The 60,948-nt window shown below is 34.5% G+C and overlaps 5 protein-coding genes across 10 annotated transcripts; 4 read left to right on the forward strand and 1 right to left on the reverse strand.

Annotated features, from left to right (window-relative positions):
- The first annotated feature begins 8,044 nt into the window (after positions 1–8,044).
- Positions 8,045–13,493, forward strand: LOC108329288 (uncharacterized). Its single transcript, XM_017563433.2, has 2 exons — positions 8,045–8,421; positions 10,874–13,493. The coding sequence occupies exons 1-2, from the start codon at positions 8,415–8,417 to the stop codon at positions 12,955–12,957; spliced, it is 2,091 nt and encodes a 696-aa protein (XP_017418922.1). The 5' UTR covers positions 8,045–8,414; the 3' UTR covers positions 12,958–13,493.
- A 9,143-nt stretch (positions 13,494–22,636) lies between these two features.
- On the forward strand, positions 22,637–27,666 carry LOC108328108 (uncharacterized). Of its 2 annotated transcripts, XM_017561903.2 has the most exons (8): positions 22,637–22,820; positions 22,951–23,024; positions 24,019–24,103; positions 24,635–24,734; positions 24,952–25,128; positions 25,504–25,602; positions 25,981–26,223; positions 26,786–27,666. In XM_017561903.2, exons 4-8 carry the CDS (start codon positions 24,669–24,671, stop codon positions 27,197–27,199), a joined length of 999 nt encoding a protein of 332 aa, XP_017417392.1. In that variant the 5' UTR covers positions 22,637–22,820; positions 22,951–23,024; positions 24,019–24,103; positions 24,635–24,668; the 3' UTR covers positions 27,200–27,666. The 2 variants fall into 2 exon arrangements, with proteins under 2 accessions (XP_017417392.1, XP_017417393.1); XM_017561904.2 differs by lacking the exons at positions 22,637–22,820; positions 22,951–23,024 and adding an exon at positions 23,431–23,740.
- Positions 27,667–30,143: 2,477 nt separating this feature from the next.
- Positions 30,144–36,177, forward strand: LOC108329082 (uncharacterized). Of its 2 annotated transcripts, none has more exons than XM_017563085.2 (4): positions 30,144–30,407; positions 30,516–30,562; positions 30,696–33,844; positions 34,896–36,177. In XM_017563085.2, the coding sequence occupies exons 3-4, from the start codon at positions 30,743–30,745 to the stop codon at positions 35,799–35,801; spliced, it is 4,008 nt and encodes a 1,335-aa protein (XP_017418574.1). In that variant the 5' UTR covers positions 30,144–30,407; positions 30,516–30,562; positions 30,696–30,742; the 3' UTR covers positions 35,802–36,177. The 2 variants fall into 2 exon arrangements, with proteins under 2 accessions (XP_017418574.1, XP_017418573.1); XM_017563084.2 differs by having other exon boundaries at positions 30,523–30,562.
- A 1,035-nt stretch (positions 36,178–37,212) lies between these two features.
- On the reverse strand, positions 37,213–41,130 carry LOC108329760 (uncharacterized). 4 transcript variants are annotated; one of them, XR_008247134.1, is made up of 6 exons: positions 40,825–41,127; positions 40,430–40,750; positions 39,812–39,904; positions 39,495–39,611; positions 38,027–38,795; positions 37,213–37,434 (listed from the first exon to the last, which is right to left on the reverse strand). XR_008247134.1 is itself a non-coding variant. In XM_017564124.2 (5 exons), the coding sequence occupies exons 1-5, from the start codon at positions 40,999–41,001 to the stop codon at positions 37,390–37,392; spliced, it is 753 nt and encodes a 250-aa protein (XP_017419613.1). In that variant the 5' UTR covers positions 41,002–41,124; the 3' UTR covers positions 37,213–37,389. The 4 variants fall into 4 exon arrangements, 2 of the variants coding, with proteins under 2 accessions (XP_017419613.1, XP_052729355.1); XR_008247135.1 differs by lacking the exon at positions 39,812–39,904 and having other exon boundaries at positions 40,825–41,130; XM_017564124.2 differs by lacking the exon at positions 38,027–38,795 and having other exon boundaries at positions 40,825–41,124.
- A 5,764-nt stretch (positions 41,131–46,894) lies between these two features.
- LOC128195343 (alpha-L-arabinofuranosidase 1-like) lies at positions 46,895–49,634 on the forward strand. Its single transcript, XM_052872611.1, has 11 exons — positions 46,895–47,296; positions 47,382–47,654; positions 47,737–47,806; positions 47,890–48,035; positions 48,125–48,170; positions 48,255–48,307; positions 48,389–48,652; positions 48,730–48,801; positions 48,886–48,989; positions 49,065–49,121; positions 49,199–49,634. Exons 1-11 carry the CDS (start codon positions 46,895–46,897, stop codon positions 49,632–49,634), a joined length of 1,923 nt encoding a protein of 640 aa, XP_052728571.1.
- The last annotated feature ends 11,314 nt before the right edge of the window (positions 49,635–60,948 follow it).

Consider the following 60,948-nt stretch of genomic DNA (forward strand, 5'->3'; position numbering starts at 1 on the left):
CCATTTATGAAATAACATCTACAAATATTTTTAATGAGTACCTTAAAGTACGGGTAAAACCGATTATTGTTCAAGACATATGGATGAACCTCATTTCCTGAGGGTTGAATTAGAAATTCAGATTCCAAACTTAAGATAGCATCCAAGACATTGTGAAAGTGTTTGCTAATCGTCGAACCCGATCGATGAAAGAAAAATGCGACACTTCGATTCTTAACATTATGTCCAATTATATGAAGAAATTGAGCAACTTGTTGCTCAACTGTGGACCGAATGGCGTCCTTAACTAACCCAGTTGATCTTACGGTTTGACAAAGATTAATAAATGCCTCTGGACCCATCCTTATAATGTCGCGGCACCGATTAGTATGCACAAGATATGACATTAATTGCTCCCTACGACGGTCTCTGTTTGGTAGGTAATTGCTTACACTACTCGAATCACTCGTGTACATATTCAAGATATTCAACGTGTGTGTGCAACAATGCATAACATTGTCAATGCACCCAGTGAAGTGGTTATTTGTAATTGTTGACGTATCATTGCGATAATATTGAAGTCTACACCAACCACATCATCATCTATATCTTCACGATCCAAATATGATAAATTTATATTTTCTTCCATCTATATGTACTTAAACAAAATTACATACAATTAATAAAATCATGCATTCATATGTTCATTAAACATAGTTCATTCATTCATACATTCATATATCATATCTTCATATATACAATAAATATTATACATCACTACATTAAATAAATATTATACATTAAATAAACATAATACATTAATACAATACAAAAATATAATACGTTATTATATTTACATATTAACTTTTAAAAAAATACAAGTAAAATAACACACAATCATATATTCATTATAAATAATTTGTTCAAAGAGTGATTAAGAAATACCTCTTGAAGACTTATCAAAATTTAATGAAGATTAATTGAATACAATTAATATGATCCTCAAATGCTGAAAATTTCTCCACCAGATTCACCCCTTCAAATGATAAACTTCAAAGTCTCACCCTAATAAACCAAACATGAGAACATAATTAGGAATATATCAATATATTGTACAATACTACAATAACAAAATTTGTTAACCATCATATACCTTTAATCAAATTCAACCCAATCAAAAACCACAACAAAACTTGCCTGCCTTTGAGTGATAAAAAGCAAAACAACCACCACAAAATGCAAAGAAATTAATTTTTCCTTCAAGTGCTTTCACTTCCTGCAATAACCCAACACCCACCGTGCTCTTTGCTACCACCTGCAAAACAATACAAAGTTGTTAACAACCTTTCCCCCACTACGAAAATAACTTAGTTAAACACCTTCACTCTTCATCAACCTTGGCTACCTCTGGAACACAAAGGTCCACTACCTCCCCCCCTCCCACAAGCTTCACAACAATAGCACCGGGATGATTTGCCAAACTCCTTCAACTGCACCTTCACCAAACTCCTTGCTATATTACATCAACTGCACGAATCTTGACCACCACAACCTTCACAACACCTTCACGTACCTCCACTTTCTTCACAACTCCTTCACCTGCAACACAAACAAAAATACAATAGGTTATGCTGCTGATTTGTGGTAAATCCTCAGCTTCCTCACGCATACTGCATGGTTCACTTTGCATCCCATCCAGACTCCATCCTCCACCTTCCACCATCCTCCACCTTTGTCACCTTCATGCGCGTCTGTCAACAAGAAGAACAAGAACAAGGTGCATCCCATCCACTCTGCATCGTCCAGCCTCGACCATCCTCCACCATCCTCCACCATCCTCCACCTTCCTGACCTTCATGCAAGTCTATCAAGAAGAAGAAGAAGCTGCATCCCATCCGCTCTGCATCGTCCACGCTCCATCATCCTCCATCTTCCTCTCCTTCATGCAGCTCTTTCAACAAGAAGAAGAACACCATTTTTCGAATGGAATCTCATGCTTGGAAACCAAATCAGCCACTCATGGTAACCGATTACTGACTGTGTAACCGAATACGCATGCCTTCGTTTTGACATGCCTTAGCGTAACCGGTTACACCCTCCAATAACCGATTACACCACCCGCAATTTTCACTTCCTTCACCCAAAGCCACAACTCTAAACCGTAACCGAATACACTCGATTGTGTTCTTCCTCTTCAACCGCATGGTTCATCTTCACCCAGCCATTTGCTTCCCTTCAAAACACACCACCCTTCTTCGTCTTCAACACCGGCAGACCACCACACACATGCCTCCAACCTGCAACAACGTTTCAAAATTTCACAGCTAAGCATTACCAAAAGAACTCCATCCACACCCTGCCTTAAGCTTATGAAGAAAGATATGAAATGAAACAAGTTAAATCTAAAAGGGTTAGATGAAGCTTAAAATGATTTTAGACCTTTTTTTTCAAAAAATACTATGTTAAACAAATGGTTTATGGTCAATGGTTTGATATTTGAAAATCATTTTCACAATCAATTTGTGAATGATTTTCAAAGCTAGCAGTAGTGTAATAGATGAAGTAAATAAACACTTAATATTTATACTAATTCTATCTTTCATTGGACTACATTCAATTCTCCTTTAGAAATTGTGGGAAGTTCCACCCACTAATCAACTAACGATTACAGGTATTTAGTTTAGGACAAGCAGATAAAATCAATTTTAATTACCCCTTTATCTTTCTTCAAGATAAAAATAAAATATATAAGTTTTTTTTTCATTAAGTCACTTATAACTTTTTTCAGTATTCTTTAACTATCATATTTTATATAACAAAATAGTTGTTCTAAGACATAGAGATAACTCTTAAAAGAGAGAATAAGCTTAAAAAAGTAAATGTTTTTCAAATAAAGAACATTCTTTTAATATCATATATATAAGACAATCTATGGTTAGTACTGTTAGAACTTAAGATGAGTGTTATTAGTGTGTTGATCTTCTATTTGTGTGTCATAGTTGTAATAAAAGTTAGATAACTTTTTAGTTGACATGATCTTTGTTATACTTAATGTTTAGTATTTCAAAGTAACGCCAGTGCAACACATGTTATGCATTATGGTTATTTTAAGGCTTATTAGTCAATTATAAAATCATAGTCTATCATACCGTAATCTAAAACAATCCTTTTAGGTTATGAGTTGTAGTTATAGTCTATTATCACTTACAGACTTTGATTATCCATATATAATATCAACACAAATACATTTACAATTTTAATACAAATTTTAAATAAAATTTAATGTAAAATATAAATTTAAATAAATTTAATTTTATCAAAAATATTTAATAAAAATATATTTTAATAAAAATATCATATATAAAAATGAAATTATATTTCAATTAGGAGAGGATGAGATTGTTCAATTTTAAAAAAATAAAATAAAATAGAATCAAAATAACAAATACAAATATCAATTTGAAAATAAAATAAATGGCATAAAACTAACTTAACTTGTAATAAAATAATTCTTTTAAAATAAAAGAATTTTAAGAGATTAAAAAATACGATGAACTTAACACATTTAAAGATATTAATATAATACTATCAAAAATAACCTAATCGTTATTTCAAAGATAATATTTAAAGATATTAATATAATACGAACAAAAATAACCGTTATTTCAAACATAAAACTCAAGTGAAACCAATTAAAAAAAGAACTGCTTAAAATTTTCCAAGAAATACAATAACCAACAGAATATTTTAATTATTATTTTATTATTATCACATCCTAAGGGTTATATATTAGTATCGTGGGTCAACTTACTTGGTTAAATTTATGGAAAACGTTATTTTAACAACAGATTTTTGACAACAATTTGACAACAACACGTGTCTCACTGTCATTGGTTGTTTTTATTAAATTTTGTTTAAAGATTCATTTGGTTTTGGAGGGCATTTTTGGAATAATTTTTAGAAATTTTTTGGCGCTTTTCATAAACCCTACAAAAGTCTCTTTCCTCCTTTTCGAAACTCTCTTTCCCCCTTTTCGAAATTCTCTCTCCCCCTTTTCGAAACTTTCTCTCCCCCTTCACCGAAAGATCCTTCAAAACTCTATCTCCGTCGTTGAAGTTCCTTCCTTTGAAACTCTCTCCGTCATTGAAGTGGTGTCTCTGTCCACCGTTGTTCGTCCGTCGCTTGGGTCCACCAGTGTCTTTGGAGGAAGTCGTCTCTCTCTCTCTACGCCATTGAAGTGCTTTCTGTGCGCCATTTCTCCAAAGCTCTCGTTTTTCCGCTGGCACCGTTGTTCCTTCGTCGCTTAGGTGCATTGTTCCTTCCTCTTTGGTTAGCAAGTGGTTTTGTTGGCATCATTTCTCCAAAGGTATTGTTTTTTCGTATAAACAACCTATAAACAATGGTGCAGAACGTCACTTCTCAACCTATAAACAACCTTCGTGGGTCTTCCATCCACATAGGACTCACCAAACTCGAAATTGCTTGTTATGGACACCTTAAACCATGGCCAACAAGGGGATCAATCCATAAAAACTTGAAAACACAATCGTCAGGACTGTTGGGGAGTGCTTTGGCCATGTTTGGGTAGCATTCCTCAAGTTTTGGTACAAAAGGGGTTTTTTCCACTGGTAATCGATTACCAGCTCCCTGTAATCGATTACAACAACATCAGTCCTGTGTCAATGATGACGAACAAACAATGATCATGCACCTCACCTCAGTTGGAGAAAACCACCTAAATGGACATTTTTTTTTGAAGAAATCAATGACTTAACCTCATTATTGGTGCAGGGAGCACACCCAATAACGTTTAACTCACTCACCCATCTCAAAAAATGAAAAATTCAACAAAAATAGAGAATGGGGAGTAGTGTTCATCTAGCTAGGGAGTACAGTTGAAGTTTCTGTACAAAATACCCATTTTCTTTTGGTAATCGATTATAGGGGTCTTGTAATCGATTAACAGAGGAAAAAGGGTAATTTGTACATAAACTTCAACTGTACTCCCGAGCTAGATGAACATTGCTCCCCAACTCTGTTTTTCTGACCTTTGCTACTTGTTTTGTTCTTAAATTTCTCCACCGAACTCCAAATGACTTGATTCTTGTTTTGTTGGAATCTAGACTCAATGATCTTTCCAACAAAATAAGAATCAACTCATTTGAAGTTCAGTGGAGAAAGTTTTGAGGAAAACAACCAGCAAAAGTCAGAGGTGGTAGAAATATATAAAACGTTAACTTTAAGGAATTAACTGCACCTACTCAGGTGTCCAAAAATTATAAATTAGTAGTCATTGGAAAGATATTTGAGTCTAATTTCTAATAAAAAAAGAATCACATCATTTGGAGCTCTGTGAAAAAAGTTATGATTAAAATAGTCAGCAAAGGTCAAAGTTGACAGCATGGGTTATGCACATCACCTCAATTGGAGAAAACCACCTAAATGGACATTTTTATTTTGAAGAAATCAATGACCTAACCTCATTATTGGTGCAGAGAGCTCACCGAATAACATTGAACTCACTCACCCATCTCAAAAAAGGAAAAATTCAACAAAAATAAAGAATGGGGAGCAGTGTTCATCTAGCTGGGAGTACAGTTGAAGTTTCTGTACAAATTACCCTTTTTCCTCTGGTAATCGATTACAGGGGTCTTGTAATCGATTACCAGAGGAAAAAGGGTAATTTGTACAAAAACTTCAACTGTACTCCCCAGCTAGATGAACATTGCTCCCCAACTCTATTTTTCTGAACTTTGCTACTTGTTTTGTTCTTAACTTTCTCCACCGAACTCCAAATGACTTGATTCTTGTTTTGTTGGAATCTAGACTCAAAGAGCTTTCCAACAAAACAAGAATAAACGCATTTGGAGTTTGAAGGAGAAAGTTATGAGCAAAACAACCAGCAAAGGTCAGAGGTGGTAGAAATATATAAAACGTTAACTTTAAGGAATTAACTGCACCTACTCAGGTGTCCAAAAATTATAAATTAGTAGTCATTGGAAAGAGGTTTTAGTCTACTTTCTAATAAAAAAAGAATCACATCATTTGGAGGTCTGTGGAAAAAATTATGATTAAAATAGTAAGCAAAGATCAAAGTTGACAGCATGGGTTATGCACCTCACCTCAATTGGAGAAAACCACTTAAATGGACATTTTTATTTTGAAGAAATCAATGACCTAATCTCATTATTGGTGCACGGAGCACACCCAATAACATTTAACTCACTCACCCATCTCAACAAATGAAAAATTTAACAAAAATAGAGCATGGGGAGTACTGTTCATCAAGGTGGGGAATACAGTTGAAGTTTCTGTATAAATGACAATTTTTTCTCTGGTAATCGATAATCGATCGATTACCAGAGAAAAAATTGTCATTTGTACAGAAACTTCAACTGTACTCCCCAGCTGGATGAACAGCACTCCCCAGGGTCATTTTTCTGTTCCTATGGGTGATTTTTTTTCTATTTTTGTCTCTGTAATTGATTGTCAGGGGCTTTTATAGGTGTTTAAACCAAGGTAGTTCAACTGGACTCCCCATGATGGTTTTGTCTGTGTTTTTAGTGACTTTTTCCAATTTTTGAGATGGTTGAGTAAGTTTAATGGTCATGTGTATCAAATCCATTAACATTCCATGATGAGAACATATTTTGGTTCAATCCATATTAACATTGAAAAAACATGTTGTGAATTGGAAATGTTCGATACAATTCATTACAATAATTTTTTAAAATATTAACGTCAGCATGATTGGAAAGTGGACATTCCATAATTTTATCAAGTAGACATTCCTCTCCTCATGAGTCAATCTTCCATTCAAAACATCAACAAACTTGGTTTTAGAAGAATGTTGCACACACAACTGCATAAAAAAAATTCATGTTAGAACAATCCAAAAAATAATTAACAAAACAAGAAACACAAATTGGCAAAGAGGAAAGGGGAAAGGGGAAAGGCTAAATGGAAAATGGGAAAGAGGAAGTGGAAAATGGGAAAGGGAAAACGCGAAAGGGGAAAAGGAATAGTGGAGATATCTTGCTCTCATCACCGAAGTCACCGGAGTTTTCCATTTCCCACAACAAAATCAATATAAAGGAGAACATGTTTCTCGCTGGGTTGCTTCACCGAAGAAGATGAAGCTAAAATAAAGAGAAACGAGAGAGAAAAAAAGAAAGCTTGAAGGGAAAAAGGAGAGAGCTTGAAGAGAAAAAGGAGAAGGCTTGAAGAGAGAAAGGAGTGAGCTCTAAGAGAGAAAGGAGAAAGCTTGAAGAGAGAAAGGAGAAGGAACGATGAAAGAGGTTTGAGAGAGCTTGTCAAAATTGCGTTGTTAGAATATCGCGATCCTAAATTTATATCAAACTTCTATAACATAAATGTTACCAAATCAGTGAAATGAATCTTTACTGACACTATACCAAAATCAAATTATAAAAATACAAATATACGAAAAAGAAATTTCATATATACCAAACCAAATAAAGTCATGCACCTGTTTATATCAAACATGGAATAAAAAAAATAAAAGAAAAGAGTGATATGATAAGGATGAAATTTGTATGTAAACAAAAGTGACCCTCCTTCACTACCTACATAGTATATACCAAAACAAATCACAATTCAGAGCTATCTCTTTTCTTTCCCATGGCCGGCCACTTCTTTTTTTTTTCTTTTTTTTTTTAACTTAGGGGTCCAATTCTTTCACCAGAAAGCAACCCTTCTCTTTCACCCTTTGGAACCCTAAACCTAAAATTAATCCCCAAAATTCACAACAAAAAACAAAACGTCTCTTTCATCATTCCCTTCACCAAACAAACTAATTCCCATTTTATTAAAGTAACGCCCCAGACAAAGAAAAGAAAAACATGAGTCTTTCGACCCTAACACCTATGACCTCAATTAAAAAACATAGAGCGAAGGGAATAGTTTATCAACAAAGGGAATGATAATTAATAATCATTATTTATTAATTACACGCATTTATTTGTATTTTAATAAATTACTATTGTTATTATTATTTTTCATGGTGATGATGATGATGAAATAAGAAGCAACCACCAATGGGTGATGCCCGTGTTGTGTATATTGTACAGTTCACACAGCACAAAAGAAACACACGCATGAACGAACTGAAAAAGTGAAAAGCTCAAATAATAAAATGACAAAAACAAAAGCAAAACATTAGCATAGTTTGTGTTTTTGCCATGGTTCCCCAAATTCAAGTGAAAAGCAGCACCAGGATCACCAATTCAACGACCTGCTGGATCAGCCACCAACACGGTTCGATCTGCATCTTCCTCTGCTAAGCCACGCTCCTCATCATAACCCAAAGAGAAAATTTTTAAAGTTATATATATAATTAGAGAGAAAAGAGAGAGAGAGAGAGAGGGGCGAAGATCTGAAAGCTTTGTTGTACACAGTTATAACACTGAAAAAAAATGCAAGGTAAAGTTCAACACCGTTCCTTCTTCTTCTTCTTCTTTACTTCCTTTTTGTTTTTCTGAACCCTAAATTTTCTCTCATTTGACTCTACTTTGACTCCAATTCATTTGCTCTTTGCTGAGACTGACTCTGCTCACTCCACATTATTTTCTGTTCGTTTTTCTTTTATTATGTTTTTCTTTTGGGGTTTGTGTGGGTGTGGGTGGCTGGGGGTGTTTGAATTGTGTCTGTGGTCTCATTGCATGAGTTAATTATTCGAATAGAAACTTCTGTGGGCGTGTGGGAATTCTTAAATTTGAGAAATTGGCGATGCAATTCAACTCTGCGAAAGGGGAAGTTTAGGAATTTGGAGTTGGGGGGTTGCGATTGTGCTTCTCTCTGTGAGTTTTGTTGGATTTGGGTGATTCTGTTAGTTTGCGGCAGTTGTAGCAATGGTGACGTTGGGTTGTTCTTCTCAAAGGCTTAAACTTTGTGAACATGGCTCATTTCTTCTTCAGTAACTCGATATGAATGGTCGCATCTAAAAAGGCCTGTAGACTTTGAGCTTATGCTGATGCATTAGGCTTTTGGGGAAGTCCAAGTTGCGGTCATTGGTGGTCTAACTTAAAACTTCAATTTTACTTCGTCTATGTATAGTAGGGTTTTAGTTGTAGTGATTTAGTAGATCAACACATTTGTTTTTTTTTCTTCTTTTTTTGGCCTCTAAGACATCCAGCTGATATATGGCTTGAATTTGCTAATGAATGGCTTTTTTTCCTTGACAAGGATGTAATAGTTACAGATTGTGAGATGTGTGCAAGCATGTGCCTGCCTTGATGTGCTTGTTTGAGATAGAACCGGCAGTGAAATGGATAAATGGAGTAATTTGTTTTTCTTGAGACTGAAGAATTAGGTAAACAGGGTACAAAACTGGTTAATGCTGTGAATTTTGCTGTATTAAGCCTGTGAATCAATTTTCGTGTCTCAGTGCACAGGAACTGAGCTAGATAGAGCGATGTGAAAACTTTAATGGTGAGGAGGACCTTATATGTAGTGAGGATTTCTGTTTATTGTGGGAAATGAGGGCTATAAGTTTAGACCAAGCACTGATATTCTTGATTAAAAAATAGTTTCTTGTCACATGACCACTTAAAAAAGTCAATGTACATTTTTTTAATCTTGACCATTTATATGTGGTTACATGGTTATAGATTTAGATGCAACACCTTCACTCATGCTTATCTTTTATTATAAGCGGTAGTTGGGATGGTAGTTTTTTATTCTTAATTAATAATGGAGTGATAGAATGACATTTTTACTTTTTGAAAGAATGTTTCTAGATAAGTAGATCTTCAACAATTATCCCATTTCTCCTTGTCTTTATCTTTACGGAAGTGGCTTAAGCATTAGCAGAGATTTGGCTACACCGAATGTAAGAACACCATGTTTACCTGTGATTCTGAACTGTAAGCAAGGTTGAAGGAGAATTTGAGATCTCCCTTTTGACATTAATGTGAAAGAAAGCATATACTTTGGGACCAACAAATTGCAGCCTTGTATCTTGGATCCAGTAGTTAAGAGGACAACCTAAAATATGTTTGCACTGCTTATAGGTGCTTGAGTACGGGTGTCTAGCTGTAATGAAATGTGATTTTCTTAAGCTAGAAAAAATGATTGTTTTGGGAAGACTGGTCCTGATTTTATTATGTTCTGTTACTTGGGCTTGTAGACCATGTGAAGTGGTGAGAGCTTTTGAAAGTATAGACAGCAAAAATATGGTCCTCTGATGTGTACCCTGTGCAACATATGATGGATCAACCTTAGGTGGGGAAGAAACTGGAGATAACTGTTAGTAAAGCTAGGACCTTGATATTGGATGCATTAATTGGACTAAAAATAAAGGCTATGAAACTTCCTTATTATTGTGCGGTTTAGGTAATTGTATTTCGGCCAGAGTGGAACAGCATCACGGTTTAACCTCTTACTTAGGAAATTCATATTAGATAAACTGATATGTTAAAACTGACCGTACAATAAAAGGGGTATTATTTGTCAACCGACCTGTCAAAAACTAAGTAGCATTGTTTTAAACTACACCCCTACCGGAAAAAAAACTCTCAAACTGTTTTCGTCAAGAGTGATTTTGAGCTATTAAAATGAAATCCTCCTGAAGGAATCTCTCAAGGAAGGATGGGTCATGCTTGATCACTTTGATCTCACCTCAATAAATAATACGGTGGTTGTGAGCTTCCACATCTAGTCATAAGTGAATATGCCATATTTTTCAGTTTTATATGTTGAATTTCGACTGTCAATCTGTCAGTCTATGCATTACTTTTTATCTCGGAATTTTTAAATCATGTGAGAATTATTGCTGACTTTTGAACTTCAACTAATGAATGCATGATTTTGCCATCCTTATGTAAAAGAGAACAATAGTTATTGTAATATTAATGAACTTAGATATTTGTTACAGGTAGATCCCCAGACCAGGAATCAGTAGGGTCTGGGACAAAGAGATCCAGTGTATCATCTGGGGGTAGGCCTCGGAATCAGCAGTTCTTCTATAAGTTTGTTGATAGTGACAGCTTGACTGCAAAACTTGTAGATTGGTTTGGATCTGTAACAGAAGACTGTGCATTGAAACAGCAGGCATTTGATGTTCCATTTGAGTTGATTGAACTTCAAAAATTTGATTATGCATTGGAAGGGATTTCATTTCAGCAGCTGACACGCATGCCCAATGCTGTTCACGCTTCTACATCCGATGCTTTAGAAGCAACAGCTTATCTCGCCATTGAAGATTTTTTACATGCAGGTATAAAAGGCTTGTGGGAGGCATTTTGGAGTCAAGATGAGCCCATGCCTTTTTCTGTGGCTTGTCTGTATAATTCCAACATGAAGTTTTATCAGGCTGAACAGGCTATTGCCAATGGAAGGCTTGGAGGTCTTTGTGGTACTGGTATATTGCTCAATAATTCTCGACATCCTCATGGAAAATGGGATCATGTCCTTGAATTGGCACTTCTAAGGCCTGATATTGGAGGCCATGCTGTTGGCAGTGATCGTCAGCCTTCTCCATCAGTTCTTGGAGAAGCTCTATTTTATGCTCTTCGAATGCTATTGGCAAGGAGTGTAAGTAGACTGAGCTTCTTTCCAGATCCATGCACAGTGTTTGTTCTTCTAGTTGATTCTCAATATGGGGGAGTTGTAAAGGTTGAAGGAGATGTAAATAAGCTCAAATTTGACCTGAATAATGTTTATGAATGTGCTGCTGAATGGGTAAAAAATCATTCTAGAATTTCTGTTTCCCCAATTGATAGGATCTGGAACAAACTTGGAAATGCAAATTGGGGAGATATTGGTGCGCTACAGGTACTATTTGCAACCTTCCACTGTATAATGCAATTTGCCGGAATGCCCAAGCACTCTGTTGAGGATTTAGCTGCTGATCATAGTTCACGTCTCCAAACAAGAAGAGTTGAGAGGCAGTTAGGAGATAGCAGCGTAAATGGAAATGGTGTATATCGATACCAACAACGTAGTGTTTCCCCTGAAATTGTTGAAGTTGAGGATGATTTAGTTAAAGTTGATTCCAAGGAGCCTATGATATCAGAAGGAACCATATTATGGCTGGAGGATTCAGATTGGCAAAAGGGTTATCAGATTAAGGAGGTAATCAACACTGGTGAATTGACATACTTCATTGCATCCCATGTTGAAGACCAAGGAAAAAATCTGTTCCTATATGTGGGCTCTCATCCGTCCCAGCTGGAACCAGCATGGGAAGATATGAATCTATGGTATCAAGTTCAGAGGCAGACCAAAGTATTGACAATAATGAAGCAGAAAGGTCTTTCAAGCAAATATCTGCCTCAATTGAGTGCCTCTGGTAGGATCATACACCCAGGTCATTGTCGCCGACCCAGTTCTGGTGGAAATTGTGACCACCCGTGGTGTGGGACCCCTGTTCTTGTAACCAGTCCAGTTGGTGAGACAGTAGCTGAAATGGTACGCAATGGTCAATTTGGTTCAGAGGAAGCTATCAGATGTTGCCACGATTGCTTATCAGCGCTTTCAGCTGTTGCTTCTGCTGGAATTCGGCATGGAGACATCAGGCCGGAGAATGTGATATGTGTAAAGTCTGGCGTGAGGCACCCTTATTTTGTTCTTATTGGATGGGGTCATGCCATTCTTGAAGATAGAGATCGTCCGGCTATGAACCTTCATTTCTCATCTACTTATGCACTTCAAGAAGGAAAGCTATGCTCTGCTTCAGATGCTGAAAGCCTAGTTTATATGCTTTATTATTCATGTGGTGGAGTTTTCCCAGATCTAGATTCCGTAGAGGGAGCTCTACTATGGAGGGAGACATCTTGGTCAAGGAGATTAATTCAGCAGAAGCTGGGTGATATTTCCACAGTGCTGAAAGCTTTTGCTGATTATGTTGATAGTCTATGTGGGACACCTTATCCTATGGATTATGAAATATGGCTGAGAAGGTTGAGGCGAAATATTCATGAAGATGATCATGGAAAGGAAATTGATGCAACAGGCTAGGCTTTCAAACTGGGTCCAATGTCCGAAATGGAAAGCCTTCGTCTTAACGTGTTTCTCATTGCAATGCTTGGACTTTTGGGTGGTAAATAAAACATGGAAGTCATTGGTTTGATCTCTGGTGCTCATGCATTTATATACCAAGAACGATTTATTTGAGGAATGGTTAGTGCATTCCATGAAATGAGCATGTCATGATTGCTCATGTCGGTCTGCTGTATCCTCCATAAATCTTGAGACTTGATTGGTGCCATCTTTGGGTTTACGAAGAATAATCATTCCTTCATTTTGAGGTGCCAAAACATGACTTTAACAGCTTTCTTTCCATTTCATTTTTCTGGTGATGAGTTTCTAATCGAAGTAATCAATCTGTATTGATAACATCATTCGTTTGTAAAGATAAAAAGGTCTTTTTAGAATGCTTGGTGTTTGTGCAGTTGCTTGGCTCCTGGCCATTCTGAACGGTACAAACTGCACATGACATGTAAACCTATTCTGTAAATGTGTTGTTTTTCTTGTGTTCATTGGGTTTCTTTTTCACTTTTGATTTTCTGTCTCTAATTTGTTTCCATTTCCCATATATGTGCTTTAAGCCTTCAACTTCATGAGGAAAAGGGATGTTGTAGTTGTTTCTATCACCATCTAAACTGTCCATTTGTTGTGGGATAGACTGAGAACATCATCGTAGAACCTTGGAGAAAGAAACAACTATTTATATATCAGATGCGCTACCTTACATCCATTTTCATTCGGTGTTCGTATGAAATTCCTTTACGGCAGCTAAAGTTTCATGCCTCAGGTCTGGTAGGTGAAATTCAGTGTTGTTTACATTGTGAGAAGTTAACTGACACCTTATTAATAACATACAAACTAACACCTTTGTTTCTATTTTTCTTCGTGTATGTAAGAATAGGAATTTGACTTTGAATAAAAATCACTTGTGTTATTTAAAATCATGAAAACATTAGAGCTTTCTGTGTGATGATCGTGTGTTCCATAATTTCAATTAGTTGCTTGGGCTTTGGCTATCAGTATCTAACTTGCTAGTTATATATATTTTATAAACTAAATGAAAAAGGATACTTCATTAAGGAGCAGAGTGAAGAGTGAGTCACAATTAGATTTGGAAATCTGTTTTAGAGTGAGATATTTACATTCTAAAATGAGTAGTCACAGTGCCACATATGCATATATCTTCATCTACGTACATTTGTAGTCTTCGCTCTACCTACTGTTTTAATGCTTTTGAAGAATGTTTATTCGGGGAGAAGACTGTTTTCGAAGAGTGAAACAAAAGAAAATTAAGGCTATTTCTTCCTACACTCTATCAAATTTCTTCCTACACCCTATCACTTCCGGAATTTATTTTTCGGAACTAAATAAAAATTTCTGGAAATTCATTTCTGGAAAGCAATCACTCCTCATGTCATACCTTCTCCCTTACTTCTAAGAGAAAGTCTAAGTGTGTTGTCAGACACACGCTGCTTATTTTCTATTTCATTGCAGTGTTGTCACCTAGTTGATGATTCTCCAATTTCAATCGGATCATGGAATCAATACCATGGGTGAGGCTATATGGGATTTCTTTGGTGGTAGATTAAGGCATGCATTGATATGCCCATAGTATTTCCAGCAATTCTTCAGCCAATTTCCTTTGGCCTGGAAGACTTTATTAGCTATATCTTCTTATCCATGAGCCTTGGAATGCTCTATTGAACTCGTAATATGTCGGATATGAGGCCCTTGATAGAACTTGGCAAGGTTCTTGTCAATAAATTGTCTTTCATTATCTGTGATAATGGTGTGTGGGACATAAAATCTGCAAACTATGTTTTTCATACGAACCTTTGCACTTGTTGTGTTGCGATTGTTATGAGAGGCTCGACCTCTATTCATATTTTTCATAACTTTTTCTTGGCTCTTTTGGTACTTTTTTTTATTGCTTTTTCTTTTGATATTTTGAAACTTCTTTTTCAAGCATAAACCATGACCACTACACGTCAAAAAGAACAAGAAGCACAAAATGGAAAGAAACCTATTAGAATAAAAAAATAGAACATGAAACTCAAAAAAACATTAAAAAAACTTAACTCTAAGAATTTTCCAAAGAACTAATGACAGGTGTGAACTCAAAAATACAAAGTAAAAGCACTCAAATGGATGTATATGGTGCAGTTTTGAAATCAAACTTGAACATATATTTTTGTGATTTTTTCAGAAGCTAATACAAGAAATGACATATAATGGACTAAACATGACTTTAGACAACATATAATGATTTAAAAATGAAAATGACCCACATAACATGTGATGACCAAATGACAATATGAAAAAAGACAAAAAATATAAAAGTACACAAACAACACATATATAGAAACTTAAGGTAAAAACTAATGGTTCAAAGGAAAGAACAAAGTAGAACCATGAACACAAAATATAAAGTGTTGGAAAAACAAGACAAGCAAGGAAGCAAATATGACAACATATATATGGAAGAAAATAAGATAACCAATGACCAAGAAACTTAGCTCTTATAGAATTAAAGCTTTTGGTATCAAATGGTAGCCTCCTCCTTAAGTTAGAATGATCTTAAGCATGAAGATGAGCCAATGAAGGTGAGTGCACAGAAGCAATAAGCAATGAGGGTTATATGGTAAGGGTGCTCTCAGTTTAGATGTTAGAAAGGTGAGAATTGTTGTGTTTGGTGTTCTTAAGAGATGTTGGGCCAACTTTTAAGGAAGGTGGCTAAAGAAAACTACATGGGATGTTTTAGCCATGACTTTTGAGACAAGTATGATTACACAATAATAAAAGTTTGCATTTTCAATGATGAAGGTCATTTTTAGTTTGTCTTTTTGGGTTCATTGGTATTTGGTTGCACCTTGATACATGTCCAAAAAACTATGGTATGACCTACTACTCCATCTACCATGCAATCAATGTTAGGTAAGGGATATGCATCCTTCAGGTAGAATTTATTTAAGTTTGTATAGTCTATACACATGCATCATTTGTTGTTGGTTTTGCGAACTAAGACTATATCTCTTATCCACGTTGTGTAACGTGCTTCTTGGATAAAACTAGCTTGTAAGAGTTTTTCCACATCTACTTTTGCAACTTTTCTTTTCTCCTCCCTTAGTTTCCTCTTCTTTTGGACCATAGTCTTGGCCTCTTTGACAATTGACAACCTGTGTCATGTTATACTAGGATGTATGTCGGGTAAGTCTATAGTTACCCAAGCAAATGATCTGACTTTATCCTTCAGAATGATAGTCAATGTTTCCTCATATTGTCCCCGGAGAGTGGTACCAATCTTTAAAGACTTTCCTGTCATTATTGGAATGGGTTTGGTATCCCCAACTGGATTGTTGCGATTCACATATTCGACTCTAGGGTCTAGATCCTCTAACTTGTGCTCTTTTTGGAAAACAACTTTCTCTAGAGGAATGTTGTACTTATGTTGTGGGGAGTTGCAACCTGTAGCATTCTCGTGATGTTTTTTGATCTACATGAATTGTGTTAAGGATATACTTTGATTAACGGTAAAAACTTTCACAATAATTAATCAAGAATGTACTTTGATTAATTGACTTTTTACTTGGTTAGGAGGTAATAAAATTTAATTAAGAATGTACTTTGGTTGAATTTATTATAAATAATGTAAAAAAGATATTGTTTTTAATTGATAACTACTTTGGTTATCAGTGAGAATTCCAGCAAATTAATTAAAAATTTACTTTAATTAATTTGAAATAAAAAGCAATAATCAATTGAATAATAATATGTAGATAACCAATGATGAATCCAATTTGAAAAAAATAGCAGAATTGGCCTCATTTTAAATTCTTTTAATAATTTGTTATTTCATTCATTGTTATTAAATTCACATTTATATCACTCTTAAATATCAATTATATTAGGTAGATTTTTACTTTTGTATTGTGTTTTATTAACCTATCGTGTAAAGTAGAATAAATTATTAAAAAAAAATCATATTTGTTGGGATACGACTCATGGTAAACTTAACCTTATCTAGTTTGTTAACTACTAACTTGACAATACTGAAGTTGCCTTGATCAAGTAGTGATAATTTTGTAGTGTGGAAAATGTATCACTTACCTTGATTTAGGATTTTCTAATTTATTTAATTATCCTTAATTTGTTTTATATATGTATCTATTTTGTCCTAATGCTTACATGGATCCGTACTGTAAGATTGATTTATGCATCTTCAACCTTTTGGTATAGGTTGACGTGTGTTCAACAATACATACATAAAACAATCAATTAATATTAGCACATATTTCATTATATTTTATTTGTGCCAATCTTTCACAAATGATACTATTTATTTTAATATATGATCTTAGCAACACTTAGACTAACACGTTGAGATAACAGTTTTTTTTTTGTTATTGATACATTTTATTAAACATTTTACCAATACAAAACACTAGTGCTGTCAAAACAGGCCACTCGGCCTGACCCACCACAAGTTGGTTACTTAGTGAATCAACCTACCTTGGCTCATTTCTTAGCGAGGTAGAAAAATTCAAACCTGGCTCGACCCACCACGGGTTGGTAGGTTAAATGAGTTGGTTCACTGGTTCACTTAATTACAATTTTTTTTAAATAAAAAAAATTCAAACTTTTTGTAATTCAAATCTAAATAAATTTCACTCCCAAAATAATGTTAAACTCAAGACAATTCAAAATAATAATAAAAATACAATACAATCCATGTATAATGTGTCAGATGGTAGTTTTTAGGGTTTCATAAGATAATAAATTAATAAAATAAAATTAGGTGGGTTGGTGAGTCAACCCGGCTCACCAAGGATTCAACCTGGATTAGCCAGGTTTAAATAAGTCAGATTGAAAATTGACCTGCATAAAAAATAAAATACATTTTTTTCAAACCCAATCTTGCTCAAACCCGTGATGGATCAGGTTGACCCGCTGATTGTAACCCATTTTAACAGTTCTACAAAACATTATCACTACAACCATATACTCCTAACTAGAAAGAAGGAAAGTGAAAATAAATTAAATTAAAAGTTTAATTAAGTTTTAAATATATGATAAATTAAGTTTCAACCATAAACTCCTAATTAGAAAAAAAATATATAAGTAAAAATTAATTAAATTAAAAACTTAATTAAGTTTTTAATTGAATTCTTCGTCTTTTTGTCTATTTAATACTTTTTTTAATGGTTTAAACCCTTTAGTTGTCCCTATTTTTGTGGGTTTTTTCCATTTTGATCCCCTATTTTTTAGAATTTCCAATTAAGTCTTTAAAAGTGCTAATTTGAATCAATTGAACCCCAACCATTAAATTTACTTAACGGAGTTAAGATTTTGCACAAGTGGGAGGTTGATGTGTCAATTTTTTAAAACGTGGCATAAGCTAAGTGTTACGTGGAATGTCCTAAGTTTAACTTGAAAAATGTTTGATTAAAAATATTAAAAAAAAATTATCCTCCATTACAAGCACCACCCAGAAATCCTACCCAGAAATCGTACCCATAAATCTTCTTCCCAAAGTGACAAACAACAAAGAGAGACCCAACAGATAGAGAAGAAAGAAGCAATGGGTAAAGAAAAGTGGAAATGGTGGTTGGAACGCCAGTGGTGGATGCACGGTTCGGCGTTTCTCGCGATTTGGTGAACCCGTTTTGGAAGAGGAAGGGAACGGGCCGGCGACACTTCCGATCGGCGGTGCCTCCGGTTGCAGGTCGAAAGCTCATCTTTCTCAACCAAGGTAGTTTCTCCTTGCTGTGACATTAACGGAGGGATCGACGAGCGGAGGAGGCAAGGCGGTGACATTAACGACAGTTGTAATGGCGGCGGTGGCTAAAGAAGGAACTTGTTCGTCGCCTTCCATTGAGGAGAGAAGAAACTCTCCCCGCCTTATATTCCGGTCTTTTCTGTCTCGACAGACAATTTGTTCTCTCTTCCAAAATTAATCTAAAATTCTAAAATTGCAGCAGAGAAAAAAATATGAAATAGAGAGGGAGAGAAAGAAAGAGAGACAGACACTAAAGAGAGAGAAAACGATTTTACAAGGGTTAAAGGCATTGTGTTTGTAGGCAGAGAGGAGTGAGAGGGAACCTGTGGTGGTCGTGATTTGGGGGATTTTTGGCGAAGCCCCTATGTATTTTTGTGAAGGAGCAACATCAATGGCGTTTTATAGAAATAAGCAACAACAATTCAGTTATTTTCTGAAAAGTAATTTTTTATTAAAACCAGTCGAAATGAGGGTTTTTCTGGATCTGAAATATTCACATCACATCTTTGACACATTCAAAAATTAAGGATTTTAAACAAAATAACACTGCGTTGTATACGATAATCCAATCCCAAAATTGGTCACCATTGCCACAAGATGTACACCAAACACAGTAGATTGGGCTAATTTATGATAACACTTTGAACGATGAAACAACAAAATGAACTGAAAAATAAAGAAAAGAAAACTTGTTCTTATCATAAACCAGATTCATTGTGTTTTATTACAGTAAGAATTACCACAGCACACAAACTTTTTAAAGAAAAAAAAAACAACACAAAAAAAAGTAGGAAGTAAACAACAACAACATTGGATGATTCATAGGAAGAAGAAACACCAGTAGTAAGAATTACCCGAAAATTCTATTATTAAATCTCATTTCAGAAATCCTATTATAAAAGTTTAATCTTTTAAGAAATGTCACGTATAAACCTTTCAGCATGTCACGTTTAAAAAAATTGCCACGTCAATCTTTCACTTCATCAAAAACTTAACTTCGTTAACCAAATTTAATGGCAGGAGTTCAATTGATTTAAATTAGCACCTTTTAAGACTTAATTGGAAATTCTAAGATAAGAGATCAAAATGAGAAAAATCCACAAGGAACAACTAAAGAGTTTAAACTTTTTTAATTGAATCCCTACTATTTAATTTTTCAGTTAAATGGGTGACATGATTCTTATCATGCCTTATCACATTGCTTAATTATTTCCATATATAATTTTCTGTTAATATTAAACGACTTAATTTGTGATTAACATAACATATGACTTTTATTATTGGATTACGGCAACATGAAACCAAGAGAAAAAGAAAATGAAAACATTAATACGGTGTTGGAAGACTACAAATATCCGTCCAGAAAATCCTCTGCCACCAAAAAACCTTCTTTGACTTGCATGTTTATCTGAATATCAAAGTCCTCTTTTGCATGACCTAATGTTTGATTATGGATTACGATACACAACTCAATTAAAAAATAAAATATAATACTCAACAAAATAAAAAATATAATAAAAACTCAATTAAAAAACTTGAATCTTAATTAAGCCTACATTAAAAAAACATAAAACAAATAAACACTCATTCCCAAATATTAGACTAGAAATGACTACCTATGATTGCTCAATGATTTTTGCCTTAAAATTGGTGAACTCAAACACGTTCACCGTTGAAAAAGCCATGAAATGAAATCTCAATCCTAAATCATGAAAGAAAAATGTTACTTTCCTCAAACTATTTTTCTCTTTAAATTGGTTAAACAAATCTCCAATACCCATCTAAAATAGATGTGCATTTGTTGAGGCAAAAACTATAATCAGAAAGCTCCTCCTATTTTTAGATTAAAAAGTTACTTAAAAGTCATGTGCCATGCTTCAACATTATTAGATGAATAAACTTTGTTAATTGGATGGCGATAGTGTAACTAAAACGCAATTTCTAACTCATGCAATTTCTTAAACTTCATAGCAGATTTCTGTAATTTCCTCTTGCTATTTACTTTAAGTAAACTTGACAATAATATCATATTTCAATAATCCAATACCACTGCTTGGATTAAATTGCTTGTTTTAGTTGGATTGAGTAAAGTCTATTTTATTTTTTATAAATAAAGCTTAATTATATTTTCTGAGATACCATCTGCACAAAATTTATTTTTAAAAAAACGTATCCTGTCACTGTGCAGAAAATACCTTTAACGTCACCCTTTAAACGTCTGACATTCGAATATCCAACGTAAAAAATGACCAGTAGTATTTTTCGTAAATAAAACAACTATTTAGACGTCGGCTATGGAAGGGTCTGACGTCTAAATGCTCATATACGTCGGCTCCCCCAATTAAACGCTAAAACTAAATGAAAAAGTTAATAAAAAATAATTTTTTATTCTATTTAGGCGTTTGTTAATTGGGGGAACCGACGTCTAAACCCTAAACCCAGAAATTTAAAAAGTCACTTTTTGACTCCATTTCGACGTCCGATCCTGCCACTCCGACCTCTAAAGCACTTTAGACGTCTGTTAATTGGGGAAACCGACGTCTAAACCCTAAACCCAGAAATTTAAAAAGTCACTTTTTGACTCCATTTAGACGTCTGATCCCGTCACTCCGACTTCTAAAGCCCTTTAGACGTCTATTATTGGGGAACCGACGTCTAAATTTCGGCATTAAAACACCGTGAACGCAAGACAGTCGTTACGCGCACTCATTGTTCATCATCTTCGTCGCGTTTCTCTCTACGGGTTACGCTTTTCAGGTTCGTTTTCTCACTTTTGCACCGTTTTAAATTAATTTTACTCTAATTACATCACTCTTTGATGCATTATCTTTCATTTGAACCGATTAAAATGCGTTTTCGTTGGATTTTGGTGCAGTTATTCTCGTGTCCTTGGGCGGCGTTCTTTGGCGGCGATTTCTTGCGTTTTGTACTCCTCCCATTCCTTCCACTACGTTTTTAAAATCATCCAATAAAAAAAATGTACAATACATTCTCTTCAACTAAAATATAAAGTTGTAAACTCGAATCACCATGAGTCAAGAGCATCTCAGAGACGTCTGACCTATATGAATCGGACATCTATATAGACGTCTGACCTATATAGACGTCGGACCTAGGTCAGACGTCTCATTAACGTCACCACCCATATAGACGTTGGACAAAGATTAGACGTTAAAAGCCCAAAATAACAGACGTCTAAAGTCCTTTCTACACTAGTGTGTGGATACCAATATCATAAAATACTACTTTTTCTCTATTATTGGTTGAGACAATTAATTAGTGCAACACATATATTTAAGGTAGTTATTATTATAAAAGTCAACAAATCTATTAGACTTAATTTATTAAAGTCAATATCACCGGAAACAATTCTTTTAGTAAATTTATTGATTTTTACGATAATTACCTCAAAAATCATAAATGACATTATATGAAATGTATGTTGTGGTAAATTCAATTTTATACATAAAAAACTGAAAAGATAGAAAAAAAAAATGTTTTTGAGCGATTCTGATAATTTTTTTGAGTTATTCTGTTATGTACGTATAATGTGTCTAATATTTATCAATTTGATATACGACTAGTTTATGAGAACCTTGGACTATCTATGTTAAAAATTATTTTTTCAATCACCTTTATCGACGAAAATTAGAAAGAAACTTTATGTCAAATATTTCGGTAAAAGTATTACTCTAATGTCGTAGTTATAATTATTGTAATTAAATATAAAAAAATTACTTTTTTTTTCTAATTTTTTATATTTAATTACAATTTATTCGAATTATATTTAATTTAGTTTGACTGTTTGAACGTTGGTTAGAAATTGACGTAGATGTTCCATAAGATCGAGAGAAGTTTAGTTTTTTCTTTTCTTTTCCGCGTCTCAAGCGACTATTTTCCACTGTTTACGTTCTTACACTTCTCTGTGCTTGCCACGTGTCCTCCCTCACCTCCTCCTCTTCTTAGTGATCCTAATTCTTCTCATATTCTCAACACTTATTTTTTCTCTCCAAGTTGTTCTCATTGCACATACTGTTCATTTCCTGCAGCTTGTGAAGAGTGCACCATGATGCCATTGGTTTGATTTTTCTGTGTTGGTGTAGCATTTGTCATTGATTTTGTGTTACAACAATTGGTTACATCCTTACTTATTTAATGATCTTGTGGATGCATGTGCAACTTGTTGAACTGAATCAATAAATGCTAAGGATATTTCTCTGTGTACCAATATCAAGCAACAAGAGTGCTGCTGAGGAATATTGCAGTGAAACTGAAAAGCAAGGTTTATTACGAAATGAGTTTCAGTGTTTTTATTTGATCCCTTTGCTGATTGTATTAGTTGCAGGAATTTATTGTCACCATGCTCACTCCTTTGTGTTGGTTTGCTTGAATTTTTTAAGTAGTTTGTTTTATAGTGTTGCTTTGAGAAGGTTCTTCCGTGTGGTGCAACTTTAGGATAAGAAAAGGACTGATGGATTGGCTGCATTGTGTAGACTGTGATGTTTTTTGTCTGTTTCATGAAAGTTCAGTACTTCTAGTTAGAAGGAGATTAAAAGTATGCTTTTATTCCTTAAAACTATTTTGAAATTTGAGTTTAGTTTATATCAAATTTTAATACATTCGTATCAGAAGTGACGTAATTTTAGGTTTCTGTCTACTAAAAGAACACATTTTGCAGTTAAAATGTAGAAACTAAATAAAGATGTGACAGATTAAAAATATATTTTATCCTTAAATAAACTTGTTGGCGAATATTTTCTTTGGATTGTGAGTAAATTAGCTTGTTCTTTTGGCCAATGGTAGAACTCTGCAAGTTCATTGAGTATGCGATGGTTGTGGAATGGAACTTGGTTGTAGTCTGGGGTTGGCTGGATTTTGAGTTCATGTTTTCTGGATAGGATGTGGGCATACTAGTTATGTTCTTCATAGTAAAAAGGATGATCTGGGTGTGAATATGATTCAATAGAGTGTACAATGGCCTCAAAGTAAAACTTGAAGGTAAATTGAATGTGCTAGATTGTGAAGTAGTCTTAGAACAAAATATGGTACCACTTAATCACGGGTATATGTTGAGGAAATTTTGTAGAATAGCCATAAATGCGTAAGCATCCGTTTTCTACCTTTTTTTTTTTCTCTGATTTTTCCAGATCTACATGACACCTATAATTTTCCCACAAATGCAGATTTAATCATAATAGACGTGTATTTTGTTATCCTATCCTATTATCACATATATCCTCTGTTATGACTTTTTTCATTCATGTAATATTTTCCAGATCATTTTTTCGCATCACAAAAGACAAAAAAGAACATCCTGAAAGGTTAGAGGTCTTGCACCAAGAAGACAATATCATAGCCCTGGTATTTTTCTTTCTTCATTAGGTTCAGAAGGTGAATTTTGTTAATCTGGTGTATTATTTGCTTCTTCTTTTTAAGTGCATGGCAACAGAGGGATTATAGGGCTTGATTGCTACCATTAATTCTTTATGATTGTTCAATTGGGATTGGGGTGGGTAGGAGAAAATCTTATTCTTGTCTTATCACTTTGTCCTTATAAAAGGAAACAAGTTATCTATCTTTTTGAGTTTAAAAATGAGTCATCATTTTTTTTAAACCTTGGCAACATGACAGCGATAAGGAGACAATCAATAAATACGTTCGACATAATCAACAGAGTATAATGAGCTCAAAATACTCCATCAGTTTGATGATGTACAGATGAATTTCCCATATGCTGATTTTTTGGGAAGTTTTAATGCAAAATTTAGCACGAATGGGCGTTTAAAGTTGAAGCAGTCTATTTAACAGCAATTTTGTTGCAGTGCTTCAATTATGTACTCATGGCAACTATCTGGAAGTGATTTTTTTTTTGTTCTTGTATCATACTTTCAGGTTGTTTTAGCTTCATTGGGGTTTGAAGGGAAAAATGTCGTTTAAGAGATCAAAATCAGTGACTGAAAGAACTCTATCTACTGAAGAGGAGCAGATGAAGGTACTTGACATTCATCTGGCCTTATTTTATGAATGTGAAATGATAAATCTGATGCATTGTTATTGTACATTAGTGCAGACTCTGATATTTTATCTTCCATCCCAATGTTTGCTTTAGTTCTTCATTTTTAGGCAATCAGTTATTTATCTTAGACGAGGGTAATTTTTTTGGAGGAATTTTGAAGTGGAAAATTATTTGATTTCCCTTTTTGTCTTAGGTTCTAGAAGTCAAAAAGATGATTGGTCCAATTGCTGAGAAGTGCTCAGTTCTGTGCTCGGATGCATCAATTCTAAGATACCTTAGAGCGCGCAGTTATAATACTAAGAAGACTGCAAAGATGTTGATAGGCACCATAAAATGGAGGCTGGAGTTCAAGCCTGAGAATATTCAATGGGTGTGCAACAAATTTTTTTTTTTTATCTATCTTTTTCCATAAAATAAAAATAGAACATATTAGAGTTCAAAGCATGAAAGTTGGCCAAATATGCTAGTTTTCTAAAGGCTTACTAGTACAGTTACTCTGTAAAAACGTGTGAACAGAATAGATAAATATAGCTCAAACCCAACTAAAATTCACTGTCTAGTTTTATAGGTGAATTGACTGTAATTGCAAATAAGTAATTTATGTGGCTTTATCAGTATAATTCTCTCTATCTCAGATTTTATTTTGTTCAGTCAATTACATAGATGAGTTGCATGCTGTTAACTAGATAACTGCAAATGAAAGACATATATCTTGTTTTTTTTTTTCTACTTTTTATGCAATTAGGGTGATATTGCTCAAGAAGCTGAGAGAGGAAGGCTGTATAAAGCTGATTACTTGGACAAGCAAGGAAGGATTGTTTTTGTTATTAGACCTGGTATTCAGGTAGTCTAAATATTTTGAGAGAGTAAGCTCAACATTCTTTTTTTTGTGTGGTTGTACTTAGCAGCTGAGCCTTCTTGCTGTTTGGTATCATTGCAATATAATTGAAGTTTGAGTATAAGGTTAATTTAATCTCTAAAATTGTGATTTATTATCACTTCAATCCTAGAATTAACAAAATTCAAGAAAATCTCTGAAACTGTAATATCTGTGATTCGAGTCCACAGACTTATGTGAACCAAGTTACAGCTTGGGAGTTTTTATTTGAAGTTTTGTTAATGATGGGAACTAGAGTAGTTTACAATTTCAAGGGCTAATTGTTCTTTTAATCTTAGAAGTTTCAATGCTTTTGACTAAGACTTCTTCATCTATCCAATTTAGAGTACAAACACTCCAATTGCGCAAATCAAGTATCTAATTTACTGTTTGGAGAATGCCATATGGAATCTAGGTTCCAATCAAGAGCAGATGGTTTGGCTCATTGATTTTCAAGGGTGGAACACAGCATGCTTGTCTATGAAGGTTGCACGAGACACTGCTCAAATCCTGCAGGCTCATTACCCGGAGAGGTTGGGCATTGCAATTTTTTACAATCCACCAAAAGTGTTTGAGTCATTTTGGACGGTATGACACCATAACATCTCCTGTATTCATCACTGTCTACTTTTCATTAGAAGGGAGGGGCAATGATTTTGTGAGACGAGGCTTGAATATGTAATGATATTCTCCTACTGATGTTGTTTGAGAAAATATTTTTCTCATTTGCTTGGCATTTTTCTGATGTTTACGTTGTTTCTGTTGTAAAAACTTAAGATTCTGCATGCAACTTGTTTGTTGAAAGAGAACATAAACACATGTGCTTGATGAGAACTTGTATGTGCACATGCATGTGGTCAGTGTTTAGTCATATTATGCATCTCCTAGTTTGGAGATACTTTTGGTTGATTTCTGTTCCACCGTGCTGAATCATTAAATATGGGAAATATTACTCCAACCAGAGTGTAGTATTAGTTTCAAGTGAGCTGATAGATCAGATGAAAGGACTCCTGTGATTTATAAGTAGAAAGACAAGCTGGAATTTCTTTTGTTGGTTTCCTTTGTTAAAATTTGCTCAATAACCTCTCTTAAATTCAGTATTGTTGTATTTGCTTAGTGGTTTTTATGATCGTGCTTTTCATGTTACCAGATGGTGAAACCATTTCTAGAACCCAAGACTCACAAAAAGGTGATATTTGTTTACCCTCATAACCCAAGAAGCTGCGCGGTGATGGAAGAACACCTTGACATGGACAAGGTGGAATCCTATTTTGGTGGGAAAACTTCAGTTGGATTCAACTATGAAGCTTATGCTCGGAAAATGAAAGCAGATGAGAGTACCATGTCTCGTGTATTTGATTCATGTTGTTCATCATCGCCCGGACTTTTAGACTCAAAATCTCTCGAACCAGTGCAGTCACTTAACAGTGCTTCTGTGGGTGAAGCAGCATCTAGGGAGAAAGCAATTTGTTCAAACTTGGAAGATGCTGATGGTAGTACAAATGGAAAGATAACGTGCTCCCAGTATGAATCCAATAAGGTCAATGAACCAAACAAGATATAAAGGGCTGAATCAGAAGAAAAGTAGGCATAGGCAAGGTGGATTATATTACTCATTCAAACTACACAAACACTGAACTTCAATCAGTATGCATTATAGGTTTGAAAGTGTCATCTGAACCATTACTTTCTCAACCAAAGCCACTTGTGGTCCAGACCAGCATGGATCCAAATCTCACTCAAAAAGATAAAAGTTTGAGTTGGCTCATGTGGCATTAGAATGTCAGAAAAATTCAAGAAATAGAAATTTCAGATTTCTTTCATGTTACTTTTTCCCTCTCCCTAAGTTTCTCTATCTTTCTGTGTGTTGTGGTGGGGTTCTGATAGGGTGTGTTTCAGTGATTGTGATTGCTATTTGTTCAATGTCAAGCTATGATGAGAAACACCTACCACCCTTTCATGTACTAAGGTACAACCCAAGACCTAATTCACAAAAAGTTAATTTTCCTTTAAACATGAAAATTTTGTAGAGATGAAGCATTTTCCATATTAATGTATTTGTTCGTTCGTGATGGGGTGTCATGGAGCTGGAGTTGCATCATCAAATCAGCATTTTAAACCAGGCTAGTAGTGGTTGTGACTTTACAGAAAGGAAAGCACATGACTCTTTCAGGGAAACATCTAACTTCAGAATTAATCATACTAATTTATTAGTACTATGAGATTCTAAATTTCTAATACAAATTACCATAAAGTATTTTCATAGGCAGAAATTAAAGATAGAGAAAAAAGAGGGAAAAAGGTTGCTTATCTTTTGATCCTTTCTCTAACTGGCTAAGCATAATATACAGTCAAAAAGTGAGTTCTTTAGTTCTGTAAGGCCCTGTGTCACCAGAGCTTTTATAACATCTTGATCTTATATTCTTTGGAAAAACAAGGACATTCATGTTAAGTGTATAATTGTAAATAAATAAATTCTAAAAATGAATTTTTATTTTATATTTCACTTGCAGTTTACTCTCAACATATTTTATAAGGTAAACGTCAAAAGAGATCTTCTGTTAAAAATAAAAAAACTTAAAAATAAAACAAACCCATTGGTTGAAAATTTTAAAAAACACTTAAAATGTACGAAGAATAATTTTCTTATAATTTTCTGGACACATGAATGTCATTTTTAAAATTTGCTCTACTAATTCAAACTAAAGAGGCATAATAAAAACAGAAATAAAAATATATTAATTAGTAAATAATATTTATTTTGTTTTGTAACTTTTTTTCAAGCATTTCTCAACTTCTTACGAAGAAATAGTAATTATTTTAATGCAATAATGTTGCCATAATGGCCTGTCTACTTTTCTTTAATGTGAATTTAAAAATGAAGATTAAGAAGTACACAACTCTTTTTTGACAGAGAAGAAGTACATAAAGTTAATGCTTAGTACATATACATCAAGACGTTTAAATTATATCAAGAAATGAATGAAATTCCTAAGAAAATACTAAAATATAAAAAATATAATAAGAATGAAGAAAGGAGCTCGAAATAGTTTTTTTTTTCATTTTTATGAAAAATAATGTTTACAAAATAAAATGGATGTTTAGGACTTCAATTTCAAATTTAGTCAACTATTTTAAAATAAACTGTTTTTATGAATATGAAAATTTATATCTCATGATTATTCTTCAACATTATTCTCCTTTCAACTTTGTTTCAATTTTTTGTCATGTAAAAATTGATTTTCGTGTATATAAAAAGAAGCATAATTGTTTAAAAACTAGTGTGGTTGTAATTAGTTGAAGAAAAACAATTCTGATTATAATTAATTACGATAGTAATAATCAATTTTACATATAATTATTTATTAATATAATTTAATTTTGTCCCAAACACACCTGAATATCAATAATTTCATCTATATTGTCACTGTGTATTAAAATAATTACTCTTAAATACTACTTAATTACTCAGTCAATAAATTCATATATCTATATATATATATCATTACAACTTTAACATTTTCTCTGTTAAATCACTCTCATCTTCCTTAATAATTTGCAAATATTTATCATTTTTTCTGCTGAGTCTATGACTTCAATAAATTATCATAATGACTTCACTTGCCGGCTAAAATCAGGAATCAAATTTTGGAAAGATTTATTAAAAAAGTGCGTTTGGTGATCACCACTAATCTAGAAAAGCACGCAGACAAAAATACACGTTTTGTAGAATAAATAAATAATAATAATAAATTCATGTCATCGATGGAATCATCGTGACCAACATTCATCTTTGATTCTTTACATTTTCTTAATTCCGTTTATAAATTATTTATAAAGAGACGTGAATATAGAATTTAAGCACGTCAGTGTTACAAACTTGGCCAGGAGAAATACTTGTACACCACGTTACTAGTATGAAATATTTGAATTTTAATTTTTGCTGGTTTTTTATGTTATTTATTTGTTTTACTTTTAAGATACATTGATTTTTAATATTTTTAAATTATTAAAATAAAATTTATATTTTTAAAATATCAGAGAAATAATAAAAGTATAGTTTTAAACATAATAGAAAAAACAACAAAATTTATTTGAACATAAACAAAAACCTTAGACTTAAAAACATTGATAAAAAAAAGAAACAAATAGCTTATCGAACTAAACAAATGTCATCACATAAGTGAAATTAACATGAGTTATGTTAAGCTTAACGAAAATAATTAATACTTTGCAATGTGATAAATTAAAATTATAATTTCTAAATAAATGAGTTATGTATTCACTTTTAATGTTGATATGTCTTGAGTAGGGTTATTTCAAAAATAAATACTTTCAGAAGAAAAAAAAATGGATGAAAGATTGAATCTTGCATGAATCCAAAGTCCTAGAAGTTACTTTTTTTTTTATATACATTTCACAATTACAAGAAAGCATGACAGTGAAAAAGGTTCTTTGGAGAAAGCAACGTAGGAAAAAAAATAAAAATTAGTTGTAATAATGTAATGATAGCTTTCTTTGTCCTTTTCTTTTTCTTTTTCTTCTTCTTCTTCTTCACCTTCAATCTTCCCCTTTCTCTTCTTTTGGTGCCGCTTCACACTCTCTTTGTCAAACCATCAAATACACGTAGCCAATACATAACACACACGTTCAGCTCCTCATAGTTCCTGTTGCCAATGGTTTGCCACACAGAGTAAACAAAAGAAGGGACATTGAAAAGCACAGGATTCTCAATTATCCTTTGTTTTCTTTTGTTTCCACAATAATATCAGGTGAGTCATTTATCTCCACATTAGTTTTTTTTTTTTCATACCCTTTTTCCTCTTTATTTGGTTAGGTTATAGTGTAATCACCTTATAATTTTTCCTTAATTTCTGGAGTTTTCAGGCTTGGATTGATCTGTGGGATTGTTTTGATTCATGCTGAGGTACGTTTAAGTTTGAATGATGATAAATTTCCCTTCTTCTTTTTTTCATTTTTTGAGGGAACTGGTGTTGGTCGGTCTTTGGATCTTATTTGGGTACCTTTTTTGTTTGTTCATGCTTGATCAATCAAAACAGGTTTTAATTAGGGGGAGTTGTCAAAGGAGAGAGACAGAGAGGGGAAGATGGGATCAGAAATTGGAACCAAAATAAGGAAAGTTGTTGTAATTTCAATCAGAGGTGGTTTCAGATCAGCTTGCAATCATCCATTCCTTTTGGGGTTTTTGTGTTTCTTGCTTTTGTTGTACAGATCTTTTCCTTTTCTATTTTCTGTTTTGGTCTCTGCATCTCCTGTTTTGGTCTGCACTGCTATTCTGCTCGGGACCCTTCTTAGTTTTGGGCAGCCAAATGTGCCTGAAGTTGAAAAGGAAGAGAAAGTTACTCATAGCTTATCATCCTTCCAAGCTGGGTTTTCGGAGGGGGAGACTGTTTTTTCTGACAGAGATGAGAACTACTTTGTGAAGGGGTATTCACAAAATAAGAGTGATGTGGAAGAGAGGGGCATTGAGGAAGCAAGTTTGGTTGCTGAGAGGGATAATAGGACAGAAGAAGATCAAGACTTGCGTTCTGAATTGCCCCCAGATGATGTAGACTTGCTGGATATTCAGCCTGAGAAGAAAAATAGAGGGGAAGTGGAAGGGGAAAGGGAACTCCACAGTTTTGAGTTGGGAAAGAATAAGGAAATTCATGAAGAGAACCTGACTTCTGAAGCTGTTTCAAGTGATGAAGAAGCTATTGAGAAGCAATATGTCTTGGTTCAGAAAATGGATGATGATACTTTTGAATTTGAAAATGAGAAACCTCCAAGAGATCACGTGGACTTTTCTGCTAGCTCATCTTGGAAACAGGTGGAAAATGATGATGATGGTGATGATAATGTCTCGGTGGAGTCAGGTTCTGATGGGGCTGAAAGCTCTTCACCAGATGCTTCCATGGCTGACATAATTCCAATACTTGATGAACTCCACCCATTACTAGACCTAGATGCTCCACAACCAGCTCATGTGTCCCGTGATGGTTCTGATGCTGAATCTGAGAAGTCTCAGAATAGTGACGATGACAGTGTTGAATCAGATGAAGATACTGAAAACCCTGGTGATGTGGAAGATGATGGTATTGATGAACCCGATGATGAAGAGGAAGAAGAAGCTATAGGTGGCAAAGAAGATGAAAGTAAATCTGCCATTAAATGGACAGAGGATGACCAAAAGAACCTCATGGATCTGGGAAATTTAGAGCTGGAAAGGAACACGCGGTTGGAAAATCTTATTGCCAGGAGAAGACAAAAGAGATTGATATCTGAGAAGAATCTAATAGACTTAGACTTTGTTGATATTCCCAGTAATGTTGCACCTATTGCTACAGCCAGGCGTAATCCATTTGATTTCCCTGATGACTCCTTTGCTGCCATGGGATTACCACCCATTCCTGGATCTGCTCCTTCTATTCTACAACCTAGACGAAACCCTTTTGATATTCCCTATGACTCAAATGAAGAAAAACCTGATCTTAAGGGGGACAGTTTTCAACAAGAGTTTACAGTGTTTCATCAAAAAGATGCCCTTTTTCGGCGGCATGAAAGTTTCAGCGTAGGACCTTCAGTACTGGGGTTATCCAGGCAAGAGAGGTATGATTGGAAACCTGTCTTTGTATCCGAAAGGATGGCTTCAGAGGGAACAAGTTATTCTTCATTTCACAGGCAATCAAGTGAAGTAAGTGATTCAAAGTTGAGCTCTGTTCCAGATACTGAATCTTTGAGTTCAATTGATCAAGATGACAGGAAATTCAGTGAGCAGGACTTGTCTCAAGAAAATGAATTGGTATCTAACATGGATAATGCTTCTGATGTTGTTGAACATGGAAGCCAAAGCTCTGAAGAAAATGATTCTGTGGAGATGATACAAATTGAGGAGAGCAATGTTCGCCATGATGAAGTTGAGATAGTGCTGGGTGGGGTGGAAAATCCTTCTGAGATGGCGTTTTATCCTGAAACAGGAGAGGTTGAAATTCATGAACAATTTAATGCAGGGGAAACACATTTGAGAAGAGAACCAGGTGACGAGGAGAGCGACAGCCACAGCAGCAGATCAAGCCATTCTTCACTATCAGAAGTAATTGACAGCATGCCAGATGAGAAAATAGAGAGTTTGCAAGGAGATGATCATGTTTCAACTCAAGCTTCAGTGCAGGAATCTAACTTGCAGCATGTTAGTAGTAGTGAGGTGGAAGATAATCACCATGTAGAACCTGTTTATGATTCTAGTCCCCAGGCTTCTGAAACACTCCAATCATTTCCTTCACTATCTTCTCATGATTCTGCTTTGGAGTTTTCCGAGAGGGCAATGCCTCCTGCTTCAGTGGAAACTGCTAATGTGGCAGATAAGGAGTTGGATGTTCATGATCACAGACAGGAAAATAATACTTCTGATCATGATAAAACTCAAGCAGCCTCTTCCGAACATCACGTGGAAGCCCAAAATGCATTGACGTCTGAGAAATCTGAAGATGTGTATGTTGCAGCGAATGAGTTATCTGCAGCGAATACATCTACAGTGGCTGAGCCTCAGGTTATCCCTGTTTCTGTGGATGCAAATTTGTCTTCAGATATGGGATCAATAACCGGTGTGATTAATTCAGGCTTAGTACATGGTCAGGATGTAGCCGACCACATACATGCTGATTCTGAAATTCTTCACCAAGACAATATAAATTCTGTAGATTCAGATTCTGAAAAGTCACATATATCAGATAATGAATCTCTGGAGGAAAGTGCACTGCCCAACGAAATATCGAGATCTTTTAGTGCAAATGTGTCTGTGTTAGTCCAAGATGCAGATGAAATGTTGGATTCTGGGGCTTCAGATGCCCACCATATATCTTCTGATGGTTCCTTTATGCCTGCCCAACTGGATTTGCAACTTTCACCAGCAGCAGGGCCAGCACCAGTGGATCATCCTAGTCCACCTTCTGAAGAAAGCGGACATACAGAAATTTTTTTATCAAATAATGCTGGCATATATCAGATTCAGCAGGATAAAGCCTTGACAAGTTCTGTGGAACAAGGTGAAGCCAATATCTATGAAGATTTGGATAAGAATGTGGTTGTTTTCACTTCTGACAGTCAACATGAAAGTGATGAAAAGCCTTCTTCTAACATGGAGAATCATAAATCAATCTCCGATAAATCAGTTGTTGAACCATCTTTTAGTGATCATGATGAAAGTCAGGTAAGTGACATGACAATCTATGCCTCCATTATCTAAATAATTTATCTTCCAAACTTCTTTTTCTTTAAGGGTCCATTTATTTATCAAGGAAAATTACTTGATGATGTCCTAAAAGGAAATAGTGGTGTTTTTTATTTTAATTTTGAGGACATGCTATTGATAATATTCTCAATGCTTACGAAATTCAAATGGGATTTGGAATTCTACTTATCTGTACTTGCCATTAAATCATAGAATTGTTTCGGGGGCAATAAGTGCTTACTTCCGATAACATCTGCATCCCAAAGAAATTTCTATACTACAGACTTTCCACTTTGGGGGGAGAAAAAGATCTTATCTTCTTAACATATATTCAGAATCTACACATAGCACTGATGCCCTGTCACAACTTTTGTAGGATATAAACAAGCTGTAATTTTGAACCCAAAAGGGTAGTATATATAAATAAACCTGTTATATTTTTTACGTTTCAATTAATTTGATGTGCATGTCCTCTGCAAAAAGAAAAAGTTATAAAATATTGCCCATTCTAAAAAATGCTAAAGAAAAAAAAAATTGTATTAATAGCTATTTTCCCTTTTTTTACCACATTGAGATATTAAATATGGTAGAGTTAGCTCTATTTTTTTCCATTCAAATTTAAAGAATGGACAATTGAATACCCTTCAATAAGTAAATAGATTCCAAACATGTAAAACGCAATTACTGTTAGATTTTTTTTTTCTGTGATTCCCAGAAGTCAGAAGGAGAATGAGATGTCAAACACATAGGATGTTTAGTAAGAATATATATGTGAAGTTCAGTTTCATTGTACAAGTGATAGAATATTTTCTTTCCAAATTGTAATTGTTTGAATGATGTATTCTATGACTATTTCTGCAAACATGATGGATGTACGTGAATAGTTTGTTCCGTTCTTTTGACTTCTTTTTTATCTGAAGCTCATACCAGCTCTGCTGGCATTGGGTTTCTTCCACAAAAAGTGTTATTATGGATTTCAGACTCTAAATTAGCTGATTAAACTGATCATAATTTCTTTAACATTCTGCAGAGTTCTTCTGCTATCCACATTGAATCAGCACAGAGCTTTGGCAGATCCAATGATGAAACTGGAGAGTTGCAAGATGCGACTCAAAAAGTTCAACCAAGCATTTCTTCTGTGACCTCAGAAAAATCCCAAAATTCTGAATTCGGGTCACCCTCTGGTGAAGTGGATTTGGAAGTTGATAGGCATGGGGCAGTTGAAAGGGATACCGAAGTGCTAGAAACTGCACTTGCTTCAGAAGAGAGCATGTCTCAGGTTACTGAAGAAAATAGCAATGAATTTGATGATATGAAGGAAATTGACGAAGGATTCTTGTCAGAATTGGACACTGTTGGAGACTTTCGTGTCAATGATGCTGGTGTATCACTTCGTACTGACACTGAACATGAGAAAACTGGAGATTCTCAAGTTTTTTCACTCCCTAAGGATGTAAAGATAGAAGAGATTGAACAGGGCATCCCAGTTCTTGAAGCAAGATCACTTGAAGATGTTAACCTGGCTTTTAAGCAACTTCAAGAAGGAGTGGATGTTAAAGAAGTTATCCTTCCAAGTACCATTAAGGATCAGCATGCTATTGAAGAATCTAAAGATCATCTGGAAGCTAATTCAGACCTTGAGGTTGTTGAAGCCAGATCTCTGGAAGATATTAACATTGCTTTAAAGCAAGCATCTGAAGGAAATAAAGGGGAGCTTCCAAATTCCTTGGATTTGAAAGCCACTTCAGTCAAAGTTGAAGAAAATGGAGTTGGCTCGTCAAAGGTGAATGAATCCAGTTCTGAAGAAACAAACAGAACTACGGCAGATAAATCGGAAAATATACCCATCAGTGGCTCCAGTGACAAGGCAAAATCTCACAGTAGGAAATCTACTTCCAGTTCCAGTTCCAGCTCAAGCTCGAGCGATTCTGATTGATATGGTGAGAGGCCACTTTGAGCACTGAAGAAAGAATCGTAAGTTTCTCATTTATATTGTTTTATTTATTTGTCCTTCAGTGGTGGGAATTTAGCCAATCAAGTCTTGGCTAATGGTAGTCAGTCAGGTCAGGTTTCGTAAATTTTGTTGGATTGGTTTCTTCAAGAATGAGTTTTTGGTTTTATTTCTTGAAGCGTGCAGTTTTTTGTTCAATTTTATCCCGAGTGTGAGCAATTTGGCATATACAGGGTGAGTGTTTATTTCCAACAAGTGCACATTGTGTTGTCCAAAAAGAAGAAAAGAAAGAAATTGGAGTATTGTACATTATACTTTGATTGTAGAAAGAAATGGTGAATGGACTTTGTTTATTTGTATACATCAATCAGTGCTTCTGTTTTTCTTTTCCTTTTCTTATTTGCTACTTTTTTCGTCAACAATACATCAACAATCTTTAGTTTTTGGTTCCAAGGAAAATATCGTTACATCATTAACATTTTACATAAATAACTATAATCTGGTTCCGCCTCTACTGACCAATTCAAGAAACTAGCCTTGTTAATTTTTGGATACTCTTTAGAAAATGATGAGATTCTGCCCATTAGAAAATAATGAGATTCTGCCTAATATTAACTGCATCTGTTCTATTAAGTCCTATATTTTCTGACTACTCATCGAATTAGTCTGCATCTAAAGGTAGCCACCACGTTGGATTGAGGCCTCTTTTAAAGTGTATTTTTACTGGTTTTGGTTGTAATAATTTTTGGACCCTAATTGTTATAATCTGTAAAAGGTACAGTTTTAAAATGTTTTGGTAATTTATGGTTGTTTCCATTTGTCAGCTTCAGTTACCTCGTTCTTTTGTGAAATTATAATGCTTTTATGTACTTGAAAACACTATATCGTCTGTCCACATTTTTAATGATTATAAACAGTTAATACAATTAGAAGTAATTATCCTAACAGTTATTGTGATTAAAAACAGAAAGGTAAAATAATAAGAAAATATGTAAAAAATGTAACAAACAGAATCCCCAGTAGGAAGAGAATCTTGCCTAGTTTTCTATATAGCGCGGTTTGGCGTTTAGTAACAAAGCTTTGACAATAGTGACATGACGCCGAGGGAACCATTTTTGGACAAGATTGAAAATCGTTTTGTTTCAAAATTCTTATTCCAATCGGACCAGTTTGCTACTGTTTTAGAATTTATAATAATATTTGACACTCCGAAAGTTATAATTTACCCTTTCTCTTAAATTTCAATGTCAAAAAAGAAGAGGGATAATAATTGAAAAGATACTTTTAGATTTATTGCGGTTCCACGATAAATAGAAAAGAGAAAACATATAAGGACACCCTCACATGCAAATTTTTATAACGAGTGTATTTATAGAATCAGAGTAGCAAAATTCAGTTACGGAATCCAATATATTAAGAAGGCAAATGACATTACAACATGTCTTAGTTAACATTTCTTTCACTGGCTCTCTATTTTTACTGTCGATGTTTTAAACAGATGAGATATTTCTCCTAATAATATTACTATGTATTGTGACTAAGGAACTACAGCATTAATTTCTGGAAAGACCAGCTACAGCTTTTGTTTCTTGTTTGGTGGCCCGGAAGAAGTCTCAACCTGCAAACACATTCGAAAATTGCACAATTAAATAGAATACCAGGGGATTTCTCTGGAAAGCTACTGCTTCATGAAATTTTCCTGGGACTTAATTTTTTTATTCCACATTCATGCAAATATATAAATTTTAATTTTTATCATATAATATTTTTCTATGATTATCCCTTTAATGTCCAATTCTGTGTTTTTTGTTCATCTATCTTACTGTAATAGAAACACTTGTGTTGTGTGCATGTCAGACGAAGCTATGTAAGCACTTTTGCGAAGAAAATTAACCAGAAGGATAAAAGAGGATTTAGACATTATAAGGATTGAGAACAAAAAATTAAAATGCTACAACTCTCCCGGAATATAATGTTATAATATAAGTTTAAACCCTCGTTTGATCCTTGTATTTGTGTGTCAATCTCAAGTGAGTCTTCGTTTTTTTTTTCGGTCTCAATGGAGTCCATAAATTTGTAAGAATGAGTCAATTAAGCCCTCTTCGTTAAGTTATCATCGACGCCGTCTAACTGTGATGACGTGGTGCACACTTAAAATGATGATGTGCCAATATTATATTACGTGGTTCTTTTTAGGTGAAGCTACCCACCGCAACAGTGTCATTCCCACCATCCTCGCGCCACGGCCAACCACCATGCTCATCTCGTTGGACAACCATCCTCCATCACGCGCCACCACCCAACAATGAATCACACCATTGCCTATCCTTCTCTTGTCGCCAATGTCGCGAGCAACGCAGCATCCACCATAAACACCCAGAATCGCAAGCAACCCCATCGCTCCACCATGAACCACGAGCGCTGCCATCACCACAGTCTCGCCACCACCAAACCCTAGCACAGTGCCACCATCACCTCACACAACCATCACCTCCTCGCGCAGTTCACCTGCAACCCAACTCGCAACGGCAAAATCATCTTCTTCACCATCACGTCGCACCTTCATTACCAACCCAGAATCACGAAGAACCCTAAAACCCCAACCTCTCCAATCTCTACGCGCTGCCTCCATTCAAACCTGCAACCAAGACAACACAAAAGATCCAGGAAAAGCCCCAGATCAAAACCCTAAGTCGCGATCTTCAATTCGCATATCAATTCGCCCAGAACCGAGCAAGGACACGAAACGCGCAAAAGGGTCGATGTATCTCAGGCCAAATGGCAAGAACACACACTCTTGAAGAACCCCATCTGAAATTCTCTCAGTAGGTTGATGTCGACCCAGCTCTACAGCCCCAATGGCAAGAACAGAAGAAGCCCAAAGAAAGTAAAGGAACCCCACTTTCCAAAAATCCATTCTTTTTTCTTTTTTTTCACCCAGATACTCCTTGATCCGATTAACATCGGTGGTGTCTGCAACTGCAAAGAAAGGGAGCTGAGATTATAAGGCAAAAGAAGAAGTCACAAGGGAAAGTGGTTGTGAGAGATTTTTTCGCAATGGAAGAAAGGGATGTTTGTTCTTCCCAGCAACAATGAGAGAGACAGAGAGAGATACGAAAATATTATTTGAGGACCAAAAGAGAGTGAACTTGCTTTGAAGAAATAAGGACAAAGGGTTTTCCTTAGTGAAAGAAACAGTATGAAAAATGGGTTATTGCTGAAGATTGTGCAGCGACGGTGGTGGGTGGCGGTTGGAGAAGAGGCCGTTGCGGCCTGTGGGGCGATTCTGGAAGGGGTTCCGGTGGCAGTAGAAAAAGTATAAAAATTTAACACACGTGGAATTGTTGATTGTACAACACATCACCCATTCAGTTTAATATACAATGCCACGCCATATAAAAAAAAATACAGCTCAACACAGTTAGACGACGTCAGTGATAACTTAACGAAGAGGGCTTAATTGACTCATTTTTCCAAGTTTATGGACCCGATTGAGACCGAAAAAAAAACGAGGACCCATTTGAGATTGACACACAAATACGAGGAACAAATGAGAGTTTAAACCTATAATATACTGAAAAGTAAACCATAAGATACTATGAAAAGTTCAACGGGGACCTAAATTTCTGCCAACTTCAAAGTATAAAATTCATCATAAATATAAGAAAAAATTCTTACAGTATTCAGTTGTTCCCTGATGTATGTCAAGGATCTCAGCATAGCTTCAAGAGTGTCCCTTGTGAGAAAAAACTTCACCTCTGTTTCACCTGATGGAGATTTGCTGTAATCATGCAGCTACAAACGAAAGTAGATATCACAAGGAAATCCTTCGTAGTATCACAAAGGTACATCACAACAACAGCCAAAAGAAGACATTGCAGGTACATTTTAGCACTTCATAATATCTAACCGCGTTAACAAAATTGTAGTGAATCCTTCTAAAAGCCGATTTTGATTCATAATTACTACGCTTAATTCATAACTCTCTTCGTTACCTTGAGGCTGATTATAGCCACTCTATTCGCAGGCGATGATGTTCCACGGTTCTCCATGGTCCACGTCATTGATTTGAGGCAAGGAAGGCTTTCCTACCATGTTATTTTAATTTTTTTACAATAAAAAACAAACTAAATTCAGTAAATAGCCAAAAGAAAAGGGGAAGCAGGAGGAAAGTGTTACTTGCAAGGATATTTATATTTTACAGTAAGAGAGACTCAATTTAGATAATAAAGAAAATGGGTCTAAAGTAAATAATCACTAAAATTAATGAGCAGTACTGATATTCCTAAGTTCATCCTAGGTCATTTGGAACAAAAATCAGTGCACAGCTTTTCCCACATTCACTAAGTAAGCGCATTTAAAAATATCAAACCATTCATATTTCAAATGTGCATTGCAGTTCTAAGTTATCAGGAGTCTAAGCAATCGAGCGTCAAATGCATACGTCTATCGTTAAAAATCTAAACCACCAAATGAAAATCGAACGTTCCACATTTTGATTTCTACAGGTCAGACTTAAAACAGGCATTCAAATTCTGTATCATCAATTTTACATCAACGAAGTAGCTACACGAATTTCAAGACAACTGACCGCACTGAATCCAGTTCCTTACCAAGTCATCACAAGAAGCAACAGCATCACACTGGAAGCTGGGCGACGCCGTTTCGGAATCTGCACGATTGAGCGGGGCAACAGAACCGGGGTCATGCCGCGGCCAGAGCAGAGAAGGAGAAACATTCGCCGTACCCTTGAATTGCAGCGACGCGTCCTCCTTCCATTGATCACAGTTTTTCCTCAACGAGGAGAGGAGATTGGTTCGCAGTTGTTGTGGAAGGTCGGGAGGAAAGAGCTTCAAGACGTCGTGGTGGTGGTCGGGGCGAGCGAGGTTGTAGCGCGCGCATTTTCTGAGGAGGGAGCGGAGACACGCCAAGACCTGCGAGATAGGTGAGGTGATAGTAGAAATGAGGGAATTGGCGGTGAAATTGGTGAAGTGAGAGGGTTACTTACGGGGTCCAGTTGAGAGAGTGAAGAGAGGCGGAGGAGGGATTGGAAGCGAGTCTTGTCGGAGAGGGGAAGACCGGTGTTGCGCGTAGACCAGAGGGTGCAGAGGATGCGGTTCAGTGATTCTTCTGATTCTATGTGCGTTAGGTTGTGAAGTTCCTGCAGCACTTCACTCTCCTCCATCTGCTACACCGCTGCTTCCTCCACACAGATCAACATAGGTTTCTTCCTTCCTCCTCCTTGCTTCAATTCACTTCTAAACTGTACCGTATTCTCCACCAATTATTCGGGTTAGTTACTTTTCATGAATGGAAATAAAAATTAAATAAAAGAGAGAGGGATGAAAAGAAAATAAATAAAGGCAAAGTTAAGTTATTATTATAAGTACCGAAGTATGTTTTTAGTACTTATATATGAAATTATAATTAGTTTATTTATAAAATTTATTTGTATACGTGGAATATCCTTCTAATAGGACGTTAAATTTTGGCTTAATATTTATTTTCTTCACTATTGTTTTTTTAGTTTTGTTTAAAATAGTTGTCAACTTTTTGGATATTTAAAGTGATTTCAAATTTTATAATTTTTGTTCAATTTAGTTTTTTACTCTAAGCGTGTCTAAATAGTTAATCACATAGTGTTCACATGAGTTATTAGTAAATATTGTGGCTACCAGACCATCTCATCTTTTTCCAACATTCTCGACTCCATCCTTGTAGTATCCCTAGTCATTAAACTCTCTCTTCCTGTCACTATGTCATCACAATGTATCATCCTCTTCTTCCTCATTACTATTACTAATGTTAGATAGTCAACATCTTCTTTGAGCAAGTCGTAAATCACAGATTTGAAACCTCACAAACAACTTGTGAAAAACCCTAAATTACGCATCAGATCGCGAGAACCTCCACGGCCAACCACCCAAACCAAATGTGAAGCCACCAACAGTGCAACCACAAATCACTCCAGAAACCTCTATCAGCCACCACTTCCTCGCATTACCAACCGAAGTCATGGTGAAACCCTAACGACCCATCTTGAGCCTCTCCACACAAAGCCCCATTGCAAATTCAAATCTGCAACGCAAAAAGCTAGAAATCACAAATTGCAAATGAAACACAACATCTCCATCATCGTAAATCGAATCAACCATGACAAGGCATCATCTCGTGAATCATCATCTAAATCACCACAAATTCGCACAATTATGAAACTCAACTCGTGAATCATCATCTCAATCAACCATGGAAACATTAAGAACCACGAAACTCTTACATCATCCACCTTCAAACACAAGCCCCAAATCAGATAAAAGAATTTTGAATCAAATTGCAGCAACGAGAAATCCACCTTCATCGTCATGGAAAGCCAAATCATGAACTAGAAAACCTCACTCACATCACTGTCATACGCAATCATGTTAAAAAATGGAACACGTCTTTCACTCACGGGTCACGTGGATACCATGTTATTAACGATTTAGATGCTCTCAAGGAAAATGACTAAATTGAACAAAAATTACAAAAATTGTGACAACTTTAAATTCTCGAAAAAGTCAAAGATCACTTTAAACAAAATAGGCGAAAATAGGGACCAAAATAGGTATTAAGCCTTAAATTTTTTTATAAAATATTTATAAAAAAATGTTGAACAGATTAAAAAGTCAAACACGACTAACATGACACGTGTAATTTTAAAAAATATTTTTTTATTTTCCTTTTCTTTTACATGTTTTTCTTTTTTTTACTTTCCTTCTTTCATATTCTTCCTAGCTAGCACTAAGGATCACCTCCTTTGTCCAATCAACCCACTACCAATAATGCTAATCGTATTTGGAACACTCATTGGTGTCACCGGTACGAATCTCTCCTTTTTCTTCTTCACCACCTACGAGAGATCCAATCATCCATTGATTTTCCAAACTCCTTCCACACAATTAAAATAAAAACTTAACATATCTCATGTGTATTAAGTTTCAACTTCCTTCAAAAGCATCAATTTTTGTGTTTATTTGCAATACAATGTCTCGACACAACAATTGATGAGTCATAAAATTACCATTTTGCGACATAATGATATCATATGTGAAGGACAAGTTACACATAATAAATTCATAAAGTAATCACATAATTGTTATTCAATGTAAGTTTCCAATTCTTCATAAATGAAAGTAGTCTCAAAGCTAAATAACAATAACTATGATTCTTAGGGGTGGACAAAATTAACTTAATTGTAGTGAATTATCCATTAATTGTACTATATTGAATTAAAAAAATTGAACTATTTACAATACAAATTGAATTACACTATTTTATAGTTCAGTTTTAGAAAATGGAACCTCTAAAGTTATAATTCAATTAATTTCTCAATAAATTAAAACTAATTCATTTTATACTTTTTACTTGTTTGAGAGTCTCTAAATTTACACTTTTGTTTAACTATTGTCGATTAGACCAAACCTTGGTAATTAAAACTGACTTTTTGAATTTAGGTAATTTTAGGTAAGGGTTGACTTAGTCGAATTTCGGTTGGGACTAACTTAACCGAGTTTTAGCTATGCTCGACTTGGCCAAATTCAAACAATTTTTTGTTAAAGCTGACTCAGTTAAATTCGATCGATTTTTGATCAGGATCGTCTCGACCATTCATGACCATCCCAGATGAATTCCGTTGATTTTCACCAACGCCGACTCAGTTAAATTTTGTCAATTTCGATTGGGACCAACTCGACTAAGTTTTACGGTACTGTCAACATAATTCGACCAATTAAAATTTCGGTTGAAAATTTAATTTTACAAATTTTAAAAAAATATAAATGACTAAATTTTTATATTTTTATATTGATTCTATACATCTTATATGAAGTTTGAAATACATATAATAAATTTGACTTATTATAATGATTTTTTACATATATGTTGTGACATCCGGGCACTGACGAGGGCGGTGAGTGACGCTGGTGCAAGAGGCATGGTGTAGGGGGCACAGACAAGGAGCGGCTCCTGGCAGCTTTGAGTGGAAGGGGTACATGGACGAATCGAACATACACCGGAATGAGAGGGATCTGGAGATTGTATAGATATGGGACTATACAGTTGAAGGATAGCTTAAAGGGATTGATTTGACTACTCATATCACCAAATGCATTTGCTTTTCGGTGACCCATAAAAACTCCTTAGGCGTGCTTAGCCTGGAATTATAAAAAAAATTTATAGAACCGTTATAAAATATCTTATCTACATTAATGCGTCTAAAGTAAATTTTAAATCTATTTTATTTATAGTAATTAATTAGACTAATTTAATTAATAAGTCAATAATTAAATTTAAAAAATTTATCACGAATATATATATATATATATATATATATATATATATATATATATATATATATATATGAAATGGTTAAATCATTTTATTTTATATCTATCTTATTTCCATTTAATTTACATTCCGAAATCTATTAATAACCCACTATTTATTATCTAACTACAATTACCATTTTATTTATTTATTATTTAATCATTTTTATCAATTGTTATTATTTATTTATTTCATTTGAATATACAGTCACACGACATATCTTTTCATACATACGTCGGAGAATTTGGATAGATGTTTAAATAAAGAATTTTTAAAGAATACTTTTGTTTATATATACAAAAAAATTGGAAATTTGTTTTAATAAAGAATAATTTAGTTTATATGCCAGAATTTGGAATTCTCTTTTTTACAAAGAATTTTAAAAGAATAATTTACTCTCTACTACCTTTAAAATGTTAACTTAGAAATTCTTATAATTTAGAAACATTTTGAGTTATAGAATTTAAATTAACATAGCAACAATTTAGATTTAACTGTACTCAGTTTTTAGATTAAAAGTACATATAAGTTGAACTATTTTTTTTTTCAGAAAATAATAATTGAGTTATTTTTTTAAGGGTTAAATATGATTTTAGTCCTCAAGCGAATTTGGTTTTAATCCCTCTTTCAAAGTAAGGTACATTTTAGTCCTCTTCCTTTAGGAAACCATAATTTTCCGTTCTCCAAATCCAACGGCGTTAAAAAAAAAAACTGAGCTGGCTAACGGTGTAATGCCACGTCATTTTTTTTTCTGAGTCAATCTCCCTCCCACACTGGTGCCGTCTCGACTCCGTCTCCAAGCAGTTCCTCCTCTCCAACTTGGCCCTCCACGGCAAGACCCGTTTGGACTCCTTCGCGGTCTTCGCCGCCCCCTACGGCCACTGCCGGCAGTTCTTCCAAGAACTCCACGACGCCTCCGATATCTAATTCCTGATCACCTCCCACGCCAACCCTCACTTCACCTCTCTCCCCCTTCCTCTCCCACCGCGTTCTCGTTTTGCTCGATGACTTCGCCGTCAAATCCTCACACTCTCTCTTCTTCAACTCCCTCAAATCTCGAGGCTTTGATCTCCATTTCCACCTTGCCGATGACCCCCAATTTCAGATTTTGTTGATTCGGGTCATGATTTTGTTGATCCAAAACGTAATTAAGAAGAAATTTTCTGAGTTTTTGGGTTTGATTTGGGGTTTTTTGGGCTGTTGTGTTTTGAGGGTTTTGTCTTGCAGGTGAGGAGGAGCTTCTCCGTTTGGATGTTCGACGGTGTTGCTTGGGGCGTAGGGAAAAGTCTCACGGTGTAGGTTTCCTAGAGGATTGGGGGGTTTTTCGATTCTGATGGTTATGCTGTGGAGGCTCGCGACGAGAGTGAATGGTTGCTCATGGTGGTGGTCCGATGCGAGCTTGTAGAGGACGACGAAGGAAGAGTGGTGGCAGAGATATTGAACTCGTAATGGCACTGCTCGCGTTGGGTGGAGGTGCGATGAGGTTGCTCGCGTCTGGGTGTTGATGGTGGAGGTGCGTGATGGAGGATGTCGGAGGGTTTCTGCAGCGGCAATTTCACGGCGACATGATGGTTGGCCGGCACGACATTGTGTTGGCAGTGTGGCATTGACGACGGGAAAGATTGACGTGGCAGAAAAGTTGGGAAGATTTGGTTAGGTCAGAACAAAAAAAATGGCGTGGCACTTCACCGTTAGCCAACTCAGCTTTTTTTTAACGCCGTTAGATTTGGAGGACAAAAAATTATGATTTCCTAAAAAAGAGGACTAAAATGTACCTTACTTTGAAGGACTAAAAACAAATTCGTTTGATAGATTAAAGACTAAAAACATATTTAACCATTTTCTTAATAATACTACCAACAAAGTGAAATTTTAACGGAGAAAAACTGAAAACTTAACTGTTTCCTCAGTTTTAACTACAATCAACATTCCTCATTTATTTATTTTTTCCCAATTATCTGATATTTATGTAAATATAAATTTGAATTTTAAAATCTCAATTTTTTATACATATAATTAATTCATAAGGTTAAGAATTAAATTTTATTCCAAACTTAAAAATATATTATTATTTTTTTATAAACAATATTTAAAATAAACATAATTTTAAATATGAGAACTTTCAGGTAAAATTGTTTTAGATATAAAGAAAACTAAAATCTCATCAGAAAATAATAATTGTTTTCTAAAATAATACTAAATTAAAAGCAAAAAATTAAACTGAAAATTGTTACTTCAATCACACTAAGGAAATAAGAAAATAAAGAAAAAGAAAATTAATACTGAAGTGCATATCTCATATTTATTAAACTAATTAACACTTTATCATTCTAATTTTATAATCTATAATTATAACAATATTAATATTCATATAATTAATCTGAAGTTAAGAACAAAAATCATGATCAGTATTTTTATTTTTTATTTAATGATTTTTTTAATTTTTTAATTTTTGAAATATAGAATAACAGTATATTTTTACTTGACTAGTTACATCAAATGATAGTACGATGATATATTTATAAATCTCCAGAAAATTTAAACTGTTTTACTTCAATTTAAGAAAATACAAGTGAAGAATTTCAACCGAATGAGTGGCTTATCAGAAAATTTAAACTGAATAAGTTGAGGATGAGTTCTGGTAGACTCTTACTCTATAAATACAGCATGGAAGCACCAACACAAGCCATTTGGAACGAAGAATCAGAGAAAAAATGACTATGAAGATCTTTCTTATTTTCTTGAGCTGCTTCACACTATGCTGTTTTGCAAAGCAAAGGTCAACTTTGCACATAAATGTCACGGAAGGAGCTGGGAGAAAAATTCCAGATACCTTCTTCGGAGCATTTTTTGAGGAAATAAACCATGCAGGAGCTGGGGGATTGTGGGCCGAGCTTGTTCGAAACCGAGGTTTCGAAGAAGGAGGCTCAAGTGTTCCCTCAAATATATTTCCATGGGCAATGGTGGGAGATGATTCAACCATACAGATCTCAACCGATCGTAGCTCTTGCTTCGATCGAAACAAAGTTGCATTGCGTATGGATGTTCTCTGTGATGGACCCAAATCTTGCCCACCTGATGGTGTTGGCATCTCCAATCCTGGTTTCTGGGGCATGGTCAGTGCCTTCTCATCTCTCACAACTCTTTTTTTTTTTAAAATGTTTCTCATATCTATAATTAATGTCTCTCATGTTCCATCAGAATATTGAGAAAACACACAAGTATAAAGTAGTGTTCTTTGCCAAAGCAAGTGGTGTGGTTGATCTTCGCGTCTCGTTTGTTGGATCCGATAATACTGAGTTGGCATCAAACAGCATTACGTCTGTAGGTCACAATGTTACAGAGTGGACGAGGATGGAGACCGTACTGGAAGCGAAGGCCACTAACCACAATGCAAGTCTCCAAATAACGACAAGCAAGAAAGGAGTTTTATGGTTAGATCAAGTTTCAGCTATGCCACTAGACACGTTCAAGGTAAGTATGCATCTCATGCTCAGGAATGCAATGCAATGCAATACTTTTGTTGTGAGTTTTTGTTAACATTGTGTTCCCACAGGGTCATGGATTCCGAAAGGACCTTGCTCAGAGGGTGGCCGCTTTGAAGCCCAAATTTTTCAGATTCCCTGGTACGTAGGTTGAGCTCAAAGTTAATGATAAGAAAGTGTTGTATTGAGAAATATGTAATAACAGTATTGGTGGGTTGCATTAGGTGGATGTTACGTTGAAGGAGGTTATATGAGAAACGCATTCAGATGGAAAGACAGCGTGGGAGCATGGGAGGAGAGACCTGGTCACTTCGGAGACGTTTGGAGTTATTGGACCGACGATGGTTTTGGCTATTTTGAGGGCCTCCAAGTACCTTCTTTCTTCTCCTTTTCCTTTTTCTTTTTCCTTTACCTTTTGATAATTCAAAATCTTATCTTTCTCTTTCCTTTCTCCATCAGTTTTCAGAGGATATCGGTGCCTTGCCTGTCTGGGTTTTTAACGATGGTATATATACGTAAAAACATTATTTGTGATAAAAAATATCATTGAATTTTTCATTCTGATCCATTATTTGGTTCATATATATAGGTCTCAGCCTCAATGACGAAGTGGATACCTCTATGATCGGACCTTTTATTCAAGTGAGAGTTTCTTCATTTTGTTAACTTTTTAGAAATTCTAAATTTAGAATTGTAGTTTAAAGAATGTGAATTGTGTAACAGGAAGCTCTGGATGGACTTGAGTTTGCAAAGGGTTCGGCAAAGTCAAAATGGGGATCTCTAAGAGCTTCCATGGGACATCCCGACCCATTCGATCTCAGAATCGTTGCCATTGGAAACGAAGAGTGCGCCATGTCTAAGTATCGAAGAAACTACCTCAAATTTTATGACGCCATCAAGCAAGCTTATCCAGATATTGAGATTATCTCTAACTGCGATGCTTCTCAAAAACCCTTGGATCATCCAGCTGATTTCTACGATTTTCATGTAAAAGCTTTTCTTCGATTTTTATCATGTCATAATAATTATCTATACAACTCTTTCTTAATGTATACATTTTTCAGATTTATACAAATGCCAACGACATGTTTTCGAAGCATACGAAATTCGATGACGCACCACGATACGGTCCAAAGGTTTGAGTTCTTTTTAGGTATATTTATATGATTATGATATGAATGATTATGAAGAGGGAAGATGAAGTTTGATTGTGTTGGCAGGCGTTTGTGAGTGAGTATGCCGTTTGGCAATCGGACGCCGGTAATGGAACTCTTCTTGCTGCCGTGGCTGAAGCTGCATTCCTTATTGGATTGGAAAAGAATAGGTTCTGTCTCCTTTTCTTCATTAATTCTATCTCTCATTCTTTCTTATTTCTAAATTGTTTTTGTTCTTCAAACAGTGACGTCGTCCACATGGTTAGCTATGCACCGCTTTTCGTAAACAAAAACGACAGAAGGTAATTTTGTTATGCTTTTTGATTTGAGCAGTGTTATTTTTGTGGAATGATGGTATTTAATTTGAAATGGTTTGTAGGTGGACACCCGATGCAATTGTATTTGACTCTCACCAGAGCTATGGAACTCCCAGCTATTGGATTCAACATCTTTTTAGCACTTCAAGTGGAGCCACTTTGCTAGATTCAACTCTTGAAAGCACTTCCGATTACATAGTTGCATCAGCAATCGAATACAGAAATCCTTCAGAGAAGAAAATGTATTTGAGAATAAAGGTTGTAAACTTTGACAGTGATCCCCACAGGTTTAGGTTTTCTATCAGTGGAGTCGATTCGAAGGTTAAAGCATATGGAGCAACGAGAACAGTGATCACAGGGCCTAACGTCAAAGAAGAAAATTCTTTTTCTGAACCTAACAGGATTGTCCCACAACACAGTTCTCTGAAGAATGCTTCTTCAGACATGACTCTCATGCTTCCTCCTTACTCCCTTACTTCCTTGGATCTCTTCATATAGACTCTCAACACCACTTCATTCTTTTCTTTTTCTTTTCTTTTCTTTTCTTTTTTTTAATAAATAGGATCCTACCATGTATTTTTTCATTAATTTTATACACATTTTTTCTTCTCATTTATATTAATTTCTTTTTCTTCTCATTTTTTCTTTTTCTTTTTCTCATTTATAAAATATGCACAAATACTAAAACATCAATAAATTTTAATAAGGTTATGAGTCTCATTAAATTTCTTCTAAGATTTCAAATTAAATATTTAAATGTGATACATTCCTTCTTAATTGTCATTTATGCTTCATAAAATTTGTATTAAAAAAATTTTCCCAAGTAATTGCTTACTTACTGTGTCACTAATTTTTGTAAGAATTACATATAGAAATTTTTTGAACAAGATTGAGTCTCACTAAAATTCTTTTAAGGTTTAATAAGTTTTTAGTTTCATAAATTTAAAAACACTAATTAAAAAATGACATATTACATAAGTTATTGACATATTATATTAGTTTCAAAATTAATGTTGTCTCAAACGACATAATAAGTTTGACACATATCACATCGGTTGATCAACCGGTATAAAACAAGATCATATCACATCAGTTGTAACCATAATCAATTTAGAATTGAAATATTAATTAGTGTTGAACAAATCATATTACATCAGTTGCTGATATAATATGCCCTTACTCTTTTGAAAAAAAAAACATATCACATTAGTTAAGTTAAGAATCGATGTAATATACCACACATTTGTAACTTAATTGATGTGATATATACTGTTTTTTTTAAAGAACAAAATGTTGCTAGCTACAACACCATATCATGTTGTAATCAAATTTACATAGATTCCATATTGTTGAGAATGACAATATTTGATGTTTTGATGTAATAAATCCTAAAGTTTTACTTAAACATCAAGACTTCTCATCAACTACAATAACATACTTTAAATGTCCAAATAAAACATTATGCTAAAGAGAATGAGTACTAATATTTATGCCACAAGAAATATCTTGTTCATTCATTGCAAATTTCTTCAAAAATGTTCGTAGCCAATGATTTATTATTGTAAAAAACCTGTAGTAGATATAATACACACACACACACACACACATATATATATATATATATATGTGTGTGTGTGTGTGTGTGTGTGTTAGGAACAAGAAAAAAAAGGAAAGAAAGAAATAAAGGAGACAAGAATTTAACGTGGTTCAACATACAAATGCCTACGTCCACGACTACATTAGGAAATATATTTATATTTTGGTGTATCTCTTAATTTTTACTGAGGGTCGCTTATATAGCTAAATAGAGAAAAACATCTCATAGTATTAAGAGATGTGTGACTAAATTAAGCTCCACAATACTAACAATTCTCCCACTTGGAGCTTGATTTACATTATCACTTAGTGTAGTTGCTTTCATCATCAATTATTCTTGAAGGCCAGTTGAGGCAATACAAAACCTCAACTTATTTGTTGTGATAGTCTTGGTCAACATATCAGCAGGATTATTTTCATGTGGAATCTTTGATAAAGACAAGTCTCCATCATTTATCAGATTTCTGATAAAATAATACTTCTATTCAATGTACTTGCATCTAGAATGAAGAACTAGATTTTTAGCAAGATATATAGCACTTTGACTATCAGTGAATAGTGGAGGGTCATATTGATATTTCCCTAATTATATTAAAAGGTTCTTCAACCGTATTACCACCTTCATTGCTTCTAAGCTAGCTACATACTCAACTTTAATGGTTGAGAAGGAGACTCTTCCTTACTGGTAGCGACACATAAGATATGCATTTTACAAACTCCGTTTAAGTGGTGTTTAGAAATTGTAGATCCTTTAGAGTTGAAAAAGATGGTTCGTCGATGGGTTCCCCACCATCAATCGTTTAGAGTTAGCCAACATCTGGTGCCTTTCAATGTGCAGGATGTGTTCATGAGTTTAGGGTTAGGAGTAGGGGGTTTGGATGTTCCTTTTGATGAATCAGTTGTGGGTAAAGTTGGTGAATCCTTTAATTCAAAATGTACGAAATTGAAAGACCTCATAGATATGTTCAATGTGCTTGTAAGTAATGATGATAGTGAGGTAGATGTGGTGTGTCGCTTGTATGTATTAGTTTGTTTTGTGGTGTTCTTTTTTCCTAGGAAGGCAAGATATGTGTCGAACATGCCTTGTATAGTCTTAGATGACTTAGACAGTTTGTCTAGTTATGATTGGAGTAGTGCTGTACATACATATCTTGTAGATAGTCTAAATAGATGTAATAAGAAACTACTTTCTGGATGGATTGCTGATTCATTGAGCATAAGTGGGAATGTTGTTGTTTTGCAGGTATGATTTATATTGGTTGTTTATTGTATTAAGTCAATCCATAGTAATAATTGTTCTGATTAGTTTGATTGTTTTAACTGTAGCTTTGGGCGTATGAACGGCTTGGTTTGCATGATGATTATTCTGCCAAGGAATTTCCGCGCGTTAGGCGATTTTCTTTGTTAAATTATACAACAAAAAAAATAGATGTTATGTTTAGGACTGCCGAGGTAAGTTACTTTGTTATGAACTTATGTTGTTATTTCTTATGATTTTTGCTGTTGTTATCTGATTGTTGTATATTTATTGTCATTGTCAAAGGTACAATTTGATTGGTACCTCAGTGAGAATGATTGTTTAAATCCCATCATACGTCGTGCTTTCAATTTGGATGAGGGATTGAGGCGTGAAGGTTCCAAGAGTGAAGAAAAACCAGCTGAAAATGAACATGATGAAAATTGGCTATTAGCCACTTTGGAAAAACTGAGAACAAACAACGCCAGGATAAGAAAAGTCAGAGATGAAATTGCGGCTGTTAGGAAGGTACTTGGTGATCGTCTAAAGTATCGAAAGGTGGAACAATCTCGTTCATTTCATGAACAACATGATCCACCTGCAGATGAAAAACATGAACAACCTGCAGATGAACAAGATGAACAACCTGCAGATGACAAACCTGCTTCTACAACTGTTGAAGAAGAAGAACGAGTACCCCTTCAGCATCCAGAACTTTTGACTGACATTGGCGATGATGTTCATCATGGCGAAGGAGATGTCGTTGTACAACCATTTTGTTCAGGTCCTGAAGGTGTTGGTGATGTTGAAGGTGAGGGTACTGAAGGAGGTGCACATGTAGATGAAGAAAATGAACAACCTGCAGATGAAGAACCAGCTTCTACAACGGTTGTAGAAGAAGGAGTAGCCGGTGACCATCCAATAGTTGTCATTGACGTTGGCGATGGTGTTGATGATGGTGAAGGAGATGTGGATGTAGAACCGTTGAATGTACTGACTTTGTGTTCTTTTGTTGGTGATCCAAAAACAGTGGTGGATTTGGATATGTTGTACCACGCAGTTACGCGAAGAGACATTCCACGGAGGTTAGAACACAGTTATTTTTTATAAGTTGTTGATATCGGTAGTTGAATTTATGGTCAATGATATTGGTAGTTGATTTAATGATGTTGTTTTTTCAGGTACGTCTCTGAAATTATGTATCAACTGTTGAGCACAAGTGAATGTAGCTCTTTAGGGCCAAGGCAATGTGTAGACAACATGGTAATTATACAATTGACTTTAATTACTGTTTTCATTCAATTTAGAAAGTTCATAAATTTGATGTTGAAGTTCGTAATTGTTGTGTAGGCTTTAATTTTTGCAGCAACAATGTTCATGTACTTTGAGAGAAGGTTGACTGGAGTCATAAAGAGGATTGTATTCAGTCCTATGTTTGGGGTAAATGGTTTAAGTAGATGTTGTTGGTTTTTGGTAGGCTAGAATTTAACATTGACATGGTTGTTTAATGATGTTTTAATTTGATATTGAAGACCCATGTCCTGCACGACTATAGGAAACGACCAATGAATCAACATGTGTGGCAACTTCTTGACTACCAGCCATATTTTCGATATGATCTGGTTCGACTTCAGGCCTTATTGTCTGCTGATTGGGTAAGTAAGATGTACTTTGTAAGCAGATACTTGTTTTTTAATGTGGGTTACTATTTTGACATATTCCAAACAATCTGTAGGTGTTCATCCCAATTGTAAGTGATGGTCATTGGTGGTGTTATGCACTGAAGGTCTGCACTTTTCAGTTTTATGTCATAGACTCACTTGCCAATGGTATCAAAGGACGCTGTCGGATTGATAGAAGCATTGTAAGGTTTACCTTGATTAAAATTTTGTTTGGAAAATGAGTGCTTAAATCGTACTTTGTTTAAAGTCAGTGTTTTCTTTATTGTAAGCATACAGGCTCAAAATATTCAACGCTTTTGGGGTTTGTTGACGGATAAACTTGAAGAATCTAAGTGTCCTTTGTTAGTTGAGAAAGCCAACATCCCAGTCCAACCAAACACGTAATTTTATTTTACCAATGTGTTCAAAAATTTTGTGATTCCATTGACAAAATTAATGCATGTGTTTTTTAATTTGAACAGATACGATTGTGGTGTAATCATGATGAAAGCTATTGAAATTTGGGATGGAGAGGACAAATATGATGGGAAAAGCATGCCTGATTATACAAATGTATGTTAAATTATGAATTTGTCAATATTACATTATTAGACCGTTGACATTGGTTATGAATTCCAATATGTTAATTTCAGGAAGAGTTGGCTGCATTTAGGAAAAAGTATATATGTGACTGGATTCTGGACGAGGACAACGTGCGAAGATTGGACACGCTGCAACATTTTGGATTACTGTAGCATTAGAAATGTGTCTTTCGTTTAGATTCTTCATCACTAGTAAAAGAATATACATTGTAGACAATTATACTATTAGAAGTGTATTACTTGGATTTATGTACATGTGAACTTGTTCCAGTAATAATGAATACAGGTGAACTATTCGTAATATTCATTTTGGTTGTGTTTGTTTTTAGTTGGAGTGAGTTTATTCATTATCGTAAGTGCATCGGTGCTCCCCTATTTCGATTGAAGAACTCCCCATTTAGTACGTCCGATTAATTTGTTCCATTTCATTGAGACAGCATGACCTGGTAGGTGGTGTTGTTGGGAACTTGTAGTTCTGGCTGTAGTTATAAGGCAATGGAAAGGTAGGGGTGGGAAGGCAATATTGGGCTTATGTAATCGATTACAGTGACGATGTAATCGCTTACGATTGACATGTACCGAAAGTGCGTGGCTGGTCCACTGTTATGACTGAGTTGCTACCCACTTTTGGGCTGGACCTAAGTACGAGTAATTCCTTGACACAGCATGACCTGGTTGGTGGTTTTCTTGGAAACTTTTACTTTTGGATGTAGTGATAAGGGAATGGGACAGGATTAGGGTGGCCCCAACATTGTGTTTTGATGACTGCTTGAAGGAACTGGCTAAGGCAGGGGTGGGAAGGCAGTATTGGGCTTCTGTAATCGATTACGAGTCCCACTTAATCGATTACACCACCCTTAATTTGTCCCAGGTTTCCCTGCCACCAACTCTGAACCTGGGAAACACTAAAAATAACTACTGGGGAGTTAATCAACCCTGTGTGGGTACACCACTCCTAATTTTGGTACACAATGAGATCGTTGTTATATTAATCGATTACGAGTCCCACTTAATCGATTACACCACCGTTAGCTATTCCCAGGTTTCCCTGCCATGATCTCTGAACCTGGCAAACACTTGAAAAACGGTTCCACACAGTACTAGGGAGTTATTCAGCCTTATGTGGGTATACCAGTCATACTTTTGGTACAGAATGAGATTGTTGTAATATTAATCGATTACGAGTCCTACTTAATCGATTACAACACCCTTAATTTGTCCCAGGTTTCCCTGCCACCAAATGTGAACCTGGGAACACCTTCGTTTCGTCTTCCAAACGCATACATCTCGGACTGTTTCAAATATGATTCACAAAACCTTGCACAATGACCAAGAGGGTGCGCCCCTATTCAGAACACTGATAAAACACGACCAAACACTACTGGGGAGTTATTTACCTATTTCTGGGTACCGCGGACATACTTTTGGTAAATATTCGCATTTCTGTACTAGTAATCGATTATAACTCCCCTGTAATCGATTACAGCTTCCTCAGACCTGGACATTTCATATAAGTACCACAATTTCAACTTCCCACTACTACCAAACAACAAATGGAATTAATATAACATTGAAAACTGAAACAACCACTTTCTTTATCAACAATACCAAAGAAAATTGTTCCAAATACAACTATCCATAATTAAACATCATCCTAATACTGGAATAATCAGAAATTACATTAATCAATCAAGTTTCGGACTATATCCGGTGTAGGGAGTTCTACAAACTTGGCTTTTGTAACGTTTTCGACGTACTCTTTCCTTCATAACGGTTTCATGGCTGTAAACTCCTCCCTCACAGTCGAAGTTATTGTAAAAATCATGTTGGTTACACGGTGTACTGTAACCACCTTCATCTTTATTATTCCCTTCAAGCAGCTCAGCCTGCAATCTAGATAACTCTTCTTCAAGTTCTTCAATTACACCATCTTGTTCCTCTAAAGCATCATTAATACCTTTTATCAGTTTCATATTGATTGTTGATTTGTCTTGTTTATTCAATTCCTCTCCATTCAAATTAACTGATGCTTTGACACATGTTTCACTATTTTCTGTCCTTGATGCACCATAATCATCAAGCATCTGCAATTTCATCACAATTATCATTACATAAAACATTCATTCAAACAAATGTAATAAAACAATAAAGTACATACCACACCCGTCTCCATTGCACGTTTAATGAACTTGTCACCAACATTATATTCATCCAATGCAAAAATCTTGGATATTTATGTACACAAACATTCGAAGGAATGAAACGATCACAAAACCATACCTGAAATACATCATATACGTCATAATTAGTCATCTCAATTCACAAACAGCAAACAATCCATGGAACAAATTTACCTGGAACACGTATACACAACCATCCACATAAATAGTGGTAGCACCTTTTCCTCTATTCCACGCTGTACAAGCTTTGCACAGACTGCTAAGTAGATAATGGTACACTATACGAGCCCAACAAAAAGTTCCCAGATCACTGATTCTATCAACAATTTCAAACAAAATTGGGAATATTGTTCTGCTGCGATTAGGAAACAGTACCTCACTAATTGCTACCAAAATGTACAACCTACAAACATCTATTGAAGGCAACTTTTTGTGTTGCTTCAAAATAAATTCATATACCAAATCCAATTCATATTTTCCATCAGCAAAGTACTTCCGACAATGACTTTCATTGAGTTTGTTTTCATTCAATTTAATCTGCTCACCAACCAAACCTAACCATAGGCTTAAGCTGACATCTATTTCCTTGAATTCAACAAATTTATCTCTAAAACTAAAACCACCTTTGTCATCATCCCATCTAATCAGTAAATCGCTCAGAATATTCCTTTCAATCTTAATATTATCATGTAATTCTAAATACCATCGAAAGTGAGTCTTGGAGATTATGGACTTCTGCTCCTCACTCAAAATGTCATTCAAAGAAGCAATACGTTTCGTTTTCAATGAGTGACGAACAAACAACTGCAAAAAAATTAGTTTTTTCGTCAAAATAACCAGCGTACGTCACAACCCAATAGCAACACACACCAAAAAAATTACCAACACATGCAACACCAAAATCCCCTCCCCAAAATACGAATACGAGACAGCAAAAAGTTCATACCTTGTTCGAACAACCATTGTCACTGGACGAACCCATTGCACAAAAAAGGTAACAACTTCCACAGAATCCACACCAAACTACACATAGATTCAAACGATAACAATCGTCACAGGGAAGCGGGACACACAGATGTTGAAAACAAACAAAACCCTTAAGGATAAAATGGAGGACGAACAACAGTGCTATGAAGAGAGAAGTTCAAATCCCTAAAATGGAGAGAGAAGACACTGATAAGTAGAGAAGATAGAGTTCGAAAACGAAGAGGGCAGTTTCGGAATCCAAAATTCAACCCATTCCAAATGACATTTTAAATTCAAAAAGAAAATTCAAATTGGACCACTAAAAACTTGACACGTGGCGTTGTCAACTTTTTGTCAAATTGGTGTTGTTAGAATATCGCGATCCATTTCTAAAATAACAATAGGTTAAATAGGTGATAACTGTGTTTTATAAAATATCCACACATACTAAAACATGAATAAATTTTAATAACAAGTTTATTAGTCTCATTAAATTTCTTCTAAGATTTCAAATTAAATATTTAAATATGATACATTCCTTTTTAATTGTCATTTATGCTTCATAAAATTTGTATTAAAAAAATTTTCCCAAGTAATTGCTTACTTATTGTGTCACTAATTTTTGTAAGAATTACATATAGAAGAATTTTGAACAAGATTGAGTCTCACTAAAATTCTTTTAAGGTTTAATAAGTTTTTAGTTTCATAAATTTGAAAACACTAATTAAAAAATGACATATTACATAAGTTATTTATGACATATTATATTAGTTTCAAAATTAATGTTGTCTCAAACGACATAATAAGTTTGACACATATCACATTGGTTGATCAACCGGTATAAAACAAGATCATATCACATCAGTTGTAACCATAATCAATTTAGAATTGAAATATTAATTAGTGTTGAACAAATCATATTACATCAGTTGTCTCTAAGAACTGATATAATACGCCCTTACTCTTTTGAAAAAAAAAAACATATCACATTAGTTAAGTTAAGAATCGATGTAATATACCACACATTTGTAACTTAATTGATGTGATATATACTGTTTTTTTTAAAGAACAAAATGTTGCTAGCTACAACACCATATCATGTTGTAATCAAATTTACATAGATTCCATATTGTTGAGAATGACAATATTTGATGTTTTGATGTAATAAATCCTAAAGTTTTACTTAAACATCAAGACTTCTCATCAACTACGATAACATACTTTAAATGTCCAAATAAAACATTATGCTAAAGAGAATGAGTACTAATATTTATGCCACAAGAAATATCTTGTTCATTCATTGCAAATTTCTTCAAAAATTGTTCGTAGCCAATGATTCGTCATTGTAAAAAACCTGTAGTAGATATAACACACACACACACACAGATATATATATATATATATATATATATATATATATATATATATATATATATATATATATATATATGTTAGGAACAAGAAAAAAAAAGGAAAGAAAGAAATAAAGGAGACAAGAATTTAACGTGGTTCAAAATACAAATGCCTACGTCCACAACTACACTAGGAAATATATTTATATTTTGGTGTATCTCTTAATTTTTACTGAGGGTTGCATATATAGCTAAATAGAGAAGAACATCTCATAGTATTAAGAGATGTATGACTAAATTAAGCTCCACAATACTAACAATTCTCTCACTTGGAGCTTGATTTACATTATCACTAGTGTAGTTGCCTTCATCATCAATTATTCTTGAAGGCCAGTTGAGGCAATACAAAGCCTCAGCTTATTTGTTGTGATAGTCTTGGTCAACATATCAGCGGGATTATTTTCATGTGGAATCTTTGATAAAGACAAGTCTCCATCATTTATCAGATTTCTGATAAAATAATACTTCAATTCAATTTTATTGACATGAAAATTAACTTCTATTTTATTGACAACTTTATTAACAGGCGAGCGATTTCAGAAATATATAACTAATAAAAAAAATATTTTCAAAAATTTAATTACTAGTAGATTTATGAATTTCAAAAAAATTCAATTACAGAATAGTTTACCAACAAATTTGAAAAATATTATTACCAACAGATTTATCGACAAATTTTACTACAATACAACTAAAATGAGAACTTTGAATACCAACAAAAGTAATCTATTGATAATAAAAATTATATATTATTGAGAGATTTTACTAAAAAAAATATGACAATAATTAAAATTCTAAAATATATTGATATTATTAAGTTAATAAATTTTATATGACAGATTTTATTAATGAATTTTTTTTATAATAAAATTATTTGGAAATATATTATTTTGATGAAAACAAAATTCTAAACATTTTATGAGCTTTTTAATGTATGTTTTTTTTTTCAAGTTGAAGTTCATTAGATTCTATAATGGTTACTATACCAATGCTAAACAATTAAGGCTTTGTTCACTTAAATGGATTTGGAGGAGAGTGATTAAGTGGATTTGTACATAAATTTTTTTGTTGTTTATTTGAGTGAATTTGTTGTTGTTTATTCCAAATCCACTCTCACCTACTTCCAAATCCACTCAAATAAACAACAAAAAATTTATTTTCAAATCCTCTCAACTTCATTCAATCACTCACCTTCAAATCCATTCAAATGAACAAAGAGTAAGAGTTGATGCACTGCAGATAATTCAAATAAAAATTATTTCCACATTTAGAAAAATCATGAATAGTAAATTTACGTGTGTATATAAACCTTATCTGATTAAATATGAGATGCAATATATATATATATATATATATATATATATATATATATTATATTAACTAGAAAACGTACACAATATATATATTTTTAATTTACTTATCACACTTGAAATAAATGAAAGCTAGTTAGACATTTACGATATAATTTTTCTAATTGGTGCTTTTACTTTCTCAAAATTTAAACTCAAATTTAAAAGAATTCTTAAATCATAAGTACAAATATTAACTCCTAATTTTAAAATTTTAAAATTCAAATTAAATAAACAAGCACTTTTATTAATTCATCTCAGCAGGTTATAAAATTCAAAGGAATCCCATAAATATATTAGTGGAATTCAAAGTTAGAAATAAATAGTAAGAGAAATATTTTTATTCTTCTGAAACAGCTTAAATTGGCAAAGAATTAAAAATGCAGGAGGTGGAATTGAATTTGTTTCAATTCTCTGCTTCCTTTGAATCAATAATTGCACCAAAAGTGCACGGCTCGCGTGCCGACAACGGAGTATGAGCAGCCTGGAAATTCAGCTATTCGTGTCCTTTGAATCGCTTTGAAATTGATTTCAAATTGTACAAGGTATGAGATTAATGACACAAAAAAACAAAAGATACTCTAGCAGTTACATTTTTTTTGTCGTTAAAAGTTAGAAAATGGGTTTCTTTAAAGATTGAAATAACAAAATATATGTTGGCTGTCAAAAACATTAGTAATTTAATTTCTATATTTAGATTTATAATTTATTTTGGTCTTTTTTTTATAGAAAACTTGTACGACTTAAAACAAAAACAAAAAATGGAGAAAACTTTCTTGACCTAAAGTAATGTGTAGGCTAAAATAGTC

This window comes from Vigna angularis, chromosome 2 (assembly GCF_016808095.1).
Source record: "Vigna angularis cultivar LongXiaoDou No.4 chromosome 2, ASM1680809v1, whole genome shotgun sequence".
Classification (NCBI taxonomy): domain Eukaryota; kingdom Viridiplantae; phylum Streptophyta; class Magnoliopsida; order Fabales; family Fabaceae; genus Vigna; species Vigna angularis.

What these genes read in the sequence shown, in the direction of transcription:
- LOC108328108 (XM_017561903.2), top strand. Translation starts at nt 24,669, where the DNA reads ATGTCGTTTAAGAGATCAAAATCAGTGACTGAAAGAACTCTATCTACT. An exon ending in TTATTAGACCTGGTATTCAG is followed by an intron (nt 25,603 to 25,980) that starts GTAGTCTAAATA and finishes TATCCAATTTAG; the next exon opens with AGTACAAACACTCCAATTGC. An exon ending in TGTTTGAGTCATTTTGGACG is followed by an intron (nt 26,224 to 26,785) that starts GTATGACACCAT and finishes TCATGTTACCAG; the next exon opens with ATGGTGAAACCATTTCTAGA.
- LOC108329082 (XM_017563085.2), top strand. Translation starts at nt 30,743, where the DNA reads ATGGGATCAGAAATTGGAACCAAAATAAGGAAAGTTGTTGTAATTTCA. An exon ending in GTGATCATGATGAAAGTCAG is followed by an intron (nt 33,845 to 34,895) that starts GTAAGTGACATG and finishes AACATTCTGCAG; the next exon opens with AGTTCTTCTGCTATCCACAT.
- LOC108329760 (XM_017564124.2), bottom strand. Translation starts at nt 41,001, where the DNA reads ATGGAGGAGAGTGAAGTGCTGCAGGAACTTCACAACCTAACGCACATA. An exon ending in TGGCTATAATCAGCCTCAAG is followed by an intron (nt 39,612 to 39,811) that starts GTAACGAAGAGA and finishes TTTCGTTTGTAG; the next exon opens with CTGCATGATTACAGCAAATC. An exon ending in TCAGGGAACAACTGAATACT is followed by an intron (nt 37,435 to 39,494) that starts GTAAGAATTTTT and finishes ATGTGTTTGCAG; the next exon opens with GTTGAGACTTCTTCCGGGCC.
- LOC128195343 (XM_052872611.1), top strand. Translation starts at nt 46,895, where the DNA reads ATGACTATGAAGATCTTTCTTATTTTCTTGAGCTGCTTCACACTATGC. An exon ending in ATCCTGGTTTCTGGGGCATG is followed by an intron (nt 47,297 to 47,381) that starts GTCAGTGCCTTC and finishes ATGTTCCATCAG; the next exon opens with AATATTGAGAAAACACACAA. An exon ending in CTGATTTCTACGATTTTCAT is followed by an intron (nt 48,653 to 48,729) that starts GTAAAAGCTTTT and finishes TACATTTTTCAG; the next exon opens with ATTTATACAAATGCCAACGA.